We start from the raw sequence: 72089 nt of genomic DNA on the forward strand, positions 1-72089 counted from the left end.
TGTGGGGTACCTCAAATTCTAGTAAATCCAATGAAAAAAAATTACTTAAGAATTCCTCTTCTTTCCCTTGCACTACTCATCGCATTTCTTTGCACGCCTTTAGTTTCAAGCCGCAATCTTTCAGCCGCGTCTCGGTCATACGTTTCAGCGCTAGCCGAAATGACGGACAACGTCGAGGAATTTAGGTAATTTCGAAAAAAATGTGGTTCTGCCTTATGATTTTCAGATATTTGCTGCTGATAACAGCATATTTTGGCCCTCGGGTGCCACACCTCCGTATATATAGGAGTTAATTATCTTTAAAACAAACTATTAAGTTTAGACATTTTCTTTTACTTCTCAGTAGATAACTTGCTAGCGTTCTCCTAATAAAACTCTAATCAGTTTTTTACTTTGAATACAAAACTTCGTTTCATCCCAAAGAAAACGAATTGAAGATCTATGTGATGTTAAATCATCGCACGTTAGAAATATTTCTAAACAACAACACCAACTTCGTTCGACAACAACACAACAGTTTTGTTTTTTAAATTTCAGATTCGAATTACATTCACATTCGAATCCGATAGGTGGATATATCGTGTATAGCAGTCGCTAGACCATCTCCCAATGACTTTAATAGCTGAATCCGGAATGTCACATGACGCTGCTGCAGAAGCACCCCCAATGCGAAAACTATGTGTATTAAGATCAACGTGAAGTGGCAAAGTAATTTTTAGGAATGAGGACACATATTTTCTGGTAACAAAGTTGCCACAATATAAAACAAACAATGGACCTGGCATTTTATCACGAAGGAGAAGATAATTTTCTAAAGCGGCTACTGGACAGAGCTCACCACCAATACGAGATAAGCGAATTTTGAAACCCATTCGAAGTGGATCAATTTTGGAACACTTTATATTAACAGTAGCTATGTTACAGTCCGAGTCTATAACGATATCTGTGGCCATGAGATTTACAGAGGCATCAAATGTTTTAACTGATGGTGACACATACTCAGAAACGCGAAGAAGACCGAAGAACGCAAGTAGGATGAGGGCACGCCACATTAGTGTATCTATAGGCGTAAACCTTGATTGGCCAACAAATCGCAGCATATCCCGCAAATGAACAGGGGTGATTGGTAGACGTCTTAAACGTTGATATAGGTGTGATCTGCGAATACCATGCACGACATAGTAGAGGCGACGCATTGTATAAAATTGTGTGGAGAAGCAAAGAACCACACTTTGATATTGAATCGCGGATAAATACACTTTAATAGTATTATATGTAACGCGGCGAGCTAGAAAGGTAACATAAAGTAGCAAGGTGCGCTCAACTGCAGGATATGGTGCGATATGTAGGCTTTTGCAGAAACGAACGTAACTACGGTGGCCAGATAAATAAGTTTGTCTGGTATTTAGAGCGAGGGCAGCAGTAAAGTAACACCTCAGTTCATCTTCAAGACTTCCAACACTGATTAAGGTAGTGCAGAGGGTTCTGCTAGTGCCTCTGGACACTTGGTCTTGAATAGCTGCACCTGTAGACGAGAAAGAAGATCTGCATAGACGTTATACTGGCCCTCAATATGACGTAACAGCAAGTTTATGTTTTGTGCCAGAAAGAAAAACAATTTTCTGACTAAATTCATGATGTGTGGGCATTTACAGGAGCCGCTATGCCATATCTGAACCACAGCCAGGTTATCTGTGAAAGTTATAATTTCTTTTTCAACACCCCAACAAAAAACAGCCACAACGATTGCGAGTAACTCATAATAGGAGATGCCATGCTGCAAGCCATGACCTAACCCCAGTGAAAACCATTTCCCACCATAAAATCCACCGAACCCAATGCCGTATGCATCAGTAAACAACTGAAGGGACGATGAATAGAGAGTTTTTGTGTGAAAATTGCTATCCCGTTCCACGTTGAAAGAAAAGCCCACCACCACTCAATGTCCTTCCTAGATTCGGATTTGATTGTAATGTGGTGATTTAAGTGTTTAACCGTAGATGCCAGACTGATCAAGCGGCGTAGGAAGATACAGCCACATTTTACCACTTTACAGGAGAATGAAAGTGAACCTATGAGAGACAAAAGCTCCCTCTTCTTGCATTTTTACTTGGCTAGCCACCCTTTTAAAGTGACTATCAAAGCATCAAACTTATCTTTAGGCAAACGTATCACAAAATTAACTGTGTCAATTTCTATGCCCAGATAGGTTATAACCTGAGATGGACCCACTATTTTATCCTGTGCAAGGGGAACGCCAATAACCTTAAACACATTCTTGATAAGGTCAACTAAATACTGCCAATCATGTTTTTGTAACCCCACAGTAATGAAATTGTCAAGATAATGCAGTAACTCCTCGATCATTGCTACAAAATGTAAGATATAGTCTAATAAATCTGCAAAAGTATTAAATATGCAAGGTGAAGAGCGTCCACCAAATGGTAAAACTACATCAAAAAAATACCTTCCTTGCCACTTATTGTAGATCCACTCGCACGGACGTGGGGGTTCTGTTCACAACACACACAACACAGTTTTGATGATGATCGTGTAATGTAATGTTCAAACTAATAATACTAAAATGATTACGAAGATTAACTAACCTAAAGGCCCGACAAACACTGAAAGGGCAAAGACACACACAAAACCTGCAAAAACCAAAAAGAGACAAACAAGAAAAACACGAAAAACCTACCAGCTGGCCAAGAGTGTGCGCTGGAATAGTGAGCCAGTGAGAAAAATTGAAACTTGATTGATTCGACTACTTCATAGTCAACTAGTGACTGAACGAAAAACGAGAAAAAACGTAGGCCTTATATAGAAAAAAAAATTATATAAAAACTAGTTTGACAAGATACAGAAACAATGCTACATAAAACGCTATTCACTAAAAACATGAGTTAAATACACAAGGGATGAATATTGCTTTTTTACGTAATCGTCGATCACTTTACACTCCCGCCAAAAAGCAAATCATTTTCCAGAGTTCAGGGAGATAAGTCAATTTTCAATGCCATTTCACCAAGTTCTTTCATAGTGTCACTATCGTTGACGTGGTGCATGATGATTAACGAACGAACAGCACGGGTAGTGTCTCTGAATACGTTTTCGTTTTGATTACGATATCTAATTGTAGCCTTATGTGCCACACCATCACGACCAAATTCGAGATGTTTGACGAATCCATATCTATAGAAATTAGAAATGACCGAGTCATTTTTGGTGAACAAGTTGATATCACCAACGTTGATTTTGTCGGATGCAAACCACTTGTGTTGATACATGAGTTTTAGCACATAAACGAGCAGCCAAATCTCAAACCATGAGTTAAAGATGTCCTTGTTTTCTTTGATGATTTTCGTTGGACTTGCGCAAGTTATGGTAACAGATGGACAGCGACTGTTGTTTCGTCCCAGCAATAATCGATTTGGAGTTATCAAGTCGAGACAATCAAAGTCTCCCACAATATTTCCAACTGCTAACGGCAGCTTGTTGATTTGGCATTGGAAGAGGACAACGTTTCCCATTGGAGAATCGATAAACAATGGTTGTGCGCTGATTTTTCGATTGAGTTGTTGATTTCTCGGATCTTTCTTTCGACTTTACCATGCATTGAATGTCCTTGCACTGGACATAACTCGAATTCGACACGAGATTGCTTCATCAGGTTTGATTTGATGTCAAGGAAATCAAGTCGCATTTCCTTGCAAGCCTTGATAAGTTGACTTCCTTCGTCGCAAAGAAGTCGTTTTGGATACCCATGATCACAAGAAAACCCATTGAATGAGAGGTAAATGATGTCGTGCCATAGTCCTCCATGACCTTGATTTTGACGGCTGATGTGGAGCAGCAGCAGAATACAACCAGCCAAATCTTGACTGTTTTCCGCTTATGATGAGGTGTGTAACATTAATATGGTCCAGAGTACTGGTGCTATGGTGATGTTGCATCTTGATACTGGACCCATAGCGATGTCGACAGTTCGTTTGACCAAGAACTTGCAGCCGATGACACGAATTTTTAATCGATTTAATGAGAATTCTTCTTTGATGACGTGGGCTTTCTTGAGGACGTAACGAAGAGTAGATTCGATACCGGCATGGTTGACTTCAGGGTGATTCCAATGAATATCAAGGATGATGCTGTGTCCAATTGGTGACCTTCTGTCCACAACTGGAACACAAAAGGAAGTTGAGGATAGGTCTTTCATTGATTTGGTGAATCGTCCAACAATCGATACTTCATCATCAGCAAGGATTCGACCAGTGTACATCAGGATTCCATTGTTGCTGATTTGTGTGATGTTTTCGTATTTCGACTTTGGAAGAAAGTGAACAATCTCCTCTGTTGCTTTTCTGAAGTAGTAGTTTTCAGCAGATTTGATTTCGTGGTCACTGATGATGATATACGGTAACTTGTGGAATGGTTGATCTCAAGTCTTGTTTTTCGTACGATTTAGCAAAATACGCACATACTTGAAGACGAACGCCATGATGCGAATGATTGTGGTAAATCTGTGACGATTGGGATCTAAAAGATGTTTTGAAAATGTATACCTTTCGGATGTATCTTGGAAAGAATCGATGTGATAGATCCATTGGTGTCCATTGATCCAAGCTGATGATTGGTCGATGTCTTTGAATGTGACTCCTTTCGTTATAAAAAGATCTGCAAGGTTTTGATTTGATGGGATGTAGAACCAATCTTCCTTTTCCGAAAAACGTCGAATCTCCAATACACGACTTCTGACCCATTTTTCAACGTTTTTTCGTCATTGTTGATCCAATACAACGCTATCTGGCTGTCTGTCAGTTTAATTGATGATTTGTGTAGGTTCTTCAACGATCACCTTACGATTTCACTGGTGTGAGTATTGACGAGAGATGCAAACAGTTCTTCTCGAGGTAGTCCTTTGGTAGATCTTGGTTCTTGCAAAAATGAGTTGTGATGAAAATTGTTGATTTGACTGATGGAAACGGGCATAGATGGCAATACAAATCAGGGATTGAGAAGCATCTCCAAAATCAATGGTGTTGACATCTAAGCAGGTAGCATCCGGTTCGTCAGGAATCTTGTCATCCCAGTCGAGCTGTCGAGTCGTGAGTTCATGAAGGTCGAGTTTGAGACTTGCAATGATTGGAACAATTCGTCCGGTGAGGTCGAAAATTTCAGTGACTTTTGAAGCGCAATGTCGTTTTGTCAATCTTTCAGGAATGATGTTGGCGGTTTTAGTCGGTTTCTTACCTCTGCATTTCTTTGAGAAGTTTATTTCAGAGATATTGATTGAAAGCTCATCTGATTTCGGGTACCATGTCATTCCTCCAACACCAATTGTAATTCCGTCGTCTGATAGATTTTCCGGTGAATGTGATCCAGAAAATGTGAAGCTTTTAAGATTAAAGTTGCCATGACTCAGAACGAATTCGATTTCATTGATGTGCTTCAGCGGTAGTCAATTCTCCAGTTATGCAGTCATCAACGTATACGTCATTTTGGATGATTTGATCGACTGGAGGGTATTGATCCTTGAATGATGATGTAATTGCTCGAAGGCCATGTTCGGACTGGTTGCCACTTGGTTTAATCCCGTATATCAACGTTTCGATGACTTTTTCAAGTGGAATTTTGCTTAGGTCGAGATTTTCTTCCCATATGTAGCGTTGGTAACACCAGTGGTTTTCATGGAGTCTGATGGTGTTGTACATCTTTTGAATGTCAGTATGGATGCCGATTGGATGAGTTGACCAACGAATGAGCACTTCTTGGAGCTTGTTAAGGTTGTTGCGACCTTTAGCCAATAAATCGTTAGGGCTAAAGCCAGTTGATGTTGGATGCGAGCCATCGAAGACGATTCGACAAGGGGTAGTGACTCATGATGCCTTCCAGATGACTCCTCAAGGGATAAAATTTTGTATAGGTGCATCACGAAGCATTGATTGTTGTTTTTGAAGATAAATGTTCAGGTTAGACTCAGAAAAAAGTTTTTCCTTGTAGATTTGACGTTCATCGATTTCTTTATTCAAAGTCTCAGTGTATTTTGATTTAAGCGAATTTAAATGTTCATACCGTTCAAGAAGGTTGTTGACTGCTTCTTGGATGTCTGGGTTGGTGGAGTCTGATGAAAAGATGGATTCGATTCTTTTTGAAATTTCCTTCACAAAATTGATGCTTGATGAGAGGTTTGACTTCATTTGCATTAGTTCGTCATTAGTGCATTTCTTTGGTTGACGTGAAAATTCCTTGATGAGTTCCTTAATGGAATTATCAGAGTCTTAGATTGAGAAAAGAAGTGATTTTTCCTTACGATTGAGTGCATCAATCTCTTGCTTCGTCTGGACGATCTGGAATTGAAGTTTGTAACTGTTGGCTTCCTTGATCATCGATAGAGCTGTCACAAGAGCTTGTGTCAAACCTTTGTCTGGATCTCTCTGATCGAAAAAAAAGGAAAACTGCTGAGTCTTTGCAAAAGTTGCAAGTTCATTTTTCAGGTATGACTTGATTTCATCAGCAAATTCTTTTCGGTTAAAATTTATAATTGCGGTTTTTCGGCGTCTCAGTTTAAGGGAAGACAGTTTCCGTTATTTCTTTCCCACTGCCACCCCAATACCTGGACTGCTTTCAAGAATTGATGAAGCATTGGGACCTTCGCCCTGATAATTTTTTATGGGCGTTACAGTCTACGTATCCTTTTTCTCTTCGTCATTGCTACTTATCACTTCCTCTGGTATAGCATTATTTCCTAGGGCATTAAAATCAACAAGGTTGTTCGAAACAACAGCAGGTTCCTTTTCCGTATTCACTGGATGCGCGTGGTCTTTATTGGCGCTCTCCATAATGCTTATAGCAAGGTCTCTAGCTGATTTTCTTTGAACAGGCAGGTCGCGACTTGAGGCAAGTAGGAGAAGGGTCTCTTTTACCAACTGTACCCATTGTTCCAAGGAAAATTCACAGAACAGGTGTTTTGCTTACGTTTCGTAGTCTTCTGTTGCTGCTTTGGAGCGATAATGAAAAACTTGAGTCGAACAAAACCTTTAGCAAATCTGATGAAGAGTTCAGAGTTCAGCTCACTCTTCTCTGGAAACTTAAAAATTAGCAAGGGGGCTTGCTTTAAGCTTGTCTTTGGGTGTAACGACCCCACTTATTACCCTAGTTCAGTAAGGTGCCCTAGTTCACTAACTTGCCCTACTACAAGGTTGACAACCCTGGTGTCCTTAGTCAAAACATGTACAGTCTGGTGCTGTCATGACAACCTCCTGTGTAAGGCTGAGTGTTGGGGCCCTGTAACACATGTGGAAAGCTCCTCCTGTGCGCTGGAGTCACAAGTTCTGGCGCACAGGAGGGTTTTCATTGAATTCTTAATTATATTACATATTTTTGAGATATACATTTTTTCTATTTGTGTTTGTTCTGTAACCCGTCCGTTTATGTTGTTAGCTCTGTCTTATGTTGTATTGTTTGTGATTGAAGGATTGTTTTTTCTCTTTAAGATTTTCTCAGAGAATAGTTATAGGTCCAAGTTGGGCAGTACTCATGCTTGTAATAAGCAAGAAAATGTATTCAGGATCTTCTTCTGGGAGCTTAATCCCAATTTTATTTACATCCACCGTCCCTGTAGACAGGATACTTCAGTGCAGCTTGCTGTATTATAAACCTTTTTATTTCACGCATACATATCATTACTGTTATTTGCCCAGGACTGCCTATTCAGATTCTAATGATACTGTTATCAATGAGGGTCCTATGAAAAGTGTCTAGTACATTTAAACCATGGTATTCTGGGTTGCCGCCGCTGGGTTCCAAGTCTGCCTTTCTAAGGGACGGTTTTTTGGTCAGTCCAAGCATTATGATACGATTTTTCAAGTGTTCACGTCCAAGGTCGGAAAGCTTTTTTGTTTCCAGGTGTGCTGCTTTTCAGTCTTAGTCACAACCTTTCTAAGGGCTGGGTTCTAAGTCTACCTTTCTTAGCCCTGGCCTCTGTGTCAGTAGGTATAAGCAACAACAATACGATTTGTAGTTGTCGACTCTTCTTTTTGCAACGGTTAACAAAAGTTATTGGTTTTGGCGGATGGTCAGTACAGCCGAAGTTGATTAGCTTTTCGATCATCCCTGTAAATGGGAGAATACAGAAGTTTTCCAGTTGCTTCTTATTCTTTCGAGAGAAACCTCCTTTTTTCATTAACATCTGTCTTAAAAGATACAATGCTATTCTCCTGCAAAAAGGATCAATCTACACTTTTATAGCTTCTGCCATGGCTCAGACCGTGTTTAAACCGAAGACCTTCCACATCGCTCTGTCACAAAGCCCACAGTTGGTTAGATACTGGTGTCAGTTCTATGAAATAAACGCCAGTAATGAAGACAGAGCGCAGCTCTCGCATTTTCTTTATCACATGTTCCAGAACTTTGGTTAAATCTGTTTGGGGTTTTGTCAGATTTATCTGTCTCCTGTAAGTAGCATCTGCAAAAAAAAAAAATATCCACTTCTTCCAAAAATCTAAAAATCTGCCGACTTATTCTGCTTCCTCATCTTTACCTTTATTAAACAAGTAGAACTGCAATAATTGTGCTGCTCGTTTGATCAGGTAATAAAGATTTCCCTTCAAGCCAGCATTCGTGTCATGCCTGCTGCTTTTTGTGTACTCGATGGAACTTGCCAGACAGTCAAAATTCCGCCGATTGGACATGTCATGACTATCATTGTGTTCATGTAACACATCTTTCTTTACTTTGAAGTGGTTATAACAATAAGCTATTCGCCTCATGTCCTTGTCTTACAGCCCTTGACACCTCAAACACTTTGTCCTTCTTCTCCTTCAATTGCCAGAAAAATCGAGATCCGATGTGCATGATAGTCGTCTTGTCAAGTCGACATATCTTCCCAATGCTGTTGTTTCTAAATATTGCAACAATTCTGTCCAAAAAAAACAAACAAGTTTGTAGTTTTCATGCTCCTCCACTTCAAGTAATGACAGTGGAATAGACCATGTGTCATTGCAGCGCATTTCTTTTAATGCCTGGAGTAATTTTCCTTAATCACATTAACATCACAATGGCTGCAGCGAGACGTTTGTCTTTTTTGTTATCTTGTTCACTTTGATATTTGGAAGAATCATTTGCTGATTGTTCTTTGTTAAACAATGCAATGCCTTTTTTTTCAAATCGTTGAATCTTTGGCAATTTCAATGCATTAGAGTTTGACGAAAGGCAGGCAAAACATATCAATATTTTGATAGTTGGACTGACCAACAGTGGGAAATCTTTTCTGTTGAATCCTTTGGAAATTATTTTCAAAGCATTTGTAAATCCGGCTACAGGGAAATATGCATGGGTGGGTCTTGACGAGTGTGAAGTTGCCTACCTCAATGATTTTCGAGGAAATCCGAAACCATTTCATGGAGCTATTTTTTGCTGCTTCTCTAAGGCCAAACTGCACTTGCCGAGACCGAAAAATCAGTTTGCCACGGACATGCAGATTAGCAGAGAAAACACAATTCCATTGTTCGCCACCAGGAAAGGCCCGATAGAATACGTGGGAAAATTCTACATTATGGCATCCAGATGGAACAAGAGCTGTACGAACAAATTCCAAAAAAAAGGCTAAACACATGGAACCATGTCCTCGTTGCTTTAGTGAGCTGGTATTGCACGGAGCTGATAAAGACTAACACAGTTTGAAATCAGTAGCTAACATCTTTATATGGTTAGCCTTCTTTTCTTCGAATTTTGTTCATATATATAGTATTTAGGACATGTCAGAACGTGTCACAACATGTCACATATCTATCAAGGCTAAGAAACTATGTTAATGTAAGGAATTCAACATATCGCGACATGTCACACAAATTTCTTATATTTGATGAAACCAACAGAGTTTCATAATAGAGTATAAAAAAGCTCAATACTTGGTTTAGTCACCTCTGTGTCGAATAAACATCCATAGATTCAATAGTTTTGTTTATTGTGTGAACTGGAAAGAAATTGATTGTCGTAGCAACCCTTATGCAAAATTCGTCATAACTTTCCTTGCGTATTTGTTTTTCCAAAGCATCTGTTCGTAGTTGTTCTCATATCAAATGAAACACATTTTCGATAGGGTTCAGATCCGGCGAACTTGGTGGGATCGCAAACATTTTACAAAAACGAGCATTATCCATGCTTTCTGTGAAGCGTTCAAAGTTTGTCTTGGATCGCCGCTTTGAAGAAATAGTCTGGCAGCAGGTGTTGTTCTACTTTTTTTCAAAAACAAGTGGGAAGCAGTGTTTTATTAACTCCGTAAATTTGGCACCTGTCAATGTCCATGGATAATGTTTACAAAAAAACCACTCCTTTATCGTGGGCCACTGCCATCATGAAATTTGCAATGTTTCCCCCACTTCTTTCTTTTCGACCTTTCTTTTCGTTTTTGCAAGTTTTTTTCGCCATTGCATGGTGTTAGCAGCTCGAGCTTCCCTGTACGGGTTGTATACTATGTCTTTACACACCTTTTTTGCGAGACTGTAAGTATCTAGCCGTTTTTCTTCAACGCGCGTAACAAAGTTCGGTGGCTCACGGCATTGGATAATCCTGCCTTCTCCTGTATCCGTTTGGCAATAAAGTTTCCTGTTTCAGCACGAATTTGTGTAAAGTTCGACCTTTGTTTTGTTTTCTCTTATCAATTTTCTCACTTGCGCCGGTCGCTCTGCCATGACGATGTATTGTTTGTTGTGAGTATTGCGGGTACATTGTTTTTAGCTCCTTGATTGATGTTCCTGCATGTGCATTGAAACATGCCTACCAACTTTGTTTTTGTCAGACATCTATAGTATAATTTAAAAAAGTTTATATTCGTTTGCATGACAACACACAGAAATAGCGATATGTTTACGAAACAAGTTTTATCCGCATAGCGTTCCCAGCATGGAGGTTGTCACAAGACGTGGCTACTCAAGTAAGGAAGATTCACTTTACATTTTGCTACTTCGACTGTGTTTTGTGGCCTAAAAAAATTTTACAACTCACAGCGCGTGGATAGGAAGCTACGCACATAACCAAAATTGTAGCCTCTGTCGCACCCACAACACTGAAGAGCCACTTGAGGAGAGCCGAGCACAGCTTTTGTTTTAGCCTATGTACTAGTTCATATATTTGTAGATTTTATGTAGAAGTCAAGTCATTTGAAAACAGATGAGTCCCACATATGAGTCATAGTTTTTGTTCCAAGTTTCTAATTATATCAAAATTCTTGTGAAAATGGCTTAAGTCTCATGGTACGGTATAGTCAAGTCAAATGCAATAGTTATTCGAAGTCAATTATTACACGTGAGGTTGTTGTTTGAAACTAAGATTATAATGAACATAAGGGACACAATAATCACGGACACAACAACTAGATGTAACTAGAAGCAAGCTATTATTTGCTTACCCCGAGACTATATTTCATAGTGATGAAATCTTTTAAAAAGCATTTTTTTCAACGAATTGTGAAAACGTGGAGCTTTTGAAAGTTAGCTAAATTACTTTTGGTACAAACATTTTTTTATATGCCTTTTTGTCTTCCAATTACCGACCATTTTATTCACAGCAAAAAGGACACTAGGAAAAAAGATCGTTTATATCATTAACACTTTTTGCTTTTAGCGCACAATCAACTTGCCTGCGCTTCTCTAGAAATTTATTTAGATTCCACTCCAAAAAAGTTCTGAGCATTTCCTTATTCTTGCTTGAGAAAGAGCGGGAAAGCAAATCTTGAAGGATGTGATGTCCGGTTCATTCTATCACAATATCTAATGTAGAAACTTTACACAGCATATTAACTTGAATAAAGGACACTGAAAAAAGAAATTTTAAATGAATTTTAAACAAAAGATTTTAAACCTTCGTAAAGCCGTCTCGTACAATAAAATATATATCGTAAAATTCCTAGAGTAGACATCTAACGTATTTTTCAGCAGCACAAAATGCCACCCCACAACACATTTTTCGCGCACTTTTTTTCCAAATTTTGACACCATGAGTAATAAATGGAAGAAATAGCGGAGAAAGTCAAAACTGACTTGAAGTAAAAGAACTTTAATTAAACTTTCTTATAAAATTTGTCCAAGTCTGACACTGGCTAATTTTCAAAGTGGATCGGAACAGACAATTGTGGTTTCTGGATTATGAACAAAAAAATTAAAAAAAAACAATAATTAGTAGATAGCCAATCAAGTATTTTCTTGCTAAGTTACGTTTTGCTTCGATCCATTATGCCCCAAGTGTAAATGTAGATGGATTTTTAGTTTAGTTAACATTAACGCGCTAATAAAATGAAAAATAACCGTAAACCAACGTAGACAAAAGCCAACATCATAAGACGCGATGGTTAACTTGGGCTTCAACTTGTCCAAACCTAAACAGAGAAAAAAGAAACAAACAACTGAAGAAAATTAATATATCGGCCTTGCAGCATATTGCCAAAATATTGCAGCATATTATTGCCACAGTATGGTTACGTATAATAGATATTGATATAGTGTGAATTTATTGATACAAATTAAAAATAAACATCTCATGTTCTGTAAATAGATTTCGGTTATTTTATTGAAATCAGAACAAACGAATTTAATTAAACAAAACAACTGTATTATAATTGTTTATCAAAAGACACTGCTGAAGATTTCAAATACATTTGAAGATTTCAAACACATTTGAAGATTTCAAATCCACTGTAGAGTATGTCAAATACACTGCAGAAGAAACGGTACAAATATATTCTGAGTGTGCTGCAAACTTTTTCAAATCACGGCGGTAAAAAAAGTGATGTAAAAACTCCCGCTTGGTATAAATTTTTTGTACGGTTTGCCAAATTCAATTTTTCTGAAATTGACACAACAAGATACCACAAAACTAACACTTTTTGTAATTTCATGAGAAATTTTAGGCGGTAAGGAGGTATAACTTTCAAATTTTAGATTTGTAACGCAGAAGATATCTTTTAAAAGTTGTTACCGTTTCTGGAAGGCGGAAAAGGTACCTAAATTTCGTCTAGGGGGGGGGGGGGCAGTCTTTTCAAATATTTCAGCGTAAATTTTAGTATTGTTTTTTTTCTGCGTAGTTTTTAGTATAGAAACACTGAACATTTCTACTTATTTTTTAGTTTCAAAATTTTGCAAATATACCTTTACTATTTCCCTATACCTCAGGCATTTGTTAATTTTTTTAAACAAAATTAAGATAATAGAATTTTTTTTACAAATACGAAAAACATGTTATTTGAACCCCTTACTATTACCTACGAAACTATATAACTCATGGCTTTTTATACTACAACTTTTTTTTCGCCACGTTTTACTTTCAAACATGCTGTTTGAAAGTATTCTGCTGTACATTAATAAAATAATCTGTTTTCTATTGGCCCGCTGTACTTAGTATACAAATATGTTGTGTCACTATTCTGTACTATTTATTAAATAGATGAAGTATGTTGCTGTAACAACAGGTCCGGACCCTCCCAATAACGTTTAATAGGCTTGTCAAAATGAGTAAACTTCGCACACTTATAGCACGTCATAAAAGGGCCAAAATGATAAACATTCCAAAAAACATTATCTGTTTTAATTTTAATTACTTTAGTTCTAGCTCGAATTTTTACGTTCTGGTTAAATTTCCTGAGAGCCAAATATAAGTTATTTGACATATTCATTCAAAATTCGATTTTTCCCGATTATTAAACTATATGTGTATACTGCTGTATTTATTTGCATATACCTTCACTTTCGCTTTTGCTTGCCAAAAACCTTTTCTTTACAGCTTAGGCTATCGATCAAGACATCTTATCTTAAACTATAAGTGTATACTGCTGCATTTATTTGCATCCACCTTCACTTTCGCTTTTGCTTGCCAAAAACCTTTTCTTTACAGCTTAGGCTGTCGATCAAGACATCGCTTCCTAAACCAAAAAATAATGCTGGTCGGACAAATATAACTACATACAAAGTGGAATACGTGCAAGGAAAGATCTATTTATTTTTATGATACGGTAATCCTTTTTTCTTTTAAAATAATGGTTATCACATAAACATTTTAAATACCAATGTAATTTTTTTAGCACATTCTGACAGCTCAAAGAAAAATCTTTATAAACTCGTAATTTACTTTAACGTAACGTAATTTTTCTTAATTACTATAGAATAAGAGGTTTGCAACCATATAATTTGTAACAAATAAAAAATTCACATATCGTATACTTTAAAATATTAAATACTTAATAAGCTGATATGAAGGAAAGAGACTATTTTCTTATCTTATTTTATATAATAAGGCCCACAGCGTAATAAATATCAACCTATAGAATTGAATTGTCATTTAAAAAAAAAAAATGACTGAAGTCTTTGTACTAAAGTATTTCTTAAAATGTGTTTTCTCGTGAACAGAATTTGTTTTCTCCAAAAATTATATTTTTAAAAGCATCGATCTTGGGTCCCATTTTTGTGGTCTAAATTATTTTAACTATATTTTCCTTAAAGTTATTCTTATGTCCAATAAAAGGTGAACACAGAAAAGTAGATACCCCAGCAATCTTTTAAAGGAATGAATCTCCACTTTAAATGATATGTCATATTTTCAGTTACCAGAATTTGCAGAATTAGGTGCTTCACTATTATTCATGTTCAGATCTTGTTTTATATTGGGGATGACACCAAGGTGAGCTGATGACAAATGAGGATATCCTGGGAACGAGTTTACTTTAAACATGTGTTTAAGTGAAATGTGAAAGTGGGGATTGTTTTTTTCCACTAGAGTTTTTAAGAAATTTTTCATCTTTTTTGGTCTTTTTATTCTTCGTAAAATTAACCAACTTCTAGTCATTGCTATTTAAGGATGTGCCAAACAGTCATTAGTAGCTTCCGAATATCACTATAATTAAACTATATTAAAATGTAGTGGTCGTCATTTTAAAGGTCTCTTTTGCTTTATTTTAAAAAAATATTGGTCAAACAAATTGCCACACAGTTTTTTAAGAATACTGTAGCCGCACCTTTAAGTGCCAATATCACAATGGTACGATAGAGGCTAGGCATTACTACCTTTTTCTCGTATCAATAATTTGTAAGGTATAATTTTTTTTCACTAAAATAATCTGACTAAAGCTAAAATTGCAAGAAAATTAAAGGCTGCACTGGTATTAGCTCCTCGCCTTGATGTACAATGTGGTTTATCTGTACTAAGTGCACACTATGTTGTTGAAACATGCCATAAAAATAAATGTCTGCATAATATGAAACAGCTTACCACTGTCATATAACATTTTAAGGACTTAATATGTAGAGAGTGCCCATAAGATTTTCGTAAAAAAATTATAACAGATTTTGGTTATTATTATTAGACTATTTTGGTGTGTCAGCAGAGGAGACAAACATTACTTTTCAAGAAGTTAAAAGTCCTATAACTTCTGTTTTGGTTAACAAGTCTTTTTTAAATTTTTTAAAAAGCTCTTTTCGTTCTCAAGATATTCAAGATATTTGAATCGTTTCTTGTACCAAAAAGTATTTCGAAAAGTGTTTTTAGTTTCCTCCTAAATTGTATGCGGATGTAAAACAAAAACAAAAAATTTTCGTTATCATCTGTGTTACATAAAACGCTCAAATTAATAACTTGTACTAACAATTAAAAATAATTCGTTTCAGCAAACAGGTTGTTAAAAATTACTTATCTATACTCTGTCAACTTAGGTGGGATATGATGCCCAAATAAGTATTGCCAGCCTTGTTCTTAGGGGTTGTCATACATAAGAAGAAAAAACTAATCCACGGGGGCAAGGTCACTTAAGTTACTCAGATATGGATTTAGCTGATGAAACTTATAAACTTAAGGTGGGAGTCAGAATTTCTTTTGTACATAATTAGTTACATAAAATTGTTTTCACTCCATATATTCATATATTTCTGTTACAACAAATTTGTAATGATTTTATAGCTATGTTACTATTATCTTTCACCAAAATACAATTCCTCTTTTAAAACTTATAAATAATTAATTTATTCTGCTAAATATAGCTTTAAGGCCAGGATACACCTGTATGATATCATTAAATATATTTTATAATAATTTTTTTTTTCTACAATAAACTTATAATTTCTTATATCGTTATAATTTCACAGGGTTCCAAGTCTACCTATCTAAGGGGAGGTTTCTTGGTCAGTCCAAGCATTACGAGACGATTTCTCTACAACCCTTCAAGGGCTGAGTTTCCATGTCTACCTCTCTTAGCACTGGGCTCTGTGCCAGTAGGTAAAAGTAACAGCAATACAATTTGTAGTTGTGGACTCTTCTTTTTTCAAAGTTTAACAAAAGTTATTGTTTAACAAAAGTTTTTTTGTTTTTAAAGTTTTAAGTTTTTAAAGTTTAACAAAAGTTATTTTGGCGGATGATATCAATGAAAGCGGCTGGTGTCTTGCAGGTGGCAGGGGATGCTTACTCAAGGGCCTGCACCAAATCCCAAGGATAAGTGAATTTCACCAATCCTCATGTTTCAGCCGAAATCTATTAGCCTTTTCGATCATCCCTGTAAAGGGGAGAATGCAGAAGTTCTCCAATGGCCTGTTATTCTTAGGAGAGAAACCTTCTTTTGTCATTAGGATTTCTGTCTTAAAGGCTAGTTATATCAGCATAACGATTTAGTTGCTCCTATTCTCTTATACGATATGTTCCCCTGCCTTCCTTCAACTTCTCCGAGAATTTGCATGTTAAATATTTTTGTTTATTTAATACAGAATGTGCAGTGTGATCGTTTCAGTTAGTTCCTGCAATGCCACAACATGCAACTTTACACATATAAAAAGCTCGGCTGACTATGAATTCGAATAAAAAGCAATGAATCTATGAACTTCAATCATCTTAAAGTATGTATGCTTTGGGATTTCATACTCTTCCACTGCAATATCATCGTCATTTTCCTTATTATGTTCAGCATTTTGGTCAGTTTCAACGTAACTAACCTTAAAGGGGCTACGGAACGGCTGTTGGTTTGCGACTTTAGTAACTTACACGAAAGTCGAGCTGGAGGCGGCGGAAAACAAAAATGGCTATTTTTTGACATGTATGTAATTTACAAACTCGAACATATAGATATATCTAGAATTTTTATCTTCTCTATCCTTGGTCATGTTCATTGTGCAAAACGCGTTTGCTGGATTTTGAAAATGTGTGCGGGATATACGGAATGTGAGGATTTTCACCGGTTCGTAGCCCCTTTAATTACCCTACTCATCTTGATCAGACATTTAATGAAATCACCCTTTAAACAATGTTTACAACAGGAAATAATAACTTTAATTTGAATTGTGCCATCTGGAACGTATGCCATCATATGAATTTTTAGGCAAGTTTTATATTTTCCTTGCATTTCTTCCTTTAGGGGAAAGAATTGGCGATTTTAATTTAGAACCTGTTAATTCTTGCCGCACCACGTATATTGATGGGTTTTTAAGAGTAATTAAAAATAGGTAAATTTGTGGTAAATGCCTTTTTTAAACCATAAAAACCTGTACATCAAAATAACACCAATATAACAGGCTATTAGAAAGTTCCACAACAACATTCAAAATGGGGGGTCGATGTGACGTCATTTTAGTTTTTTATTTATTTATAAATTACTTCTAAAATGTGAAGTAAGAAATATGAAAAGAAAAGTTACTCACATGTTTTGAGAAGCCCTTGCAAAAAAAATCGTTATCATAAATACATAGTTTAGAAAGAACAGGTCACAACGTAACAGAAGATTTTGGTACAAATTTGCGGTAATCTGTGGATTACATTTAAAAAACTGCAGATTAGAATAGAAGATGTAGAGAAATAATAGTTGTATAAAGTAGTATCCCCTACAAATATAAAAAGCATAAATTACTTGTAGATTTTCCTGCGGTAATCTAATGAATGCCACATAGCAAAATAGTTTTTATCCTTTGTGCAGTGCAAGTATTAATTGCATTGTGGGGCCGATCAGTAATTGTAAGCTTTTGGTTCGTTCTTGTCAGCTTCGTAAGATACCATTCAGTTTCTTTTTTTATCTGAACAAGTGGGTAAATGATTAGTGGCGAAGTCACTAATGGGCTTAAAAGTTCGGTACACTGGTGGGACTTCAAACACTTCTAAATCCATGATATTTCAGACTATCTCTTCTCTGAAATTTAGTAGCGAGTAGTCGTTGGAATGTTTTAAGCTTTTAACATGTGGGTTATTCATGTAGTACTGTCTGTTAACTTTGTCTTTTTGGGGTGTTGCTTGCAGTGTTAGGGTCGGTTCCACATGTGTGGTAGGAAGCGAATGCAGCTGTTCTAGTGGTATTGGTGAAATTCCAAGCAGCAATTGTACTGCTTGGTTAGGGATAACAGGGGTAACTGTCTGTGCTTTTGATGTCAAACAGTTCCCATTTGTTGGTGAAGAAGTATACGTCGGAAACTTCCTCTTTTTGGAAGCAACCGGTATATTTTTATTTATAATACTTTGAATGTTTGTATCGTCAGGGAATCTTAAAAGTCTAGATTATCAAAGGGTATCACTTAAAAGGGTATGTAATTTATTAAAGTCTGCTACATAAACGTTTTTAAATAATATAATATAATATATATTTCATCCGTAAAATTCATAAACCAGGCATTTCAAGGTGACGAGTTTCATGTATTTGCAATTTTTCGTATTGATACAAGATAATTATACCTTAGGGTCAACAACGTCTCAGGTTCTTATATTTTAGTCGTAATATTGATTCACGAGGCATTTCAAGGTGACGAGTGTCTCAAATATTTGCGATTTTTCGTATAGATACACGATAAATGTACCTCAGGGACCACAACCTTTTCTCATGGTTCTATATATTTTGGCCGTAAATTTGATAAACGAGACATTTAAAAAAGACGAGTGTCATGTATTTGCAAGTTTTCGTATTTATACAAGATAATTGTGCCTTAGGGTCAACAACGTCTAGGTTCTTATATTTTAGTCGTAAAATTGATAAACGAGGTATTTCAAAGCCCCGAGTGTCATGTATTCGCGATTTTTTGTATTGATACAGGATAACTTCACCTTAGGGTCACCAACGTCTCAGGTTCTATATATTTCAGCCGTAAAATTGATAAACGAGGCACTTCAAGATGACTGTTCGTATTGATAGTCCCTATCTTTCCAAATCCATTCTTAATAGGTCTCTCAACATTGTGACATGTTGCACGTGACATAGAGGCCTAATGGCCTAGTGGCATGATTCTCGCTTTGGGTGCGAGAAGTCCCGGCTTCAAATACCAATTGAGCCCATTGTTTAAGTGTAACAAATGTTAAAGATAGGGACTGTCTTCGTCGTCTCGAAGGATATAAGAAAACGCACGTGACATAGAGGCTCAATGGTCAAGTGGGATGATTCTCGGTTTGGGTTCAAATCCCGGTTGAGCACATTGTTGAAGTGTATCTAATGTTGTCAGTGCAATTTCCGCCTGTTTCATTTCTTCAAAGACATTCGGAATAGCACGTCCTTAATGCTACTTACTGCAGAGAACAAACCAAACTCGACTGAAACATAAGATTTGCCCTGATGTAAAGAGTGCTTCTTTATTGTAGGTTTTATCAGATGCGCCTAACATCTCTAACGTGCCTTGTGGATCCGGGAAGGGTACTCATGCAGTAATAAGTTAACTACTCTGGGTCCCAATCTTATGCAGTTGAATAGATACGGACTCTGTGGCGCAATGGTAGCGCGTCTGACTCCAGATCAGAAGGTTGCGTGTTCAATTCACGTCAGAGTCATAAATAAACAGTATTAAAACATGGTTACGAAATAATGTTTCTTGAGTGAATTAATTGTAAGAAGAAAGTCATGCTCCAGTTTGTGACTGCACTATCGTGTACTAAGGCCTTTTATTATATCCTTACAGACAACGAAGTCAGTCCCTACCTTTCAAAGTCCATTCTTAAGAGGTCTTTCAACATTGTGACATGTTGCACGTGCCATAGAGGCTTAATGGTCTAGTGGCATGATTCCCGCTTTGTTTGCGAGAGGTCCCGGCTTCAAATGCCAATTGAGCACATTGTTGAAGTGTATCTAATGTTGTCAGTGCAATTTCCGCCTGTTTCATTTCTTCAAAGACATTCGGAATAGCACGTCCTTAATGCTACTTACTGCAGAGAACAAACCAAACTCGACTGAAACGTAAAATTTGCCCAGAAGTAAAGAGTGCTTCCTTTTTCTAGGTTTTATCATATGCACCTAACATCCCAAACGTGCTTTTTGGATTAGGGACAGGTACACATAAAATAATACATTTACTACTCTGGGTTCCAATCTTACGCAGTTGATTAGTTACGGCTTCTGTGGCGCAATGGTAGCGCGTCTGACTCCAGATCAAAAGGTTGCGTGTTTACTTCACGTCAAAGTCATAAAAAAACAGTATTAAAACATGGTTACAAAATAATTGTTCTTGAATGAATCAATTGTAAGAAGAAAGTCATGCTCCAGGTTGTGACTTCACTATTGCGTACTGAGGATTTTATTATATCCTTAGAGACAACGAAGACAGTCCCTATCTTTCCAAATCCATTCTTAATCGGTCTTTCAGCATTGTGACATGTTGCACGTGACATAGAGGCTTAATGGTCTAGTGGCATGATTCTCGCTTTGGGTGCGAGAGGTCACGGCTTCAAGGACCAATTGTGCCCATTGTTGAAGTGTAACTAATGTTAAAGATAGGGACTGTCTTCGTCGTCTCTAAGGATATAAGAATACGCACGTGACATAGAGGCTCAATAGTTAAGTGGAATGATTCTCGGTTTGGGTTCAAATCCCGGTTGAGCCCATTGTTGAAGTGTATCTAATGTTGTCAGTGGAATTTCCGCCTGTTTCATTTTTTCAAAGACACTCGGAAGAGCACGTTCTATATGCTATTTACTGCAGAGAACAAACCAAACTCGACTGAAACGTAAGACTTGCCCTGAAGTAAAGAGTTTTTCCTGATTGTAGGTTTTATCAGATGCGCCTAACATCTCTAACGTACCTTGTGGATTCGGAAAGGGTACACATGCAGTAATAACTTAACTAATCTAAATCCTACTCTTACGCAGTTGAATAGCTACGGGATCTGTGGCGCAATGGTAGCGCGTCTGACTCCAGATCAGAAGTTGGCGTGTTCAATTCACGTCAGAGTCATAAGAAAACAGTATTAAAACATGGTTACAAAAAATTGGTTCTTGAGTGAATTAATAGTAAGAAGAAAGTCACGCTCCAGGTTGTGACTTCACTATTGCGTACTGAGGCTTTTTATTATATCCTTAGAGACAACGAAGACAGTCCCTATCTTTCCAAATCCATTCTTAATAGCTCTTTCAGCATTGTGACATGTTTCACGTGACATAGAGGCTTAATGGTCTAGTGGCATGATTCTCGCTTTGGGTGCAAGAGGTCCCGGCTTCAAATACCAATTGAGCCCATTGTTGAAGTGTAACTAATGTTAATGATAAGGACTGTCTTCGTCGTCTCTAAGGATAAAATAAAACGCACGTGACATAGACGCTCAATCGTCAAGTGTAATGATTCTCGGTTTGGGTTCAAATACCGGCTGAGCCAATTGTTGAAATGTATCTAATGTTGTCAGTGCAATTTCCGCCTGTTTCATTTTTTACAAAGACACTCGAAATAGCACATCCTTTACGCTATTTACTGCAGAGAACAAACCAAACTCGACTAAAACGCAAGTTTTGCCCTGAAGTTAAGAGTGCTTCCGTATTGTAGGTCTTATCACATGCGCCTAACATCCCAAACGTGCCTTTCGGAATCGGGACAGGTACACATGTAGTAATAACTTAACTACTCTGGATCCCAATCTTACGCAGTTTAATAGCTACGGGATCTGTGGCGTAATGGTAGCGCGTCTGACTCCAGATCAGAAAGTTGCGTGTTTAATTCACGTCAGAGTCATGAAAAAACGGTATGAAAACATGGTTTCAAAATAATAGTTCTTGAGTGATTTAATTGTAAGAACAAAGTCATGCCCAGGCTGTGACTTCTCTATTGCGTATTGAGGATTTTTATTATATTCTTAGAGACAACGAAGACAGTCCCTATCTTTCCAAATCCATTTTTAAGAGGTCTTTTAGCACTGTGACATGTTGCACGTGACATAGAGGCTTAATGGTCTAGTGGCATGATTCTCGCCTTGGGTGCGAGAGGTCACGGCTTCAAAGACCAATTGTGCCCATTATTGAAGTGTAACTAATGTTAAAGATAGGGACTGTCTTCGTCGTCTCTAAGGATATAAGAAAACGCACGTGACATAGAGGCTCAATGGTCAAGTGGAATGATTCTCGGTTTGGGTTCAAATCACGGTTGAGCCCATTGTTGAAGTGTATCTAATGTTGTCAGTGCAATTTCCGCCTGTCTCATTTTTTTAAAGACACTCGGAAGAGCACGTTCTTAATGCTACTTACTGCAGAGAACAAACCAAACTTGACTGAAATGTAAGATTTGCCCGGAAGTAAAGAATGCTTCCTTATTGTAGGTTTTATCACATGCACCAAACATCCCTAACGTGCCTTTTGGATTCGGGACAGGTACACATGCAGTAATAACTTAACTACTCTGGGTTCCAATCTTACATAGTTGAATAGCTGCGGACTCTGTGGCGCAATGGTAGCGCGTCTTACTCCAGATCAGAAGGTTGCGTTTTCAATTCACGTCAGAGTCATGAAAAAACGGTATTAAAACATGGTTTCAAAATAATGGTTCTTGAGTGAAATAATTGAAAGAAGAAAGTCATGCCACTGGTTGTGAATTCACTATTGCGTACTAAGGATTTTTATTATATCCTTAGAGACAACGAAGACAGTCCTTATCTTTCTAAATCCATTCTTAGGATGTCTTTCAACATTTTGACATGTTGGACACCGCATAGATGCTCAATGGTCTAGTAGCATCTTTCTCGCTTTAGAAGCCAGAGGTCCCGGGTTCAAATCCGGTTGAACCCATCGTTGAAGTGTAACTAATGTTAAAGATAGGGACTATGTTTGTCGTCTCCAGGGATACAATAAAATGCACGTGAAAGAGAGGCTCAATGGTCTAGTGGGATCATTCTCGGTTTGAATTCAAATCCCGGTTGAGCCGATTGTTAAAGTGTATCTAAAATTGTCAGTGCATTTTCCGCCTGTTTGATTTTTTCAAAGACACTCGGAATAGCACGTCCTTAATGCTACCTACTGTAGAGAACAAACCAAACTCGACTGAAGCGTAAGATTTGCCCTGAAGTAAAGAGTGCTTCCTTATTGTAGGTTTTATCAGATGCGCCTAACATCTCAAACGTATCTTGTGGATTCGGGAAGGGTACACATGCAGTAATGACTTAACTACTCTGGGTTCCAATCTTACATAGTTGAATAGCTGCGGACTCTGTGGCGCAATGGTAGTGCGTCTGACTCCAGATCAGAAGGTTGCATGTACAATTCACGTCAGGGTCATAAACAACAGTATTAAAGCATGGTGACAAAATAATGTGTTATGAGTCAATTAATTGAAAGGAGAATGTCATTCTCCAGGTTGTGATTTCACTATTGCGTATTGAGGATTTTTATTATATTTCTAGAGACAACGAAGACAGTCCCTATCTTTCCAAATCCATTCTTAAGAGGTCTTTTAGCATTGTGACATGTTGCACGTGACATAGAGGCTTAATGGTCTAGTGGCATGAATCTGGCTTTGGGTGCGAGAGGTCTCGGCTTCAAATACCAATTGAGCCCATTGTTGAAGTGTAACTAATGTTAAAGATAGGGACTGTCTTCGTCGTCTCTAAGGATATTATAAAACGCACGTGACATAGTGGGTCAATCGTCAACTGGGATGATTCTCGGTTTGGGTTCAAATCGCGGTTGAGGCAATTGTTGAAATGTATCTAATGTTGTCAGTGCAATTTCCGCCTGTTTCATTTTTTACAAAGACACTCGAAATAGCACATCCTTAATGCTATTTACTGCAGAGAGCAAACCAATCTCGACTGAAACGCAAGTTTTGCCCTGAAGTTAGGAGTGCTTCCGTATTGTTTGTTTGTTTGTTTGTTTGTAAATTTATTTATAGTCGGTACATTATATACAAGTTTCGTGAAAAGAAAAATTATATGCATAGCTCTAAAAAGTAGTGCTAATCAAAACCGACTGAAATTAAAGTGCAAATAGAAATAATATTAAATAGTATTAATTGAATGAGAGAAAATATTTTTAAATTTTTATATATACAAAAAAGAGTAAAATTTAACTAAAAGCGTGTTTGGGACAATTCACATACCTCACAAAAACATTTACTTCCATTCCAACTTTTGATCGCATTTTTAAAAGTACTAAGAGACTCTGAGGATTTCAAGTGATTGGGTAATTTATTCCATATTTTTGGCCCCAGGGAAGAGAGACTTTTTGTTCCAAAAGTAACGGTATCTATATTTTGGACTGTTAAATTATTAACATTTTGTGATCTCACTGGTCTACCACTCCCATGAAATTTCAAGATATCTTTAATGTATGTCGGATTGAGTTCGTGCAAAGTCTTATATATTTCTGTACATAATGTTTTAAGTCTAAAGACGCTCATTTGGTATTTTCCTGCTTTCAAAAGGAGTTCGTCGTAAGTACTATCATTATCATTTAATAAGAAACGCAAAGCTCTCTTCTGAATTTGTTCAATTCTCGACAAAGATTTATATGAAGAGAAATTCCATACTAAAGGGCAATAATTAAAGTTACTCCCAAAAACAATTATTACATTAACGGCCACCATTATTGAACACAATTCCAATTGGTCATTTGTGACTTCACACGTCGTACATAAGCTCACTTCTTGAAAAATTTATTGCTATGTTCGAGTGTTGAAGAATTTAAAAACATGCTAAAGTAGGTAAACAAAGTAGAATTTCCAGGTAAAGGCACCATTTGATAAAGTAGTTCAGATTTAAAACATATATCAGTAAAAAGACCCTAGTAGCAACAGTACAAAAGTTTTTAACAACAAATGAGCAAATACCTTTAATTAAAGAATAAAGAGGCATTTAGTTTTGGATTGGTGACTTGAATGTATTTTCACGATGCAACAAAAAAAAGAAGCAACTTGAGTTTTAGGAAATATTTAAAAATTGTATAATAAGATTAAAAAAGAAAGAGTTTTGTTAGTCATTATGAATTGAATTTTCTTCTACTGACTGTAGCTAGAGGTAGCTATCTATCTAGCTATTTAGTTAGCTAGCTACATCAAACCAAGGAAAAAACGTGAATATAACTTTCAAATCATCCATACCTTTGCAACTCACTTTTCTTCGACTGTATGAAAAGGATACCACAAACATGCCAATTCAAGCTGATAATTTGGTACTTTAAAATCTTTTTTTAATGAAGCCATAAATATAATACGTTTTTGCGCATTATAAAAGTTCAAATTATTATAATGTGGCTTCAAAAGGTATATACAAGCTTTCCAAGTTCAAATATTAAGAGAAATAGCATGCCAGCTAAGCCAATTATTATCAAGAATTGGCATAAACTATGTATTTGTATTAGGTCTGTAAAATACACGATATTTCAAATTAGCCGATAGCCGTTTTCTAATTGCTTGAGTGTAATTCCCAGTCTTTCGCTTCCGGCAAATGGAAAATCGGGAAATAACGGGAGAAAGACGGGGTGTAGGGGGGTACAAAGCCTATTTATTGGAATTTTAGCTAACATTTATAAGAGCTGCTTGGTTGGAACTTACTTGTTCTATTAGACAAAAAATAACCTACCTTTGCGTGAAAAAATATCAGTCATATTTCCTTACGCTGATTTTATATGATTTTTTTATTGAAATTTTGAGAATCTCAATAATTTACTTGATGTACTTCGCCTAACAAACGTGCTCCAAAATTTCGCTTCGCAATAACGATGCAGCATAGCGAAAAAGAATTAGAGGAGGGCAGATGACTGAATAAGGTTAAAAGTCACACGAGAGAAATGCTCATACCAGTGAAATGTAGAAAATGTAATGTGTAGACAGAAAGACAATTACGACTCTTTGCCTGTGCTAACCGCGAAGAAAGTATATGCGTAAATGCTTGTGAATGGAATAATTACTTGGGTCAGAACATGTAGCACATTTTTGTCAACAACCACCCTTTTAGCCTGTGGAAACCTCCACAGTAATTGACTACGTGGTAACAAAACTGCAAGGTGTAATGATTTGAGTTTTTTTAAAAAATAGATTTGCATAAAACTTGAAAAAATTTTTAAATTGAATTACCCCATTTCACAGTTGAAACGCTGTGTAAGAAATGTGTAGGATTACGTGTTTCAAATAGAGAGGTTGAGGGTTAAAGAGTATCTTTGAAAACGCAATCTGTTTGTCTTTTAAGACGGATATGGATAATATTTAAGACAAAAATGACATGGCATTGAAGCCCTATTCGGTCCCTATCCGAAGCTAACCCTTGAAATTTACGCGCAAGTTCTCTATAAGCTTTTTACAATATCTAATGAGAATATACAATAAAATCGCACTTGTTACTCAAAACGCAAATATATCACCATTCAAAATGCGAGAAGAAATCAATCATATGACAAGTAAATGATGTTGTATGTAGCTCAGGTTTCATCTGCAATATACTCTCTAAATAATAATAATAATAATAGCTGTTTTACACAGCTGATGGAAGAAGCAGTTTAGAAGAAACCCATCACACTTCAAGGCAACAAGCGTTTCAGGAAGTTTATACGAAATTGCTGTTCAATGTCAATATCAATTTATAAGAAAGGAGTATGTTGTAGAACAAATATTCCAGGATACTATATTTTTGAATATTTGCTTCACAGCTTTAGAACTTGCATAAAGGTGTAAAACACTCCGTACTAAATTGACATTTCCAATACCAAACTCTTCATTGATATTTATTTTACTCTAATTTAAGTTTGACAGGTATATTTCGAGAACTGTATCCCGTACGTAGTCATGTGTTAAAACAACAACAATTAATTTCGTTAATATTTATAATTAGGATCTATAGAATCTCTGGTAGACTGCAAATGCTCATCAACTGCTGTATTATTGACAAAAACTTTCACGCAAAAATACTAGAAAAGTCATTTTCATTTGTTAAAGATGATGTACGGCAATTTGGTCACCCGTCGTTATCTACAATCATTTTCCGGCGAAATGGAAAAGCCATGTTCTATATAATCTTATAGTTAAACGGAATTGTGTCAGATTCTAACGCTAACGCTGGAGTACTATGTCGCATCGCAGTGATTATGATGTGGTAAATAAACCGAAACGTAGCTTCATTTTTTACTTTTACCTTTTTAATTAAACTAACGCCTATTTCTTTCTGCAAAATTGATTTTCAGCACAAGCTTTACCGCATTGCAAAATTACTACAATTTAACTAGAAGTGAGTTGAAATCTCTTTTAGAGCTAGCTACCAAGCAGTCATATGACCTTATATTAAGGCGCAAATGTGTCCCTTAAGAATGGAAATTTTTGCCTCTCTAAGCACTGAAACGGGAGTAGTTGTATGTTCGAATCTCATTTTGGTAATATTTTTCTTTTTTTTTTTCGCTGTTATAAATTTTATTTTTCAAAATGAGTGTTCAAAAGCATTATTTAACTAATTGGTAAGGTGAAAGTGTTTCCATCAAAGTTTACAAAAGTGAATGTAGGCAGAATTAAGGTCTCCTCAAATGCCTGGAAAGTAGTTTGCGAAAATTAAAATTTCCACAACGTTATGTAAGAGAGAAACGAAGACGCTCCACCTTACAAAATTTGGTAAAATGTAAGCGAAAGGCAAATTATATTGTAAATCATGATGAAAACGGAATTCTTTTCGCCACGTTAATGACACAGCAACAAAGTATGATTTCGGAAATCACAATCTGATAGACAACTTTTGGTAATCTTTATTCGCGAGGTTGTTTACGTATATCATACGTCTTGTTCACTTTTTATGACAAAATTTACCAACAAAAGTGCGTTGACGATATTTTTGTGTTATTTTCATCCCTAGACTACTTGCCAAAATTTCAGAATTACTAGAATAAATGCCACCCAAACATCTCTTTTACATCAGAGACGGATAAAAGCAATAAACTATCTTCCCTCGACATATGAATTACTCGCGATGTTTGTTCATAATGCACGATAGTCCCATCAGATCAGCTCCTTTGTATTTATATAATTAGGTATTTAATCCGTAACTATGCTCACTGTTAAACCTTGTATATATTTAGATCAAATTTTTACGTTTTTGATTGCTTGAAAATGGGTGTGTGAACACTCGAAACGTCGCAAATAATGCAGTTTTTTTTTGTCAATATACTACTATTATAATATTAACGATGCTCAAGTGTGAAGCGTTCTAACATGTAGGAGCTTTTAGATCTATTTAGATCTATCTAAAATATTTAAATTGTGCCGTTACTAGTTCTACCAGTGGACCAAAATTCCTTACAGTACCCAACACGAGCAAAAATATTTTAACACGTGAAATTGGAGTCAAATGACTGGAAATTGAAACCCAATCAGTTATTTTGCTCGAATGTTTCAATGCAAAAAATCCTCTTCATTTCAGTGCTTTTAGTAAAGTTGAAAATATTAAAAGTTTTAATAAAGGAGTTCTACCAGTGTGCCAACATGTTCGAGAGAAGCTGAATTGTTTCATAACTTATAATTAATGCGCGTGGAATATTATTTGTAAGGAGACCTGAAAAATTAGATTGCGCGAAACTGCATATGGAGTTGTTCTCTTTTTCAAGACAACATGCATAATTGCTGTGGAATTGTAATGCCCGCTTTGCATTAATAAAAGAGTGATTAAGCATTTCACAGTCACACAAAACAGTACATGGTAATTCTATTTTATTTCACCATTAAGAAGTGCGCGAAAATCTGTCCCAAACGCTCGGTTTGCGAAAATAAATGCACAGGAAGAAGATGTGCACAATTAACACACACGCAAAATTCTCATGCATATATTTTTATAATTATAAACATAAAGAACTACGTCGTATGTATATTGCAGCATTGCAGTTTAGAGTTTGGCGTGCGCGTAAGGGTTGATGGCAAACGTATTATCCTAGATAAAGGTAAAAAAATCACATACAGCAATCCAGAATCCTATAACCTCTTGCTTGCTAGAGAGCCACAACCACAACATAAAAATGAATAATAACATACCAAACTTTGACAGAATAGGAATAAATAACGCTAGCCTTAAAATTTACGTTTGTAGCCAAAATCTTAAAACTTAAGATTTATCTGTGGCTAGAAAACGTGATGATATTTTCATCTTAACATGTGAAAACCTACCAAAAAGTAAATATTCCTTTAGATACAAAGTATTAGGAAAGAAGAAATGTAAAAAAACCAGACTTACTAACGCCAAAGCCACAGCTTTCAAATTGACCGTAGCTCAGATTAGGAAAAAAAATGATATAATAGGCCTAACTTGGCTGGTATAAGGTTGGAAAAAATCTCAAGTCAACAAAAGTTTTAAGTTGGCAAAGATTTGAAAGTCAGCAACAATAATAGTGACTGGTACAAAATTTAGTCACTTTTATGTTTGGGAAAATTGTTGAAAAAACAGTTTATTTCAAAGCAAATAGTTTTTAGATAACAATTTTAACTTAAAATTAAACTCTAGTATCGAACATTTGTAACTTAACATTTTTGTCTTCTACTGCGTTACAAGAGGAGTGTTAACCGGCGAAAAAAATTAGCGGGTAGGAAATAAAAATATTAAATATTAGCCACTAAAGCAACATTTGGACACTTTAGCCCCGCCTTTTTACCAATCAAATACACCAGCAGTCTACAAGTATATCAAGCTGTCATGTGCTTCTGACATAACCATTTAGATTTATGGAAATAAAAGATGATTCCGAAACCTTTATGGATACACACAATTTAGTCTGACTTGTATTATTTATGTATTAGTTGGACTAGTTTCGTTTACTTAACACCAGGCGTTTAAAATATATATTTTTCAGACTCGCTAATCTCTAAAAATAAAATAATAACCGGTTACCCCGAGCTGTACCGCGATATTTCGCCCGAAGTCTAAGTGCCGACCGAGCTTGCGAGGTCGATGCAATGACATAGGGCAATATTTTCGGTACATCACGGGGTAATCCATTATTATTGTATTTGTTAACTGTCTAAGTTATATTACAACAGTAATAAGAACTTCGGTTAAATTTTTTTTATAGTAATATAATTCACTGGCACTACTTTCGTTAACACTCGAGGTCAATATTCGAAACAGTCCTGTGTAATAAGAAACATATATGCAGAATTTAAAAGACCCTATAAAATAAATCCTCGTAAACAAAACATTATGATGTTTGAAACATGATTCATTTGCATTTATCGATCATGATGCCCCCGAGGTTGATATGACGGAAATAAAGCTCGAGGTTGAAAACTGGCAGAAGAATATCAAGGAGGTAAAGGATAAAATCATGTAATATGATAGCGAGATCAAGACGAAGGAGGGTAAATTGAAAGAACTCAAGAAGCAGAAGGCCGGGGTTCGAAGGTTTCATTGCCGATCTTGAGAAGGATATTAATCTCTTGAAGAAGGATAAAAATGTTGCACTGGGTAGGCATGGTCTACTTTCCTCCGAGATTTTTAAGCATCTGGGGAGTATTAAGTCCGAGTTGATGAAATTGCTGGAGATGACATGCCTTTGCTTAAAAAGCTTAAAACACTCTTCAGGGAGCAGGGTCTTACCATAACCAGCATAGTCTCCGCTGTAGGTCTGCTGGTTTCCATTATTGCCCTTGCCGTTACAGGAGGGGGTGGTGCAGCAGCAGGTGCTGCAGGGAGAAGTACCGCGGAGGGTGGTGAAAAAGAGTTCTTGCAGAAGCAACTCGAGAGGCTCGATAATATCTGGCAGGCAAGGCGGGTGTTGCGTTACCCGGGATCATCGGTACGGTAGTCTCGTTCTTTCTGAGGGTAGCTGCCAAAGTTATCGAATATGCGGTCAAACATCTCTATCTCGCCAGCGCGGCTGCTGCCGGATATTTCGTGCTCTCTATCAGATAATAGGCCTATTTTTCAGCAATATATATGCGAGGATGAGGCTGACCCCTGTTATGATAATAATAGTCTTGGCATCTTCCTGTTTATTTTGTGGGGGTTGTTGGGGTAGTGGGGGCGTAACATGTTTGGCGTGTAGGAGGCCTGTATAGTATGATCAGGAGTATGTATGGGAGACATAGGATTAGTGTCATGCTTGGGTGGTAGTTTGATATCTGCCACATGTCTGATGGTATGCCTGAGAGGTGCAGCATGCCCCACAATAGGCCTATTATTCAAGTCAAGCCTGATACCAATAATCGCACTTGCAGGGCAATCAAAATATTATTATTATAGTCAAACATTTTGCCAATTCGCAGATTCATATCGGAGGGTAACATGTACACGTGATGCATGACAGCGAAGTTCACCGGGGTCCTGGCATATTGCAGTACCTTCTGGAACTCGGTGATGTCATGTCTTACATTTTCTTGCCTTATGACTATAGCCTCAAATTTGTGCAGTAACATTTGCCTTGCTTTATAATTGTCTGCATTAGATCCAATCAGGAATGCTTTGGCACCTGCTTGAGATCCCAGCAATAGGATCACATAAGCCCTTATACTCTCACTCAGCTTAGTCAGGCCCTCTGATGTCAGACCTTTGCTTTTGGGCATAATAATCTTGGCCCAATCACCGTCAACCTGGGGCCACCATCTGCCATCTGCCAATGACGACGTGACAGCCTTGAATTTATACAGGGCATTAGCATCTGCACCGTACTCGCGGCATATCAGTGCGTATATGTGGAGTAAAGGTTTTATACTGTTCGAACCCATCGTCATACGGCATGGGTACCTTCATCCTTGCCAGGATGCAACGCATATGGTAATAGACATGGAATTTAAAAATCGAGTTGATAAGGGGTACCGGGACCGTCATGTCCATAATTAAAACGACATGGAATGTTCTTGTATTTGCTACAAGAATTTGAATGAGAGTGGATTTGATATTGAGAGACAAGTTTGTGTAATTCAGGCTCAATTAATGGATCAGGGAGGTCTGCGCGTATTGCATTATCAACAAAAGATGTGTAACTGTCTGTGGTTTCGTTTGTAAGAGTTGGTGAATCTAACAACCAAAGAAAAGCATGGATGTGGGGTGAACCTCTAAACTGAAATTCGACTTTAATAGCATAATTAGCTACTTGGCCAATAGGACTACTCTTATGAAGCAAAATTTCTCTAAAAAAATTCTCTACTCTGTATTGAAAGTGCCTTGCAGTTAAAACTGGGTTTTGATTAAGAATACTACAACGTCTAAAATAATCCAATTCGTTACTGCTAACATCAATGTTATTCAATTTTCCTATTATCACTACCAGTTCATCCCATCTCAAATCTGCACATGACAGAGTAAGGAAGTATGATGGCAATCCTAACTGTTTAACCATTGCTAAAACATCGTAAAGAAAATGTTTCCAATAAGCAGGTGTTCCTTTAATAGAGTTCATAAATTGGTAACCTTGACCTTCACAAATAAAAGAACGAACTGTTTCATGAAAATTAATTTGCAACTGCCCAGCCGTTATTGTGCCCTTTACCTTTTTCGTTGCAATATTTATTTGATTAAACAAATTTGACTGTTGCATTACATAATGAGCAAAAAATATATAATCAGCATTTGAAGAAAAGCGCTGGGAAAAATTTAACAAACGCTGGTTGAAATATTTTGTTGCTGTCAAGTACACTGGTCTAGCAACCTTATACCCAAACTTTCCAGTGGGAAATAAAAAGGGAAATGCAAGCTCCTCACAGTATTGGTCAGAAAAAAAAGATTGTGGTTGTTTATTCTCACCAGGAGCAATATCTAAAACCTCATCATCTGGATTTTGGAAATTTGGTATAACACACATTTCATCGCTACTTGCACAATTCATACTTAGGGGGTTTTCAGCTTCTAAATTGTCATCATCAATGTCAACTGTTACTGAAAATTCATTTGTGTCAACCATAGCATCTGTATCACATAAACTTAAAAATTCCTGGGTTATATTATCCATTCTTATCAGCACATCTGAGTAAAAGGAATTGAAATTTTTCAAATATTGTAGGGCTTCGTTTAAAAGCTCAGGACGTACACTTTGAAACACAACATGGCCTCGATAAGCCAATTTTCTCTTCACTTTAACAAACAATACACCACTACTATCTATACCCTGAGGAAGACAGTTATTAACGGCTTCTACTTGAATAGGAACATTGCAAATAGCACCTTTTATCTTTTGTTGTTGACCTTTAGGCATAACAGCTATTTTTTTAAATAATATTCTTTTTGAAAGTCTGTTTAAACATTGAATTTCATTAGGAAGATCAACAAAATTTAACTTATTCAAAACAGCCTGCGGGGGTATCTCAGCTTTTTTTAAATACTTATCGCAAGTTATGCAAATGTAAGCATGAGAATCAAAGCATAGAACATCTGTAAACACATAGTATAAATAGTATAAATAGTATAAATAGTATAAATAATTTTACAGTTTCTTGTAAAGGCTCCTATTACAAACTATGCAGACATAGTAGGGGCCATTCTGAATAGCTTTCTGGAAATTTAAAATGCAATCATTTATTGTTTTAGCACTTTTTTGTTTGCGCTTAGCATCAGCATTGTTATATGTATTTGCTTTCTCCTTATTGGAAACAGTTGCCTTTCGTTTTCTAGATTGCTCCCTGTTGTGTTCTGTTGCTTGCTGTTTTTTAGCTTTTTGCTTATTCTCCTCAGTTGCATGCTGCTTTTTAGCTTTCTCCTTGTTGACATCAGTTGCATGTCTTATTTTACATTTTTCCTTGTTGGCTTCCGTTGCCATGCGTAAACGACTCTTTTCTCTATTGACTTTGTTAGAATATAGTCGAGAAAGACTTACTTCTTCATCTGAATCAATACTTATGTATCGTAATTCATATGGCTCATCAACTGTCGTTAGATCAATGTAGGTTGTATGAAGGTATATTTCTAAATATCTCTTTCTTTGGGATTTCATTAAAGAAGAAAAACCATCAGGTGTTGGCTGACCGCAGTTATTTCTGCTATGAGAATCAAACAAGTAGACACAGTTCTTTTTAGGGAGTATCGCAACACAAATAAATTTCACGAAAAAAGTAACCCGTCTCCAATTGAGTTATTCAAATTTGACAAAAAGCGCGGAATAGAATAGCTACTTAAAAGACCATATTCTTTATCTAAATAAGTAACATTAGATCCAAATATAGGCACACTGTTTGGTAGATCAGGTACCGTATGGTATGTGTTTTTATTGAGAGATTTGTATAGTTTATCTGCTTCTGTAATGATAAAATCAATATCATTAACATTCCAATTACCTGGGGACTTTACTCTAGTTGAAAAAGAAACTGCATACAAGCTACAACATGCACACGGTTTTCCAGCACTTTCGCCGAACATAGAATGGGATTGATTAAACGATCCATGAGTAATTTTCAGGAGAGACATCTTACATTTCAATCCAATTCACACCACATGTACCTCTAGCACAGTAGCAGTTTTTTATATATAATATAACATATATATTAATTATAATAATTGTACTTTTATGGTGCAACAAAGCTGCACTAGCTTTTATGGTGCGACAAAGCTGCACTAGCTTTTATGGTGCAACAAAGCTGCACTAGCTAAAGAAAAGAACAACAAGCACTGAGTAAATTACTGCTGATTATTCGACGATATATTGTAAGGGAAAATTTCAAAACTAAAAAATCTGTAATTTGACTTGGTCAATCTGACTTCGTCGTGTAGTTCTTTGAGAAATCATGGTCTATTCGATGAAAATAAATTCTGTAAAATAGACGCATTCAAATATAGCTCAGCGTCTGTTCATGGTTTCCGCATAGCAAATTTTGTGAGTCACTTACACTGTGTTCTAAACTCCCAAAACTGCAAAGAGCGTAGTCGCACAGAAGCTTGGATTTGAAACACGGATCTCCACTTCGCTACAACCGTGAATTATATTGTATAAATACGAAGAATCGCAAATATATAACACTCGCCTCTTTTAAACGCCTCGTTTATCAATTCCACAGCTAAGTAAAAGAACCTGAGATGAATTTGTCGACCCTAAAGTACAATTATCCTGCATCATTACGAGATATCGCAAATACATGACACTCTTCTCTTTTAAATCCCTCGTTTATCAATTTTACGACTAAAATATATAGACCCTGAGACGAGGTTGTCGACCCTAAATGACAATTATCTTGTATAAGTACAAAAAATCGCAAATATATAACACTAGTCTCTTTTAAATGCCTCGTTTATCAATTCCACAGCTAAGTAAAAGACCCTCAGACGAAGTTGTCGACCCTAAAGTACAATTATCCTGCATTAATACCAAAAATCGCAAATATATAAGACACTCGTCTATTTTAAATGCCTCGTTTATCAATTCCACGGTTAAGAAAAAAGAACCTGAGACGAAGTTGTTGACCCTAAAGTACAATTATCCTGTATCAATACAAAAAATCGCAAATACATGACACTCGTCCCTTTGAAATTCCTCGTTTATTAATTTTACGGCTCAAATATATAGAACCCGAGAAGTTGTTGACCCTAAATGACAATTATCCTGTATCAATACAAAAATCACAGATATATAAGACACTCGTCTTTTTTAAATGCCTCGTTTATCAATTTTACGGCTCAAATATATAGAACCTGAGACGTTGTTGATCCTAAAGTACAATTGTCCTGTATTAATACGTAAAATTGCAAATATATAACACTCGCCTCTTTTAAATGCCTCGTTTATCAATTCCACAGCTAAGTAAAAGACCCTGAGACGAAGTTGTCAACCCTAAAGTACAATTATCCTGCATTAATTCGAAAAATCGCAAATATATAAGACACTCATCTATTTTAAATGCCTAGTTCATCAATTTTACGGCTAAAATATATAGAACCTGAGACGAAGTTGTTGACCCTAAATGAAAATTATCCTATATCAATACAAAAAATCGCAAATATATAACACTCGTCTCTTTTAAATGGCTAGTTTATCAATTCCACGGTTAAGATATAAGAACCTGAGACGAAGTTGTTGACCCTAAATAACAAATATCTTCTATTAATACGAAATATCGCAAATATTTAACACTCGTCTCTTTTAAATGCCTCGTTTATCAATTTTACGGCTAAAATATATAGAACCGGAGATGTTGTTGACCCTAAATGACATTATGTTGTATAAATACGAAGAATCGCAAATATATAACACTCGTCTCTTTGAAATTCCTCGTTTATCAATTTTACGGCTAAAATATATAGAACCGGAGATGTTGTTGACCCTAAATGACATTATGTTGTATAAATACGAAGAATCGCAAATATATAACACTCGTCTCTTTGAAATTCCTCGTTTATCAATTTTACGGCTCAAATATATAGAACCTGAGACGTTGTTGACCCTAAAGTACAATTATCCTGCATTAATACAAAAAATCGCAAATATATGAGACACTCGTCTTTTTTAAATACCTCGCTTATCAATTTTACGGCTGAAATATAAGAACCTGAAAGGAGGTTGTTGACCCTAAAGTACAAATGTCCTGTATCAATACGTAAAATCGCAAATGTATGACACTCGTCTCTTTCAAATGCCTCTTTTATCAATTGTACGGCTAAAATATATACAACCTGAGACGAGGTTGTCGACCCTAAATGACAATTATCTTGTATAAATACAAAAATCGCAAATATATGAGACATTCGTCTTTTTTAATGGCCTCGTTTATCAATTTTACGGCTAAAATATATAGAACCTGAGACGAGGTAGTCGACCCTGAATGACAATTATCTTGTATAAATACGAAGAATCGCAAATATAAAACACTCGTCTCTTTGAAATTCCTCGTTTTCAATTTTACGGCTAAAATATATAGAACCTGAGATGCTGTTGACCCTAAAGTACAATTGTCCTGTATCAATACGCAAAATTTCAAATATATAACACTCGCTTCTTTTAAATGCCTCGTTTATCAATTTTACGGTTAAAATATATAGAACCTGTGACGAGGTTGTCGACCCTAAATGACAATTATCTTGTATGAATACGTAAAATCGCTATTACATGACACTCGTCTCTTTTAAATGCCTCGTTTATCAATTATACGGCTAAAATATATAGAACCTGAGACGAGGTTGTCGACCCTAAATGACAATTATCTTGTATAAATACGAAGAATCGCAAATATATAACACTCGTCTCTTTTAAATGCCTCGTTTATCCATTTTACGGCTCAAATATATAGAACCTGAGACGTTGTTGTTGACCCAAAATGACAATTATCTTGTATCAATACAAAAATCGCAGATATATGAGAAACTTTTCACTTTGAAATGCCTCGGTTATCAATTATACAGCTGAAATATATAGATCCTGAGACGAGGTTACCGACCCTAAATGACAATCATCTTTTATCAATGCGAAAAATCGCAAATATGTAACACTCGCCTCTTTTAAATTCCTCGTTTATCAGTTTTACGACTAAAATATGTAGAACCTGAGACGAGGTTACCGACCCTAAATGACAATCATCTTTTATCAATACGAAATATCGCAAATACATGACACTCTTCTCTTTTAAATGCCTCGTTTATCAATTCCACAGCTAAGTAAAAGACCCTGAGACGAAGTTGTCGACCCTAAAGTACAATTATCCTGCATTAATACCAAAAATCGCAAATATATAAGACACTCGTCTATTTTAAATGCCTCGTTTATCAATTCCACGGTTAAGATAAAAGAACCTGAGACGAAGTTGTTGACCCTAAAGTACAATTATCCTGTATCAATACAAAAAATCGCAAATACATGACACTCGTCCCTTTGAAATTCCTCGTTTATTAATTTTACGGCTCAAATATATAGAACCCGAGAAGTTGTTGACCCTAAATGACAATTATCTTGTATCAATACAAAAATCGCAGATATATAAGACACTCGTCTTTTTTAAATGCCTCGTTTATCAATTTTACGGCTCAAATATATAGAACCTGAGACGTTGTTGATCCTAAAGTACAAATGTCCTGTATCAATACGTAAAATCGCAAATGTATGACACTCGTCTCTTTCAAATGCCTCTTTTATCAATTGTACGGCTAAAATATATAGAACCTGAGACGAGGTTGTCGACCCTAACTGACAATTATCTTGTATAAATACGAGTAATCGCAAATATATACCACTCGCCTCTTTTAAATTCCTCGTTTATCAGTTTTACGACTAAAATATGTAGAACCTGAGACGAGGTTGTCGACTCTAAATGACAATTATCTTGTATAAATACGAAGAATCGCAAATATATAACACTCGCCTCTTTTAAATGCCTCGTTTATCAATTCCACAGGTAAGTAAAAGACCCTGAGACGAAGTTGTCGACCCTAAAGTACAATTATCCTGCATTAATTCGAAAAATCGCAAATATATAAGACACTCGTCTATTTTAAATGCCTCCTTTATCAATTCCACGGTTAAGATATATGAACCTGAGACGAAGTTGTTGACCCTAAATTACAAATATCTTGTATTAATACGAAATATCGCAAATATTTAACACTCGTCTCTTTTAAATGCCTCGTTTATCAATTTTACGGCTAAAATATATAGAACCTGAGACGTTGTTGACCCTAAAGTACATTCATCCTGTATCAATACAAAAAATCGCAAATATATAACACTCGTCTCTTTGAAATGCCTCGGTTATCAATTTTACGGCTAAAATATATAGAACCTGAGACGAAGTTGTTGACCCTAAATGACAATTATCCTGTATCAATACAAAAATCGCAGATATATAAGACACTCGTCTCTTTAAATGCCTCGTTTATCAATTTTACGGCTCAAATATATAGAACCTGAGACGTTGTTGATCCTAAAGTACAATTGTCCTGTATTAATACGTAAAATTGCAAATATATAAATCTCGCCTCTTTTAAATGTCTCGTTTATTAATTCCACAGTTAAGTAAAAGACCCTGAGACGAAGTTTCGACCCTAAAGTATAATTATCCTGCATTAATACGAAAAATCGCAAATATATAAGACACTCATCTCTTTGAAATGCCTCGTTTATCAATTTTACGGCTAAAATATATAGAACCTGAGATGTTGTTGACCCTAAATGACATTATGTTGTATAAATACGAAGAATTGCAAATATATAACACTCGTCTCTTTGAAATTCCTCGTTTATCAATTTTACAGCTCAAATATATAGAACCTGAGACGTTGTTGACCGTAAAGTACAATTATCCTGCATTAATACAAAAAATCGCAAATATATGAGACACTCGTCTTTTTTAAATACCTCGCTTATCAATTTTACGGCTGAAATATAAGAACCTGAAAGGAGGTTGTTGACCCTAAAGTACAATTGTCCTGTATCAATACGCAAAATCGCAAATGCATGACACTCGTCTCTTTCAAATGCCTCCTTTATCAATTGTACGGCTAAAATATATACAACCTGAGACGAGGTTGTCGACCCTAAATGACAATTATCTTGTATAAATACGAGTAATCGCAAATATATAACACTCGTCTCTTTTAAATGCCTCGTTTATCAATTTTACGGCTCAAATATATAGAACCTGCGACGTTGTTGTTGACCCTAAATGACAATTATCTTGTATCAATACAAAAATCGCAAATATATGAGACATTCGTCTTTTTTAATGGCCTCGTTTATCAATTTTACGGCTAAAATATATAGAACCTGAGACGAGGTTGTCGACCCTAAATGACAATTATCTTGTATAAATACGAGTAATCGCAAATATATAACACTCGTTTCTTTGAAATGCCTCGTTTATCAATTATACAGCTGAAATATATAGATCCTGAGACGAGGTTGCCGACCCTAAATGACAATCATCTTTTATCAATGCGAAAAATCGCAAATATATAACACTCGCCTCTTTTAAATGCCTCGTTTATTAGTTTTACGACTAAAATATGTAGGACCTGAGACGAGGTTGTCGACTCTAAATGACAATCATCTTGTATAAATACGAAGAATCGCAAATATATAACACTCGCCTCTTTTAAATCCCTCGTTTATCAATTCCACAGCTAAGTAAAAGACCCTGAGACGAAGTTGTCGACCCTAAAGTACAATTATCCTGCATTAATTCGAAAAATCGCAAATATATAAGACACTCGTCTATTTTAAATGCCTCGTTTATCAATTCCACGGTCAAGATATATGAACCTGAGACGAAGTTGTTGACCCTAAATTACAAATATCTTGTATTAATACAAAATATCGCAAATATTTAACACTTGTCTCTTTTAAATGCCTCGTTTATCAATTTTACGGCTAAAATATATAGAACCTGAGACGTTGTTGACCCTAAAGTACATTTATCCTGTATCAATACAAAAAATCGCAAATATATGAGACACTCGTCTCTTTTAAATGTCTCTTTTATCAATTTTACGGCTCAAATATATAGAACCTGAGACGAGGTTGTCGACCCTAAATGACAATTATCTTGTATAAATACGAAGAATCGCAAATATATAACAATCGTCTCTTTGAAGTGCCTCGTGTATCAATTTTACGGCTAAAATATATAGAACCTGAGACGAAGTTGTTGACCCTAAAGTACAATTATCCTGTATCAATACAAAAAATCGCAAATACATGACACTCGTCCCTTTGAAATTCCTCGTTTATTAATTTTACGGCTCAAATATATAGAACCCGAGAAGTTGTTGACCCTAAATGACAATTATCTTGTATCAATACAAAAATCGCAGATATATAAGACACTCGTCTTTTTTAAATGGCTCTTTTATCAATTTTACGGCTCAAATATATAGAACCTGAGACGTTGTTGATCCTAAAGTACAAATGTCCTGTATCAATACGTAAAATCGCAAATGCATGACACTCGTCTCTTTCAAATGTATCAACACAAAAATCGCAGATATATGAGAAACTTTTTACTTTGAAATGCCTCGTTTATCAATTATACAGCTGAAATATATAGATCCTGAGACGAGGTTACCAACCCTAAATGACAATCATCTTTTATCAAGGCGAAAAATCGCAAATATATAACACTCGCCTCTTTTAAATTCCTCGTTTATCAGTTTTACGACTAAAATATGTAGAACCTGAGACGAGGTTGTCGACTCTAAATGACAATTATCTTGTATAAATACGAAAAATCGCAAATATATAGCACTCGCCTCTTTTAAATGCCTCGTTTATCAATTCCACAGCTAAGTAGAAGACCCTGAGACGAAGTTGTCGACCCTAAAGTACAATTATCCTGCATTAATTCGAAAAATCGCAAATATATAAGACACTCGTCTATTTTAAATGCCTCCTTTATCAATTCCGCGGTTAAGATATATGAACCTGAGACGAAGTTGTTGACCCTAAATTACAAATATCTTGTATTAATACGAAATATCGCAAATATTTAACACTCGTCTCTTTTAAATGCCTCGTTTATCAATTTTACGGCTAAAATATATAGAACCTGAGACGTTGTTGACCCTAAAGTACATTCATCCTGTATCAATACAAAAATCGCAGATATATAAGACACTCGCCTCTTTTAAATGCCTCGTTTATCAATTCCACAGCTAAGTAAAAGACCCTGAGACGAAGTTGTCGACCCTAAAGTACAATTATCCTGCATTAATTCGAAAAATCGCAAATATATAAGACACTCGTCTATTTTAAATGCCTCCTTTATCAATTCCACGGTTAAGATATATGAACCTGAGACGAAGTTGTTGACCCTAAATTACAAATATCTTGTATTAATACGAAATATCGCAAATATTTAACACTCGTCTCTTTGAAATGCCTCGGTTATCAATTTTACGGCTAAAATATATAGAACCTGAGACGACGTTGTTGACCCTAAATGACAATTATCCTGTATCAATACAAAAATCGCAGATATATAAGACACTCGTCTCATTTAAATGCCTCGTTTATCAATTTTACGGCTCAAATATATAGAACCTGAGACGTTGTTGATCCTAAAGTACAATTGTCCTGTATTAATACGTAAAATTGCAAATATATAAATCTCGCCTCTTTTAAATGCCTCGTTTATTAATTCCACAGTTAAGTAGAAGACCCTGAGACGAAGTTTCGACCCTAAAGTACAATTATCCTGCATTAATACGAAAAATCGCAAATATATAAGACACTAATCTCTTTGAAATGCCTCGTTTATCAATTTTACGGCTAAAATATATAGAACCTGAGATGTTGTTGACCCTAAATGACATTATGTTGTATAAATATGAAGAATCGCAAATATATAACACTCGTCTCTTTAAAATTCCTCGTTTATCAATTTTACGGCTCAAATATATAGAACCTGAGACGTTGTTGACCCTAAAGTACAATTATCCTGCATTAATACAAAAAATCGCAAATATATGAGACACTCGTCTTTTTTAAATACCTCGCTTATCAATTTTACGGCTGAAATATAAGAACCTGAAAGGAGGTTGTTGACCCTAAAGTACAATTGTCCTGTATCAATACGTAAAATTGCAAATATATAAATCTCGCCTCTTTTAAATGCCTCGTTTATTAATTCCACAGTTAAGTAGAAGACCCTGAGACGAAGTTTCGACCCTAAAGTACAATTATCCTGCATTAATACGAAAAATCGCAAATATATAAGACACTAATCTCTTTGAAATGCCTCGTTTATCAATTTTACGGCTAAAATATATAGAACCTGAGATGTTGTTGACCCTAAATGACATTATGTTGTATAAATATGAAGAATCGCAAATATATAACACTCGTCTCTTTAAAATTCCTCGTTTATCAATTTTACGGCTCAAATATATAGAACCTGAGACGTTGTTGACCCTAAAGTACAATTATCCTGCATTAATACAAAAAATCGCAAATATATGAGACACTCGTCTTTTTTAAATACCTCGCTTATCAATTTTACGGCTGAAATATAAGAACCTGAAAGGAGGTTGTTGACCCTAAAGTACAATTGTCCTGTATCAATACGTAAAATCGCAAATGCATGACACTCGTCTCTTTCACATGCCTCCTTTATCAATTGTACGGCTAAAATATGTAGAACCTGAGACGAGGTTGTCGACCCTAAATGACAATTATCTTGTATAAATACGAGTAATCGCAAATATATAACACTTTTCTCTTTTAAATGCCTCGTTTATCAATTTTACGGCTCAAATATATAGAACCTGAGACGTTGTTGTTGACCCTAAATGACAATTATCTTGTATCAATACAAAAATCGCAAAAATATGAGACATTCGTCTTTTTTAATGGCATCGTTTATCAATTTTACGGCTAAAATATATAGAACCTGAGACGAGGTTGTCGACCCTAAATGACAATTATCTTGTATAAATACGAGTAATCGCAAATATATAACACTCGTTTCTTTGAAATGCCTCGTTTATCAATTTTACGGCTGAAATATAAGAACCTGAAAGGAGGTTGTTGACCCTAAAGTACAATTGTCCTGTATCAATACGTAAAATCGCAAATGCATGACACTCGTCTCTTTCAAATGCCTCCTTTATCAATTGTACGGCTAAAATATATAGAACCTGAGACGAGGTTGTCGACCCTAAATGACAATTATCTTGTATCAATACAAAAATCGCAAATATATGAGACACTCGTCTTTTTTAATGGCCTCGTTTATCAGTTTTACGGCTCAAATATATAGAACCGGAGACGTTGTTGGTCCTAAAGTACAACAAGACGTATGATATACGCAAACAACCTCGTAAATGAAGTTTACGAAAAGCTGTCTAACAGATTGTGATTTCTGTTACGAAGACACGACATATTTTGCTATTCAGATAGGCAATAATATTTGTTACACACTATGCAATTATTTTTCAAAATTGATTTGTGAGATCTTCTTGAACTGAAAATTCTTCGAAAGTGAAGCCCAGAAGAGGAAAGCAGAAAAATGATAGTCGATGAAAGGCTAGTTAGTGTTAGTGTTTTTAACGTAGCCTTCCCACGCATAGACCCTATCAAGGTAGGTTTCCATAGGGTTGGGCAGCAGTGTAGCGAATCTATGGGCTAAACCAACCTCGTTCTCAGGGCATTTTGGCTTTTTTAGTATTGGAACGGCGAAACATGAAGCAACAAACAACGAAATTGCATTAGGTCGATCAGTTTCTTCGTCCCCCGCCACCTGCGTATGAAAGGGTAGATAAAAATTCAGTAAAGGGATGGAAGAATTACAATTTTTTTACGGATTTCATGGATGAATCCGGCTGAGACAAGTTCTTCTCCGTTCATGTACTTTTTCTTGTATTTACATAGGTTAGCGATGTATTAACACTGTTTAAAATATAATTCCCTCGACCCTAACACTAACCCACGGGCCAGGGTATCAATTGGAACGGGGTTATATTGCTAACTATTTACATAACAGAATCGCTACTATTTTTGAAAAATAATAGGTTCAATGGGTCGCAAATTTTGACGTTTTTCACAAAGGTTTCAGAAATCTCGCGAAAGTTTATTCTTCACGAAGTTTAATCCCCCCTTACAGTACGCCCCTCGATCAGCGTAATTATTTTGTAGAATCGCGGGGAGCAGGGAAAACTTTCTAGGCAATATGTTAGTTTTGTGTTAAGTATCAACTTCTAATGTATCAGGGAAAACTTAGACAAATTTTAAAGATGGACTTAACCAAGCTATAAAAAAAGAATGGGAATCAGGTTGACGGTAGCCCGCATATGCTAGGTGATCTTGTCCTGCGGTATGTTAAGAATAAAGTGGCAGGCGCTAGAATCTTTTTGTTTTCTTCTCTACCCTCATTGTTCTCCTTATAATAAAATTTCTTATCGACCAGAGGGGTATTGAAGAAGCATATTTTTAAAATTTTTTTAATTTCATCTAATATGGCTATAATAACTAATTATTCCTTACAATAGTATATGTAAAATGTCATTTTTACTTCAACGTTTCGCGTCATAAAACTGTTCCAAATAGCACATTTTAAAACCATAATTCTGCCATTTTACCCCCTGAAAAGTAAGATGGTTTGCCCTGGTCAATAAGCTGGATATATACGGCCCAAAAGTCTAGAAGGACGTGGTGTATCTAAAAAGAAACATGTCGCAACAACGAAAAAAGTCAGCGAAGAGTAAGCAATAGATTTTATACACTCTTGCACACAGTTTTTTACAGAATCTTTCGCGATTTGCTACTACTAAAGCAAATTTTGTATCAGGGTAGAATTTTCTTTGTATAGTGCTTTTTCTGAGCGACTATATTTAGGGAACCCCTTTTTATAAAAATACAGCATGTGTTATTCCTGATTTACAATAAAATATTTAGATATAACTTCACTACAGTTTTTCACGATTTCCCTTTCGCAAGAGATTTCCCAACGTGTGACAAAAATATATCTCGATTTTATAGATCCTGATACTTCAAAGTCAATCCAACCTGTGACTACTCCTCCGACGTCAAGCCAGCAACCTGGAACCCCTCCGTATGTTTCTGGAGCTAGTCGTGTGCAGCTCACACGACAAAATAACGGTATGTCAGTTCAATTCGGTTTGTTTTTTCACCAGATGCCTGCAACGTTTGAGATTACCAGCCAGGAACTAAAACAGAACTTCATTTTTTTAGTAAAATTTTTTGGCGGTTTGGTTCATTTAAAACAAGTTGGCAGAATTTACTTTGTCAGATCGATATAAAAAATTAATTTTAAGGCTTTAAAAAAGTTCATCTTCAGCCCACCATTCTCTGAAGGTATATTTCAGAATTTATTTAGACTGTATGGTTGCCTATGTACAAAATCTTTCACCAGAAAAAAGAAGCAAAAGAAATCCAAACTGTCGATACTATAACATGCAGTTACAGACAAACGACGGAAGTTTTGAAGCTGTCTGTTACAAACCTGAGGCAAAAAGGTTATTTGAGGAATCATGTACACAGAAATCAGCAATAAAGTTAACACGGTTCAAAAGAAAGGCAAACTATAAAAATAATTTGATACAAGATATCGAAATTGGAAAATTCACAACAGTGTCTGGGGATACTGCTAATTTCCCATATGTAGGATTGAAAAAAGATGTGGCACAACTCACCACAGTCGTGGATATAAAATATCATGGTTATGACAAACAAATGGTGTCTGTGGAAGGCTACAACAATGTCAATGAATGCTACCAGTCTGCGTATAGTCAATTCAGCTCCAAGAAAGAAGTTTACTTCAATGACGATACCAATGCTATTGTCCTGACACTATGGGATGATGGCATAAATCTTGTTCCTCGAAGTGGGACATATAAATTATCTAATGTAATTGTGAGGTGTTTGGAATCTTACAAGGATGAGCCTGTTATTATCAGCACAGTGTCGAGCACGGTGATTGAGATTTCAGTGGTTAACATCAAGCAAATGATGCCAGCTTTTACAATCAATCGCATAAAGAAATTCCCAATTCTGGATTTTAACATATCAGCAAGAAACAAAAAGTGTCCCAAATGCAAGACAAATGCTGCTGCCGATTCGCTGACTGATTTTTTCAAATGCATTTCGTGCTCGTCTTTTTCAAGATATTCAAAACTTGAAACTATGCGAACAGTCAAAGTAACATTTGAAGAAGACAAAGAAAAGGAGGTAACAATATTTGGGATGCAGCTGCAAGATTATTGTGCACATTTTGGGATCAGCGTGAATGACGAAGATGCCATAACTGAAAGTTTTCTAAAAAACGAAAAATCAAGTGCTGTAGTTAATCGACAGGATGTGTGTGTTGCTTTTAAACATTAACCAACTCAAAACTTTTATGAACACTTTTCAGTTATTATTGGTTGTTGTTTTTTGTTAACTTTGTGCACTTATGCATTTTATGTTATATATTTGTGGGTAATTACTAACTATAGCTAGCTATAAGTGGCTCTACCTATATCTCTATCTTGTAACATTTCACAAAGGAACGAAAAAACTTACTTTCTTGTAGCCAGCACACGAAATTGCACTCTAGCTAAAACTACCACTCATATTTTGTTCGTAAATCAGTCATTGACACTGTAAGTGACTGGTTGGTTTTATATTTGATATGATAATGTTTAGATAGCAATAGATTTTGTTCTCAATAACATTTGCAGAGACAACATCCTGTTCTCCTTAATTAGGCGGACGTCACAAATATTTGGTGTTAGAGTCACCGACCGACCCTAATTTTTGATCGAAATTTTTGATATACTGAGTCGGAAAAACTAAAATGACAAAAAAATATACGCTGGTTGTCTCCTCACAGCCATTACCCACCATTATTGTTGTGCTTCGCTTTAAAATGCGAAAAGGGTTCTGAGAACTAGTTGAAAACGGCGCGCGGAAACTCTATTTAAACGAGGTGCCAAAGTTATCATTAAATATCGGCGATTTAATGGCTGGAGGGTTGGATACAATTTTTCGAATTTTTGAGTTATCATTCGCCGACCGACCGACTTTATTTTTGGTCCTCAAATGACTCTAACACCAGATATTTGTGACGTCCGCTTTAGTCAGTATCATCGGTCTGTGTGTCTGCCATTATTTTTCGTTGCCCGTATTTTTTATTAAATCAGCGTTTTGGATTGTACTGATTTATATTATCGATGTTGGAAATGTGTTATAGTGCATTATCGATTTTACGTGTTTTTAACTAATAACATCTCGAAGCCAATTTTTTTATTAAGTACGTAGAACTAACTCACTTTATTAACCTGCAGTTAACATTCGATTACTCGTCTATCGTGTGATATAGTTACGTATCGATATTCTCGCAAAATAGGATAAATCGCGCGGATTGTATTCGGCGAAAGTTTCTTTTTGCTTCTAAATGAGGCTCACACGAGCCAAAATGTTTTCGCTGAACTAAGTTATGTTGTTCTGCCCAATCTTTGGACATAAAAAAGCAGTCTTACGAACTGGGCAGGGGCGTCACAAGATTGGGCAGAAGACCATGCTTGGCTCATCTTCAGACGCATTTTAGATTTTAAAGAAGGGATGTGCCACACAAGCTCTGTTGTTTGCAAGACGCAACAAATATTCTCAGGCACTAAAACATATTTGGGGTATGTACACAAAAAACAAAAATATTGAATTGACTAGGTCAGTTTTGGGACTCAATAAAAATCATTACTAGCTAGCTGTAGCTAGCACGTATTATACATTTAGTATTTATATACAGCTTGTAGTAGCTGGATGAGAAGTTTAGCTAGCTATAGCCAGCTAATATGTGGTTGAAGTCTTAAAGACGGGGCGTGTTCCAAGATCGGGCAGAGCAATGTCACGTGAAAATGCTCCTTCTGCTCAGAACATTGAATATATATAGTATCGTATGGTTGTCGTTGCTAGATCTGTTCAATCAGCTTCAAAAACGTCTTTTTCAGATGATCATCATCAAACATAATGAACTGTCTGTGGTTTCTCATATTAAAAGAGTTTTGAATATTGAGTTTGACTTAAACCATTCTCATCTCAAACATGCACTAGAAGACATTATATATTGTAACTTATTTTCGTAGTAATCGAGGGAAGTTACGCATGCGCCTGATAGCGCATGCTTGAAAAGAACTTTCCCACCCATTTTTACTCACAAGTCAATTCTATTCGTACGGGTTACACGACCCGCCCACCCTTCCCTGTAAGTTGAGGAAATTACTCAGAAAGTAATATTAAGATTGGCTGAGTGACATAGAATCTTATACCTATCTATACGGTTTCTTCCGGAAAAATAGACGAAGTCAATTCCCTTTGGCTCGGGATAACTGGAAGTTTTTATCCTGGAATCGGTATAAGACTCAAATGTATAATCTCGGCAAGGTAACAAGTCTTAAAATGCTTACACGAGCTAAGAATAATTGTGGTACTATTAAGAAGTATAGACGGAAAGTCCGTAAGAAAATTGTTGTTATTGTAACCTGAGTTGTGTTGTAATTATATACTATTGAGTATATTGGGAATTGTAAATACGTACGAATACCGAAGATGACTCCACTCACTAAATTTTATTTCTCGAATAGCGTCCTAAGTCTTGAAGAGATTACGTGGACAATAAGGCTCTTATTTTCGGTTGAACAAAGTGAATAAGAAAATAAGCTCGTCTTCTTAACCTCTTTATCAAATCAAAGTACAGATTACGCAGTGTTTATTACCGTGACTGAATGAGTGTTCAATGACATGTGTATAGAGAAAACCTGCGAAAGACGTAAAACAAACCTTAGCAGATAGATCGAAAATTACTTTGTATGAAAATTCGCGTTCATTTTGATTTCTTTTTTTTGTGTGTCAAAATTGTCCTTTAGCAGCATTTTAACTTAGCGGTTTAAGTTAGAAAAAATGAAAATTAGAGAAATGTTTTTTTCGCTTGCAAGGTCCCATTCCAAAAGGTGATACTATCAAAGGAAAATTAATGACAGGCTAGGACCTCGTTATTGCGAAGTGAACTAGGCCACGTGTCACTTTTTTTCTAAAAAAATAATTTTTTATTCATTTTTCGAAGCATTTAAATATCGTGGTTGTGTTGAAGATCCTTTTTTCGCGCATTTTATTTTCGCGGTTTCGAGAACTCGACCGCGAAACCGCAAAATTTTCATGCCGCATTTTTTCTATTTAGACACTTCTTATTTCTCTTCGACTTCCATATCTAGACTCTTTTTTTGGTGAAAAATGAATGTGTGGCCAAACTTTCGTTGTATGGACAAAACTCGCAATCAAAAGACGCAATGAAAAAAACGTTTTGAATAAAAAATACAAAGTACAATACAATTGCATACATACAATCACATATGTCAAGAAAAGATGCAATAAAAATGTGCTTTCGAGCTAATATTCAATGTTTCCTCAAGGAAATTTTACACATTGTCGAAAAAAACAGGATAAAAAAGTAATCGTAATTGTTGGCAAATCATAACTTAAAACCAAATATTCAGCAAAGCTTGCAACATTATGTTTGAAATCTAGACCAGGTACACAAAAAGATAATTTCGTCATAGATCAAGAGCACTCACGGAGACCATTGCATTCTCAGTCTAAACAAAATTAAATAAAAAATGTTATTTGTTTATAATATAAACTACTGTGTATAGTGTTTCATATTGTCATCGTGTATCACTTTCACAACTTAGCAAGGTTTACATATATACATTCATTTGATATTTGTTTCATTGTTGAAAAGGTAGTATAATGCTTTTTTCAGTTCATGCTCTGTAATGATCTTCAAACATTTATTGATATATTTTGGTAGCTATTAAGATTTGTTTCCGATCAGTTACTTGTAAAATGATGTAATATCTCTGACTATAATCCAATAAAGTTCTTGATTATTATAGAATGTGTAATATAAAGTTGAAAGGTATATTATACAAATCTTTCATTCATACAAGCGTAAATTTAACACTGCCAATCAGCCAGGCATCAGGCAAAGAAAATTCTTTAACAACTGTATGTTAATCCAATAATAACCTTGCTTGTGTTTGTGAAAGTGTTCAATATCATTTTATACATTTTTTTACAGAACATGCAGAACACAATAAAATACAATACGAAATACAAAATTGTTATTGAATTTTAATTATATTAAATGTTTTTGGATATAATTCAAGATTATATAGCATTATATAGTTTAAAAAATTCACGACATTTGGCACAAAAAAGCTTATATAGTTACTGAATATGGTCACTATTTATATAAAGACTTGAAAATTCAATGAAAACCTAAAACCTCAGACAATAATGAAAATGAAGATTTCTCAAGGTTATTCATATCTGTGCATTATTGATTTCACAAAATCCATGATTTTATAATTTACATATACCTACTGGGGAAAGGTTGGGAAAATATGAAAATCTAAATAAGTATTTACCAAAAAAATTATAACTGAATAATGCATTCTACCCTTGAGACAACGTAATTACACAAAGAATGTACAATGCAATAGATTCTGAGATTATATCAAATTAGGCAAAGTGACAATTGTCACAACTCAATACTCTGAAAAGCTTTAATGAGAATAAAAACATAATTATTTGAAGAAAAATAATTATTTAAGGAAACAAACTCAATAAAATCTCTGAAGAAACTTAACAACATCCCCCTCCCCCCCTAACTTTTTTACCCGGTAAATTGAATAAAGAAATATGTTTCATGCTCAAAATAAGGGCATCTAAGGAGTTAAAAATTAAATAAGAAAAACGTTGTAAAATGTTATTGAAGACGTATCGTATTCCATCACTCCGCAAATTTCATCCAATGTATACTATGATATGCTTGAAGCGGTTCGAGGCTGCATGACTGTTGAAGCTGTGTTAGTTTGTTTTTCTTTTCTTGAAAATTTGAACTTTACAGCATCGTGATCTGAAAAATGAATTGTGTGGACAATACTTTCAAAGTGAAATGAGTCAAGTAAAGACTTTTTAATATATACATGGTCAATTTGACCACCAGATAAATGAGTGGCAGCTTTTACAATAAATTTGTAGTCACTCAGTACACTTATTAAATCAGCATTTTGTTCAAAAGCATTAATATTAAAATCTCCCATTATGATATCAATATCATCATACAAAAGTTGTGTAAGACAATCAAGAAAAGATGGAAGGAGCCATGATTGCTTTCTGTAAAGAAGTATAACTTACATATTCTTATCAACAAAACTGTTTTTTTTTTAAATAACTAGACTCCCCCCTGGAAAATGCATGCTATGATCTAAAACAATAGAATCCTTCAGTTCTATGGCTAAACTTTGATATTTATCAGGACTACTATTATATATTAGTTTAAAATCAGACAAAGTACACTCAATTTCTTCAACACTCTGATAGGGTACTACTTGTGATTCTGTTAACATTAATAAATCACCTTTCATTAACTCTTTGTCAGCTAAAATATCTACAGCGTGTTTATGCAATGAACGAGTATTAAGTAATGTGATGGTGATAGAATCCTCACTACAGTTAATATATTCGACCGGTTGTAATATGTTTTCATCTCGCAGCCTTTTATACTCATCAGTTACACTAGGATCTGATTTGATAGCTGACGCTTTGTATGAACCTATCAAGTGCATTCCGGCAGTTGATGTAACTCTGCTCAACGCAACATACATCTGTCCATATTTAAACCCCCGTTGGCGTTCCAGATCAAAGCTTATCACTGCCTTTTGTAGACTTAATCCTTGAACTTTGTGTATTGTACACGCCCATGCAAGCATTAATGGGAACTGTGTTCTCTTGATCACAGGAGAAGAAGGTTTATTGGTCTTCAAAATAATATCCACAGTTGTTTTTTGAATAGGTACTAAACCAAGTCTCTTTCCTAAATTATCCTTGTTAATGGCATCAATTCCAGCCTTACTATCATCAAACTTAATATAAATTACCAGAAGGATTTGAAACAATTTTTTTAACAGTGCCAACCTGACCATTTATTAGTCTATCTTCAATTTCTACATTGGATGTCAACATCACTCTTGCATCTACCTTTATCTGTAATACTGCTGCAAGGCCACCAGTCTCACTTTGGCTTTTATTCAAAACAGCATTGATTTGGGAACGAGAAACATTTAAGGGCATCCTGTCAAATGCCACAATGGTAAACAATGTGTTACTATTTTTCTGTAACATATCTTCGTTGTGTTTTTTGGTGGGGGAATTCTCTGCAAATATATGGAGAACATCACTTGGATAATTTGGGTCAATAGGTGTGGTGAAACGGGACTAAGATCAATATTGGCTGTTCTCACTTTATTTAGTACATCAATAAGAGAGGTATCACCTTTTTGCCTCATAACCTCTTCCAGTTCTGCCAATTGTAACATTAGGACGTGAGACTGGAGTTTTTAAGTAGCTGGTGAAAAAATCGAACAACAAATTGTAGGCAAGCAATCAATTTTTGCACCGAAATGTTTCTTAAATATTAATCACACTCCCAAAATATTTTTGCAACAACATACTTGCATGCCTTACGTAGCTCTAATGGGAGCTTTAAATGCACTAGACACTTTTCATGGGGCCCTCATTGATAACAGTATTATCAGAACCTGATTAGGCAAATAACAGTAATGATACGTATGCGGGAAATAAAAAAGGTTTACAATACAGCAAGCTGCACTGAAGTATCTTGTCTACAGGGACGGTGGATGTAAATAAAATTGGAATTAGGCTCCCAGGAAAAGGTTCTGAATACACTTTCTTGCTTATTACAAGCATGAGTACTGTCCAACTTAAACCTATAACTATTCTCTGAGAAAATCTTAAAGAGAAAAACAATCCTTCACACCAAACAATACGACACAAGACAGAGCTAACAACATAAACGAACTGGTTACAGAAAGAACACAAATAGAAAAAATGTATATGTCAAAACAGTAAAACCTTCCTGTGCGCCAGAACTTGTGACTCTGGCTGTAGCTTTCCACATGTGCTTTTTATACTAATTTTAAAAAACTTTTTTAGGTGGAGAACCTGCTAGGATTTAATTGAAAGATTCCCATGACGGCATGAATATCGCACAGATCAATAAGCAACGTTTAAAACAGCTCGATGATATTAACCAGTTGTTGGTAAAGGAGGTTAAAATAATGTACATGTATGGCAAGGGTAACAATTAACTAGTTCCGATTTTAATTCCACCAGACACAGTCGAGGCACTGAAGAAAATAGCAAACGAAGATTTTAGGAAAGTTGGTTCTGTGTTGCCTACAAATTTGCCAATCTCTCATTTTAAATTCTGGACGAGATATTATCGCTCTGAAAAACAGACAACGGATTTGCACGTTGCTTGCCTCTTTGGATGTCCCCAAATGTCTTCTACTCCTATATGGGCGAAAGACATTAACAAAATGTGTACCAGGCACCTTTAGCCATCCAAGAAATGACAAGAGAGTTGGAAAGCAACTGATGAGTATAGACAAAGGGGATTTTGTAACTATAGTTAAAAGTATATATTTACTGATAAAGGGTACCCCATGGTAGTATTTCAACATTGAGAAAAAGAAATTCTATTTTTCACCTCCTAAACTCTTGTTTTCTTATTACTATTCAGTACACATTTTAGGTTTAGAGGCCGGAAATTGTATGGGACACATAGATACTTAAAAGGCTTGGAGAAAAATTAGTACAAAAATAGTTTTTGAAACAAGAAATTACCAGTTTGTGCAAAAACGTTTTTCTTTTTTTCCTTACCGTATTTTCCAGTATATAACCCGCGGGTTATATGTTGATTTTTACAACTTTTACTGTTGGTGCGGGTTATAACGTGGTGTAGGTGATATGATAAATTTTATATTTTCTTTATTTACTGTGACATTTAAAGTTTATACATTTACTAGTGCAATCAAGTCAAGGTTTCCTTTTGTGCGTGGTTTTTCATTTATTTGTAGTACTAACAAATTTACACAATTGCGCAGAATGAAACAAAGTTGACATTGCGCAATGAGGACTATTATGTGGTGTTTTAGGAAGAAAATAGGGTACACAATAGATAGCCGAATCTCTCAATGGAAAAAATAGTACCATTGGGACAAAACGTGTACATTAATATAACTGCATGTGCGATCCTATGTGCGATTTTTTCACACAAAATTGCTTGCGAGTGCTCCTATTACGAGCTCTCTCTAAAACACAATTCTAGAGATCATTTTTTCTTTTGTGTTGAATGGAATTCTAATCTATTTATATCTTTGCAATCATATTAAGCATATTAAAATGATTTGCTTTTAGTAATAGAACAGTATAGCAGGTATCATTTTTAGGTGTTATTGACATGTATTTCACAACCTACAATCCCGGACAAAGTATATTCGAACTTTTCACATTTTACATGTTTTTGCCCTGCTCACAGCCCGGCAACATTGAAATAGGGGGCAAGGGGCCAAGAAGCGGATTTTCCTCAAAAGTTCCAAATATTTTGTCCGAAATTGTCTGAAAATTCTGTCTTAAATTAACAACATTCTTGTCTTTATCGTTATAGTGCGTAAACACACAAAAAATAAAAAAAATGGAGAACAAAAGAAAACCATGCAAAAGAATGCCATCATCTCTCTTAACGTACATAAAATACCTTCACCAGGAGAGTGGAATTGGTATTGCAGAAATAAAAAGAAGGTATCCAGCCTATTCCAAAACGACTTTGTTAAGGCATATGAAGGGTAACGTTGCGGTTGAGTTTGAGGACCGTCACCATGGAAACAGGGGCGGGCCAAGGAAAGTTTGCGACAGGGATGAAAGATCGATACTGCGCAACTTGACGCAACTTTGCGAGACTGTTGGCAGCTTTTCATCGCAGGATATCCAGACGGCTAGTGGCTCTACTTGAGCAACCGTACAGTTAGACGGGTGTTAAAGAAACACAAATATGGTTTTTATCAGTGCAGGAAGAAAGGTATTCTTACCAAAGGGGATTCAACGAAATGGCTAAAATTTGCCAAAAAATGTAAAAAATTGCCTCCAAATTTTTGGACAGACAGTAAGTTATTAAGGTTAATTATCTTGTGTTGTGTTTAGTTGTTTTATACATGCCTTGCTAGTTGATTCAACTTATTGAAACTTAAAATTTTGTTGTGCGGATCATGATATACCTGTGGGTGATTTTAGTGATATCTTTCTACCTTGACGGAACTGGCTGGGTGCATAAAACAAACCCATGCAAGGCAGCAAAAACAACAAGGACACGGATGTGGCGGAAAAGAGGTGAAGGTTTAAGCAGAGAGTGTACGGCCAAGGAAAAAAGAAGGCAGTGGCAGTTGGATGGCTAAGTTCATGGTAGCGATTGCGTATGGAGGTGTAATTGAGTGTCATCAATATGAAGGTGGTCTCAGTGGTGAAAAGTGCGCACATTTTTTCAGAGGTCGCTTTCCAGTAATGTTTGAACGTGGAAATAACCAGCGCGGGAGACTGTTCCTTCAAGATGGAGACCCTTCACAAAACTCTCGTTTGTCGCGTGATGCTATGGATTCCTTTCGGGTGCAGACTTTTCAAGATTCCACCTCGTTCACACCGACCTTAACCCCATTGAAAACGTCTTTCATTTGGTTGGTATCCAGCTTAAGTAACAGGCCTTGGAAAGAAGACTTGAGAAAGAAACCTATGTGCAATTCTGTCGCCGTGTACACTTTTAAATTATCCTTCCAGAATTATCGACAAAACAATTGGTTCCATGCCAAAACGTGTTGATGAAGTTATAAAAGGTAAAGGACGTCGTACCCGGCACTAAGCTTGTGAAAGACCTTGTAAAATTTTGTAAGTTTTGGAGCAACGAGTAACCATCGAGTAACCATAGGCTGTTTACAGGTTTTCTTAGCAAGATATGACGAGTAACACGAGTAACCGCACTGTATATAAAGAATGTATAGTATTCCTTTAATATAAAATATGGTTACTCGTGTTACTCGTCAATTTTGTTAAGAAATCCTCTAAACCCCCTATGGTTACTCGATAGTTACTCGTTGACTTTGTTTGTTGTTTTTGTAGGAAGGCATATTAAACTATATATGTGTGTTATAATATAAATTGACTTGTTGTATGCGCAAATTACATGGTGTACACAACACCAATTGCTAAAACGTCTGAACAAAATAATAACATAAGCTCCTCACAGTTTTGAAAGTCAAAAAAGTTTGTGTACAACATAATTCGTCTTAGGTAGAATGTCTCTGTGATAGAACAGAACCAAAGTAACATTAAATACGTGGTTGTTATTCGTCACAACGGATAAACACAAGTTTGGCGAAACATCTACTGCAAACTGTATTTGAGCAAATAGGTGAAACGTTCGCCACCTCGTCTCCATAATTGCATCTTCCCCGTCTTTGCTGTTACTTTGTTGTTACTGCTTGAAGAATTTGAAAATGTGTCGTAAATCTGTGTCAACAGGGTCAACAGACATGTCTTCCCACAATTTGCTGAACCGATTAGCAGTAAGTTTCGATTTTTGCTTCGACCGTATTCCAGCAAAATGCTACAAAGACATATGCATTAATCTTGTTGCTTTTCAAAATCTCTTTAGCCATACCCAACCAGTCTTTGTTTACGCATGAGCGCCCCTATACATCAAAATTTTCAATTTTTGTTTTGGACTGGGTTGTCCAGTAGTTTTATCTTGCCATTCTCCTGCATAAATGCATAATTAAGCGAGACAAGGCATTATTTTAAAATGCCGCGATGGAGTGCTTCTGTTGTTTTTAAAGATGGCTAAGCGAGAAATTGGATGTTCCAATTGTGACTAAATCAACCTACACTTTTTAGCCACGTGATACATAAGTCACCCTTACTAACATCACATGACCATTTCTCGGACATATACCGCCTCAAACTCAAACTTTTATTAACCCAAGTTATATTGAAACTGACGGTAGGACTTGTTCAAGAAATCAAAGAAATGGTATATTTAGTTTGCTAATGTCACTATTTTTTGCATGTATAAACCCATTCTTATTTCCCACTCACATCTAAAGCTAGCTAGCTTAAAACTACAGATTTAGATAGAATAACAATAGAATTTAGATAGATAGCACTTAGCTAGCTAGCATAAAAAAGAGCAAACAGTACCTATGGTTAGCTTTTCTTAGATTAATTTAGAGTTTTCCGTCATAAAGCTTCAACCAAAGATGCCAAAAAAGGAAGACCAAAAGGAATATTCAATGCCATTGGTCTTCCGAAGAAAAAGAGTGAAAAACTCATTCCATAGTGTATCACGGGTTATCAATGGCGCGTTGTTGATCACAAAAAAACATCTGCGAGACAACCTGCACCCTAAATTGACAGATCAATGTGTTCAATTAACATCTATTAAAGGATGCTTAGAAAATGAGGCCTGGAAAGAGCTATTTCGATTTTCAAAGAGAAAATAAAATTGGCTTTGTGAGACTTGCCAAAATGCTTTGGCAGAATCCCAATCCGTTGGATGTAACTGTTGCCTTAATTGGTACCATTTGTCCTGTATTGGTAAAACAAAATTACTGGCGAGACGCATTTTGTTTTCGTTTTTGTTGTTAACGCACACGCGTAGATCTGCAGAAATGCTATAAGATTTTCCTAATGCTTCTTTAAAAAGAATAGTGTTTTTTCGTCTAAGCCTCAATATTCTTCATTTTTTGACTAATATGAGCATAATATCTTCATTGATAATATTCTTAACATGACTATAGCCTGAAAACATATAATCAGCCTTTTAGCACACGTAGTCAAACTTGTAGAAATGTAAATAAGAAAATATCTTTTCACCGTCAACTCTCCTACTTCTAGAAAAAAGAAATACGTGAATGCCGTACTTCTAGCAAAAAATAGTAAAAATACGTGATATCGTACTTCTAGCAAAAAAGAAATAAATAAAAGTACGGTCACGTACTTGTAGCCACTTCGCTTTCAAATTATGCAACAACTTGCTTGATGGGTACTGCAACAACGCTTTAGTATTATGAAGCACTCAAGATTAATTTTTGGATTTCATTTGTGGAAGTATGTTTTTTATCCAGTTGTACGTGGAGTGTATTTCACACAAATATCTGAGGGGATTGCAGCAATGCCAGGATTTCATAATAATCAGAATATCAAGGCAGGAAACAAGTTATAAAAATGAAATGGATAGTATTGACCTTAGAATGTAACCATACATTTAATTACATTAAGTCTGGAAAGTCTATTGGCTTTTACCTGGAATATGACAATGCATTCTTCATCAACTAACGTTGTGTTGAACAAAACTTTTATCACCGTTATTTCCCCTATGTTGATATAAAGTTAGATTTCTTTCATGCGACCCAATTACCCATGAAAACCCGTTATTACTTACTGATGAACGAAGTCACTTTCATTTTCGACAAAAAGATGACTTCTGCGCTGTTCGGACCACGAAAACCCCTGGTTATGCAGTAAAAGGAATTACCCCAAGACAAGGAACAAAAGCAAATGAAGTCCTCCATCGATTACTCAGGCATAGCCTACTCAGAGGTGCCACAGTTATGTCTCCTGAGGTTGCTTAAGTTGCGTTGACTGTAATTTTTTATAATTATAATGAAAAAAATAAGTGGTTGCAAAAAAATAATTTACATAGAGGTGGCTAGCCACCGCAATAATGAACTTAACCTGTTAGGTCTTTGAAAACAAACTAGAGGTTATCCAAAAGCATACACTTATGCAACAAAAAATTACGCGGTTTTTAAAGGACGTGTAAAGAAAGAATGTGGTGTTGAGTTGCAGAATCCATTGCAGTCTTCGTCTTCATGCACGCAAGCCAGTAAAGGACACAGAAATGGATCTAAGAGCTACAAATATTGCCAGTTTTTTTCAACAAAAAGTGAAAAATATAGAGCTTGTCATTGTTAACGTACAGGCTGCTGATTGTTACTGGAAAAGGTGCAATGTTATTTAATGTTTTCCAAATGTTAAGTTCTGAAACAATTGTTAAAAGAAAGTGGATTCGTCTGATTATTTGGAAGATAATTTGCTTATTTTCAAAAGAGCAATGATGGCAGCGTGACTGTCAATTATTTAACTGTACTCAGCAATTATCAACCAAGCAGTATTCCTGATTTAATAGTAATATTTTTAGAATTAAAAAATAAAATACACAAATTATGTGCTGCTAATGCAGACAGGTTTGTATTTAATACTTTATTTTGTTTTCTGTGGTTATTTCTAGAATAGATTAAAAATAGATTCTTATAATGTTTTTGGGAATAGTAAATTAAAGTTTTAAACTTAAGTTAAACTGTGGTTGCTCCATTAATTCCCCTCCAGATTGTAAAATCTTTATGCAAAAAAGATAAATGATCCAAACAGAAGAGTGCCGTCCCCTTTCTATGTTACAAGAACCAATGCAAGTTATATTAAAGTGTTTTAAGATAAGTCTTAACTATCTTACGCAAAGATTTACTTGTGAATGCTGCACAAGGGGATAGTGCAATATTGGTAATAGTTACCATCTCTTAAAAGAGAAAAATAGGAAGAAAGACAAACTGTTTGAAATTCTAAAAGTGTCAGGCCTGGTATGAGAAAGTTGGCTAAGCTATACTTGCAGCTTATGTGCAAACAGACACAAGAAAGATACCAAAAGTCCCTGGACATGTACATTCGGCACAACTTTCAGGCTTTAAAGGAAGCCTTTGGAAAGTATACCGAAGACAACGATGAGCTTAAAGCAGGCATAAAGCTTTCTTCATATTTTTTGTTTCTTAAGTCACCTGAAATAGTACAGGCTATGGAAATCGGAAAAGAGGAAAATAAAGAAGCTGAATTTGTTATTTGTAGCCATTCTGATGACAAGGTGACGAAATAGCAAGCTACAGTGCCGATACTTATCTAATGACAGCTGGTTAAGCAATAGGTAGAAGTTGCAACCCTCTAAAGGTTTCACAACAGAACCAAATCGCCGCTGTCATAATAACAGTGATTGGAAAAGTTAGTTAAAACAACAAAGCTACAACACAAAACGGAACAACAACAACATTATGAAAATTACAAAGTGCACGCACAATGATAAACTCGACCAGTTAGGTCTTAAGATTTAAATTCTAGAGGTTTTGCTCCTCTAAAGAATATGCTCATACAAAGGAACACAATTCTTCCTGACGGAAAGTAGGACAGGACTTCTGTAAAGGGTACAAGGGTTTCGACTCATATTCCTGAACCAAGGTACCCAAAATGTCTAGCTGAGTCACCTCAAACGAAGTCTGCGAACAGTCTTCAGCAGGAACTAGACATTTCTTTTATCCATAACTTTTCATCTGTCCTACTCTGTACAACCTTTTGTGACTGGGGTAAAAAGTGGAGTTGTCACTCTCCAAAGATCAGACCAGTGCAGTCAAACCCCCCCCTTGCTGACATAATTTTTATTTTGTTTTTCTGTTCTTGTTTTTATTTCCTTTTTTGCTCTGTCTGTTGCAATGAAACCACTTACCATGCACTTGGTTATAAGCAACAGTGTGTAATGGCCATTGTTCAAATTTCCAGAGTGGTTACAGCCCTTACGTTGTAGTGCTTGCTACAAGAGACTTTACTGTCTATGGTGATAGGCAGAGAAAACGGCTACGATGTGGCAGGAGAACTAACCTTAGACACAAGACCTTTGTTATAGGCAAAGCGCTATAATTGCAGAACCAAAATTGAACTGCACTCTGCGACCTCTTTTTCAACTGTTGCAGTTTGGTAAGTATTGCAGTAGTGACAGAAGTACGAATTAAAACCTGACAATTCTTCTCTCCAAAAAGTCATCTATTGAAGATTGCACAGTCGATGTCAAGGACAGTTGAAGAAATGGACTTACTTGCTCAGAGGTGCTAATATTAGACTGCGATTTTGTCTTGATTTATTGAGACCAAAACTTCGTAACCCACCAAACGTGAAGACCGAATGCGAGTCGTTGTCCGCGAGAAGCTTTCAATGTGGGGATAGAGCAGGACAGAAGTGTTACCACTTAAGATGAATGTAGTTATGATGATGCAAATAAAACACCTAAGAAATTAACATACAACACAATTATGGAGGCTACATCTACTTTTGGGGCACGTGCAAGAGAGATAATATATCAAGATGAAAAACGGTATAGATGGCGAGAAAGGACAGATATTGCATTTTTAGTGATGAAGTATAACGAAGTGTTGCGTCATGGACTTCTGATGGATATGAAGGAGGAATCACAAAATTCTTCTGCATACGAAGAAAGGTTTAAAGAAGGCATGACCTTTTTAGAGAACAAAAACTTTCCTCATTTCTTATACGGAACAGTGGCTCGGGAAAGGGACCTACAAAACAGCAAAATCATCTACATTTCCAATTCATTTAGAAAATCACAAGGTTGATTTATTACAAAACTACAAAACCAAAGTTAACTGTAAAATAGTAATAAGTAAGATATTTTAGATTGTTGAAAACCAAATAAAATTAAAACCACCATACACCAACCAACCTATCAGTAGTATGAAATACTTAACTTCAGTAATTGTTAAAGGCAATAAAATGGAAAAAATATCAACATACAAGAGGGGGAAACTTTCAATGTCTTATGTGCCCCTAACAATGTTGTATCAGGTCTACAAGGCATTGAAGAATTGTCATTCTCCTCTGACATTCATTTTCATGTTGTAGACGAACTTTCGCTCTTAAAAGCTACAACGTTAGAAACAGATTTTGTGAATGCAATGTTTCAGGAAACAGTTCTTATCAGGTGGTTATGATCATCAGTTAGTCAACAAGGTAGCAGATTACAAAGTATATGAATAGCTTGATTTTGATTAAGTGACTGGTTCAAAAACCACAGTAACGAAAACTACACTCATTTGCTTTCAGAAATTTAAGTGCAAGCAAAAGCAAGAGAGTGTTTATCTGTTTAAAAAAAAAATGCTTTTAAAGGAAAGTTTTGTTATCATAAAAAACTGCAATAAGCCTCCAAAGAAGGCATTTGCCCTTAACAGATGGATTTAAATTGCTAAAAAGTTATTCCAAAACAATCAATCTTAAAATAGGAAGTCTGAAAATAAAGACTGCACCTAAAGAAAATAAGCAGGCTAATTATTAGTAAGTATCTAAAAGACCTAATTATGCCACATTTTTATATTATGCGTTTGAAAGCCTATTAGCACGTTAAAGATATTTCTAAAAGACTATGTAACAATTTTGGGATTGCAGAGTTTTGTCAGAAACATTTCCCCAACTTAGTTAAGGCCGAGATATGTCTTAGAAATAATCAACAAACTCTTTAAATGCAACCAACTTATCCATTTGAATTGAATAGGCAAGGTAAAGAATTGCAAAGCAATATTAAAAGAGCATTGCAGGGTTCACAGTGCGGAGGTATGCTAGCTTGTTGGTCTATACCTGCTGGATAAACTTTCCAAGTTAATAGACAAAAATCAGGTGGGCCTTTACAGAGACGACAGACTTGCTTTTATATACAATCAGAATGGTCCATAGCTTGAAAAGCTTAGAAAAGAAATTAAAACATTTTAATCAGAGGGTCTTGATATTACCATTCTAACCTTACGGCAACCGATTTTCTGAGCGTTACGTTTGTCATGCCTACTGGTATATTCTGCCCATTTAGGAAACCAAATAATAACCATATACATAAATGCTAAACCAAACAATCCTCCAACGATCATAAATCAACTGCTAAGGATAATTAACGAAAAAATTTAAGAGTTTAGTTAGGCAAAAAGCATTTACGAAAACGCACTGTCATCCAGCGGTTTCCACATTACACTTGTATACGAGCCAGTTAAAGAGAACACGCATTTCTATCAATCCATGAAGGAAAACTACACATTGAATCGATTAGACTTGCGTTCAGAGATGCACACAAATAATACCAACAAATATAAAAACGTTATTTTTCACGCTAGGAAGTCATTTTTGTTTAACAGTGGACAAGCATTGATAAAAAGAAAAGGTGGATTATTTGACGTAACTACAGGTGCGTATGACGGAGCGGAAGTATGCGAGCTCGTCAGAATTTTTTTACTCTACCAGGTCTCACAATGTTACAACAATAATGATATTGGAATTTATAGGGATAACGGTTTGGTCGTTTGGTTGTGGACCACAATCTAAAAAAGTCAAGAAACTCATACAAATGTATATTAAAAAATCATGGTTTAGGAATCGAAAAAGAAAGTTTGTCAAAGATAATCTAATAAAAAAAATGCCGGCACGAGAACAAATTCCTTTTAAACAATTGGAAAAGTAACGATTAGTGTTTATGGATTTATATAGAAAATTATTGACATTGTAGTTGTATGCCTGATGGTCGTGAATACGTGAAACTTATAGTTGCATACGTAGTTGTTGTGTTTTTTCAAGCTAACTGAAAGTTATATCACTCTTTTTTGTTTATATGAACAACCACCTACGATATAAAGATTCAGTGTTTACGCCAGTCAAGCACTCTACTCGTATCAACGAAAGCTAATAAGAAACAAAGAGAAGAATAGAAGTAACTACATCGCAAAGCAGATCTAACTAGCCATCTAAGACAAAGATGTTAATGAAAAAAAGGAGGTTTCTCTTTAAAGAATAAGAGGCCACTGGAGAATTTCGGTATTCTTCGCTTTACAGGGATGATCAAAAAGCTAATGGTTTTCGGCTGTACTGAAACAAACACCTATGAATGTGGAAACATGAGAATTGGTGAAATTCCATGCTTGGGATCTGGTGCGGGCCCTTGAGTAAGCCTCCCTTGCCTCCTGAAAGACACCAGCCGCATTAAACGTTGGAAAGAGAAGAGGCAACAAACACAAATCGTATCGTTGTTGCTTTTACCTACTGACACAGAACCCAGAGCTAAGAAAGGTAGACTAGGAATCCAGCCGTTAGAAATGTTGTGACAAAGAATGAAAAGCAGCAAATCTGGAAACAGAAACGCTTTCTGACCTTAGACATGAACACTTGAGAAATCAAGAAACCACCCCTTTAGAAAAGTAGACTTAAACCCAGCGGCGGCAACCCAGAAAATCATTACTTCATCACCAGTCAACTTATATGCTTCGAAATGTGCCTCGCTCTATTCTTTGGAATACGACTATTCATTTAAGAACATCCCTACACCGGACAGGGAAACTGTCTGTTGTTGTAGTGTTTCCTAAGGTTTTGAATCTCTGGCCAACAAAGAAGAATCTTCACGCTGGGAAACGATTAACAGGAGAAAATCTTTGTGCGGTTTGATTCTCATTGATGGCGATTCAACATGAGCGAGTGATTGTTACTATAGCCCTGGGCTAACCCAAGCCATGTGAGGAAAATTGTTGAGATGGCACACATGTTGGCCGTTGGATGTTACCGGGAATTGTCTACCAGAGCGGGGACTCCAATTGGGTCCGCGTAGCTCAAAATGATCATTAAAAACTTCTAGACTCCCCATCTAAGCCCCTCCTTAAAATAATATAACCCCTTGATATTTGTGAGGCTAGTCATGTAAAATATGCACATCTATTTATCTATAGCACATGTGATTAAAAATGAGGATTAAAAAAAATTTATCAGGATTAAGAAAAAGAATGACTGGTTCTAAATAATACTGAATACTCAATAAGCCAAACAATTATTTACAGATGATAACTTGAAGGTTACTTTCTTTTATCAATTTCACTTTTAAAATTGACGAAAACTCTTTTCTTAAAACAATGAAACGCGTTTGATCTACGGCTGAATTTGGTTCTTGGTTTTAATGAAGACATTGCAATGTTTTGTAAAAAAAGAAGACATTGCCGTGCCAATTTTGTAAACACTTCTAAAGGAATAACATACCACATGCGTTCAAAACAACAATAAAATTTGCTAGGAGCAGCAGTACTTTTGTGGGACTTTTGTGCAATATATTATGAAAGGTATAAATTATTTCTTGTACTGTGGTGCTTCTTTTTTCTTAGTAGGCCTTAGTGTTTTTCTTGAAATACAAGAGAAAAATAATTTACAAAGAGGTGGCAAGCCACCGCAATGATGAACTCAACCTGTTAGGTCTTTGGAAATAAGCTAGAGGTTGTACTTCTCTACAGAAAATGCCTCTAAAAGCACATTTCTCCCTTTTTACAAGGAATTAATTAAAAATATATATAAAAAAATAAAAAGGACACAACACATTTAAAAAGATAAACAGAACTTTAACCAAGGGCACGTAGGTTTCGACCCATATTTCTAAACCTAAGTACCCTGGATGTCTAGCTGGGTCACCTCGAAGAGGTCTGCGGACGGTCATCAGCAGAAACTAGACATCCCTATCTTCCTAAAGTAAACTTTGACCACTTTCTGTTTAACTGAGCTATTCCTTGTTTTTAAGTCAGGTAATAAGTGGAGTCGTTACTCTCCAAAGACAAGATCATATGTGATCAAACCCACCTGCTAAATTTTTTTTTAACTGGGGTAATAAGTGGAGTCGTCACTCTCCAAAGACAAGACTGAGTGTAGTCAAGCCATCTTGCTAGACTAATTTTTATTTGAGGTAATAAGTGGAGTCGTCACTCTCCAATGACAAGACTGAGTGTAGTCAAGCCCCCTTGCTGACTCATTCTGGTTAAAATATTTTTACCTCAGCTCTTCAAAAATGAAAACATATGACTTGTGACTGTTAATAAGGCGATCATCACAGAAAATTACTGCTCTATCGTTGCAATGTATCCACCTGTGAACCATTTGGTCGAAGACTATGGTTGTGTAGTGACCATTATTTAAGTTGCCGCAATAGTTGATAATAGCCCTTAATTGAAAATTTTTACGAAATTTCACTTCGTCATCTACGGTATGGAAAGGGTGCCAGGGTAAACAGTAAAACAAGAGGCAATTTTTGACGCAAGGCCGTTGGCACTGGCAAAACGTTTTAGCTGTAAAATGGGATGGGAACTGCACGACACTACCTCTTTTTCAACTAGAGCAGTTTGATGAGAGTTGCAAACATGGCAGAAGTAGGCATTGGTGTCTGACAACTCCTCGCTTTCAAAGAAATTATCTAAGGAAGATTGTAGCGTAGGGTACAGAGAAAGTTGGATGCATGGTGCTATAACTTCTGAGGAGCTGGTAATATGACATGAATTGCAAGTGGTTGATGTCTTGATGCCAATACTAAAAAGACTCTCAAGAAATGGAAAGTCTAATGACAGACCAGGTAGGAGTTATTCAAGAACCTCTGGGACGTATTGCTGAGCTTCCCTTCGCAGCTGAGTTATGATGTTGCATAGCACGCAAAAAATGGGAGGGATCAACTGGACTTCTAGAAACAGCCAAACTTTGAAGAGAATAGGAGTAACTACATCGCAATGCAGATATAACTAGCCTTTTAAGACAGAGATGTTAATGAGAAAAAGGAGGTTTCTCTCCAAAGAATAAGAAGCCACTGGAAAACTTTTAACACCTACAAATGCTTCGCCTAACTTTGGGGTTGTTTTGCTGACAGAAATGGCTTCTTTAACTTTTGGAAGGTTATAAAAACATTTTAGGATTGAGTTTGCATAACATGTGTTTTCTCAAGTTTTTTAGACCGCTATTCCTAAAATCAGGGTTAGATGGCAATGCGACTGTTGCTTTGGAAGACCTTGTAGCAGGCTTTTCGGGTTTTTTGATTTTACAAGATTTTGTGTGACTTGCGGAAGATTTCTCAGGGGTTTTTGATTTCTTACATTCCATATTTGTAACAGAAGAAACTTTAGGAATGATTGGGGCCTTTTCAGGCTCAACCTAAGCGGTAGAATTTCGAGACATCCAGATGTAAAAAGGAGCACTCATGGAGGTAAAAGTTAGGGACTTTAATAGGGAACGTAAAGGCTTGTTAGGGAAACCAAGGCGACGAAATTTAATTTTGAAAATATTTTCTAACATTCTTTAATTCCTACCAACCCAAATTTTATTTCAAATAGCTATTCTATGTCATATAGTGTCAGAAGTTTAACACTTGTTTGTAATCAACTGTAAAATATTTTCCCCAAGAGCCTCATCGTGAGGCTTTTAGTATGTTAATGTACATAAAATTTCAGTTCTAACGGTACCAAATAAGCTAGTCTGTAAATTTTTGCTAGGTCCGCTTTTAATTCAGCCAGACCATAACAAGACATTATTGGCGCAATACTTTTGCAAACGTTTTGCTACACGATTATGTCTATTGCCAACAATTTTACGAAGCTAACAGAAGCGCCAGCAATAATACTATTCGTCTCAAAGGGGGATTACATTCATCGTAAGTATATGGACTCTTCTTTTCTTTAATTTTTATGTTGGAGTATTCAGCCCATTGATAGAATCTGTTACGGCGTCCTTATGGTTTAGAGACATCTGCAACAGCTTTATGGCGCCGTAGATTAGTGGCTATAGCTCTCGTACTCTGTGCGGGAGACGCGGGTTCGATTCCTATTGACGGCAATTCAACATGGGCAAGTGAAGGTTACCATAGCCCTGGAGTAACCCATGTGAGAGTAATTGGGTAGATGGCTCCATGTGTGGGCCGTTGGATGTTGCCGGGAGTTGTCTAGTAGAGCGCGGGCCCTAATTAGGTCTGCGTAGCTCAAAACGAGCATTAAATACTCTAGGACTCTCCATCTAAGCCATGGCCCCTCCTGGAAATAATAGACAGGGTATATCCCTCGATATTAGTGAGGCTAGCCATGTTAAATATGCACATCTATCAATCTAGCTCGACTTTACCGTTTATCAGCAAAATATTTGAACTTTTTGTGTCTGATATTTTTTATCAACATCATTGATGAGGAACAAATATTAGTGGTCCCAAGACACCTACGTGTGGTACACCAGAGAGTACAACAACTGGTGCTGATCTACTGTTTTGTCTTGCGTTCATTTTGTGTTCATTTAAACACTAGTATTTAGTCCCGTCAAAAATTCAATATAGATACCTCATAAAAAAACAGCGAAATAGTGAGCGAAATTAATCATAAAATTCATTTTTTTTTTCGTCAAAACATTTTGTTGTTAATTCCATTCAAGCGGGAATAAATTAAATCTAATATGTTTTTCATATAACATTAGACGTGCCTAATGGAATAATAAAATTTAATTACCTGTGACTTTTGTGTAATAAAGTTTACATCATTACACAAAGGTTTTTTTGAGAACAATAAAATAAATTAACCGTGACTTTTTTAAAGCAAAAATTTTAAATCAATTTGAAAAAGCACACAAAACACAGACTAAAATAAAAGTTTAGCAAAAGTGAGATGTTACCGCGACTGTTTCTTTAGGAAAAACAACATCAGCTTTGCCTGTCACAGACACACGGAACTGGTGTATTATTATATAGATCACTCCCTATTGTTATTTCCGCAAGGTGCCAAGTTGGATAAGGTTCATAAAGTGCTTAACAAAATGTATGGTCGTCATGACATACTTTAAAGATTTGCACTTAACTCTAGAGATTTCTTTAATCAGGTAGTGAAAGTCCACTGAATATATAAAAACGTAATATTACACCCTGGTTTAAGTGAAAGAAAGAGAGCTTAGTCACTGCAGATGACCCTTACAGGAACCTTAGTTAAGGTGAACCCGCTCAGCTTCTAAGTATATCAGCTAGTTCTGTGAAAGGGTTCGAAACTGCTGATATACTAGGTTGGATAGGATTGGGGGTGTTGATATAATTAAAGTGTTTTTAAGAAAATAAAAATAGTAAAAATAAAAAATTAATATATGTTCTCTTTTTCTGAATTGTGTTGCTTGAAATGTATGTTGTTGTCTTGATAGTTAAGATTGTGACAGTTGGTAGCGCTCCGTTAGTTCGTTGGAAGTGTAGTTTGGCACTCTACACTAGAGCATAAACTGTGGCAGAGTTATGCTAGGTTCATGTCTCTCAATACATTGCTGGATATTTCTACATGGTTATGTCATTTCGAACATTGTATTTTGGGATTAGTCTTTGCATTATCAGATATTTTTGCTGTGGCGGTTGGTTGCGCTCCGCAAATATTTGTTGGTGTAGTAGGTGGTGCTCTACACAAGTGCACAAAGTGTGGTAGGGTTTGTGTAATGTTAAGGTTTGATATGCTTTGTGGTTTATGATACAATGCTCATTTTAGTAATCTTAGGATAAGTTATTTATGTCTTGTTCACATATTCCATAATTTTGATAGTTATGTTAACAAAATTTTTTAACGGATGACTGTACCAGTCTTCATTATTACCCCAGTCAAAAATAAAACAAAATCAATTAAAAATTAAGCTACCAAGGGGGTTTGATCATACTTGGTGTTGTCTTTGGAGAGTGACGACTCTACTTATTACCCCGGTTAAAAAAAATATATATGTTAGCAGGGGGTTTGATCACACAAGATCTTGTCTTTGGAGAGTAACGACTCCGCTTATTACCTGAGTTAAAAACAAAGAATAGCACAGTTGAACAGAAAGTGGTCAAAGTTTACTTTAGGAAGATAGGGATGTCTAGTTTCTGCTGATGACCATCCGCGGACCTCTTCGAAGTGACCCAGCTAGACATCCAGGGTACTTAGGTTCAGAAATATGGGTCGAAACCTATCTGCCCTTGGTTAAAGTTCTGTTCATGTTTTTAAATGTGTTGTGTCCTTTTTATTTTTTTATTTTTTTATATTTTTTGAATTAATTCCTTGTAAAAAGGGAGAATTGTGCTTTTGAAGGCATTTTCTCCAGAGGTGTACAACCTCTAGCTTATTTGCAAAGACCAAACAGGTTGAGTTCATTATTGCGGTGACTTGCCACCTCTTTGCAAATTATTTTTTTTCGTTGTAAGTAAGGCAAAGGAAGGAGTCCATAACATTTTAAAAAAAGTAATTACCTAGGTACATAACCTCCACTTCTTATTTGAAAAATTTTGTTTCTAGGTAGCAAAAAACACCAAAACTCCATAGCCGTTCCCCCCAAAACAACACGTTATCTCGCTAACTAAAAACAGTAGTAGAGAATGACCATATTAAATTGCTGAATGGCACTGGTTTTCGACCGAAGTTTAATATTTTTGATGTGTAGGGACGAAATCGTATTGAAATGCTATATACTCTCCACTGTCCTTACTTTTCCCTTATATTTGCCTTATTTAATGAGGAAATGAGCTCCGCTTTGCTCCACAATAACTGTACAACCAATTCAGCAAGCGATTGTCCTCTGTTATGGTTGTACGTGAAGAACTTCTGTCTTAATAAGGTAACATTCCTTTTTTTAAGCAGTATCCATTAAATTTATTTATGATTACGTCAAAGTCCATAGCCTCCTTATCATTATTAAATGAAAATGTGTCATAAATTTGTCTTCCTTGTGGACCTATGCATGTTAACAAAATACTTGACTTAACTTTTGTTGACTTGCTATCCTTTCCTCTAGTGACATGGTAGAATTCCAGTTCTTATTTCCTTTTCTTCCAGTGTTCCCTCAAGTTCCCATCAAAGGTCTAATGTGCAGGTGGAGTGTTTCATATTTGTATGAGTTACGTTCATCCCACTTCCGACACCATGTTGTCTTCAGTGACAAGTTGCATTGCTTACTTTGTTGGTAATAATATTGTTCGCGATGACTGATGACCCTGTCAACTCATTCAATACATGAGGTAGAATCTCAGGAACATCCTGATGTGTGTTAATATTGAATAGTTTGTTCCTAGCGTTGAACATCTAACGTTGTAACGCACAGAGAAAGGCGGAAGGATCTATAACTGAGGTGGATTTAGACAACAGAGACATATTCTGCAAGACGGACTTGGCCAGGGGAACAAAAAAGGACTCCGGTGCACTTTGCGAACAAAGTGCAGGAGTAACAGATTTTGTTTGCAGGATAGAATTAGCATAGCATGTATTCCCTATATTAATGAAGTCAGCATGAGTTGGTTTTCTGGAGTTCTGTTGGTAGGCGGTTCTGGGTCCGGGTGTAATTGACCTTTAGCCAATGTTGGCCTTTGTTGGTGTTGCTGTGGTCGTTGCTGCGGGCTTGTAACCCTTATCAATAGAAGGGGGGCACAGATGTGGAGCCTGACGCAAGATTGCAGCTGCCTTGGTTCTACGTAAAAAAGTTCCTGGCTAGCCAATTGCAAAAGGATGCTTTCATACAAACGTCGCCTAATTTGCGGATGGCTTGAAAAGCTTCTTTGTTTGTGATACCAAACCTTTTTAAACAAAATGCAACCGACCGAGAGCAACATCCACTTGCACCCACTTTAATTGCGAGCAGATTTACTTGCCATCCATTATGCTCGATAATATTTGTCAAAGGGATGTATTTATAGGGCCTTTTGGAGTGCCAGGTTTCCATGTTTTCCTTACAAGGGCAATTAAGTTCAATTAAAATAACACGTTTCCTGTTATAGCAACATGACCAGGAAAAATAAGTTCACCATTTAAATCTAAAAGAAATAACCAGTCAGTGGCAAGATGCAAAAGGCTTACCGCTTTTGATTTTTTGCTAGAGGGGCGACTGCCTGCTTTAACAAATATTATATTATTTAGGTGCTTTACGGGAGAGGAAATAGATTTGGAAAATGTGGTGATCGACTGTGAAAGTTCGCGCAAGACAGAGTCGTGACGAATCCTGAATCTACCCTGCGTTAGAGCAGTTTTACAGGC

The 72089-nt window shown here is 36.0% G+C and overlaps 1 protein-coding gene and 3 non-coding genes across 5 annotated transcripts in view; all 4 read left to right on the top strand.

The window, feature by feature from the left end:
* Nucleotides 1-19686: 19686 nt before the first annotated feature.
* Trnaw-cca (transfer RNA tryptophan (anticodon CCA)) lies at nucleotides 19687-19758 on the top strand. Its single transcript has one exon. It is a non-coding gene; the product is annotated as a tRNA-Trp (tRNA).
* Nucleotides 19759-21082: 1324 nt separating this feature from the next.
* On the top strand, nucleotides 21083-21154 carry Trnaw-cca (transfer RNA tryptophan (anticodon CCA)). Its single transcript has one exon. It is a non-coding gene; the product is annotated as a tRNA-Trp (tRNA).
* A 1462-nt stretch (nucleotides 21155-22616) lies between these two features.
* On the top strand, nucleotides 22617-22688 carry Trnaw-cca (transfer RNA tryptophan (anticodon CCA)). The gene has a single exon. It is a non-coding gene; the product is annotated as a tRNA-Trp (tRNA).
* Nucleotides 22689-70497: 47809 nt separating this feature from the next.
* The window catches only part of LOC130649508 (uncharacterized), a 10355-nt gene continuing 8763 nt past the window's right edge, over nucleotides 70498-72089 (top strand). For both annotated transcript variants that reach the window (XM_057455795.1, XM_057455804.1), the window contains exon 1: nucleotides 70498-72089. This exon is cut by the window's right edge and continues 843 nt beyond it. The gene's annotated coding sequence lies outside the window, so the exon portion shown is untranslated.

This window comes from Hydractinia symbiolongicarpus, chromosome 1, assembly GCF_029227915.1.
Source record: "Hydractinia symbiolongicarpus strain clone_291-10 chromosome 1, HSymV2.1, whole genome shotgun sequence".
Classification (NCBI taxonomy): domain Eukaryota; kingdom Metazoa; phylum Cnidaria; class Hydrozoa; order Anthoathecata; family Hydractiniidae; genus Hydractinia; species Hydractinia symbiolongicarpus.